Source organism: Camelina sativa, chromosome 18 (genome assembly GCF_030686135.1).
Source record: "Camelina sativa cultivar CO46 ecotype springtype chromosome 18, ASM3068613v1".
Classification (NCBI taxonomy): Eukaryota; Viridiplantae; Streptophyta; class Magnoliopsida; order Brassicales; family Brassicaceae; genus Camelina; species Camelina sativa.
The window spans coordinates 16,066,458-16,132,230 of NC_141897.1; the positions used below are offsets into that span (position 1 = coordinate 16,066,458).

The window sequence follows — 65,773 nt, forward strand, 5'->3', positions numbered from 1 at the left end:
ATAATAGAGAGCCAATAAATCATTTTTTATTCCTACTGTCATAATATATTATATTTTATATCACTGATATTTATTTATTTTAAACCACGTAATCATTGTACTTCTTTCACAAATTAATTGAACGATTAAGAACCTTAATTTTGGAAATGCGTAAAGAATGTATTGTAGTGAACTTAACTCACTTTCAATTGGTTATAATATGGAAGTTTATTAACCATTCAAAATGTTACTAGTATTAATTTTGTTAATATTAATTTCCTTCTTTCATTCAAAATACAATATTTTTTTATTAGAATATTTTATGGTTCATATGCTCACTCGCGAGCGTGGAAAAGTAAATGAGGAAGTGGCAGAGGAACAGAGCTATGCAGACCCCACACGAACATGTGCTTCTTGTTTTGTGTAACAGTTAGCTACCACAAGTTGCAGCCGTACCACCATAGTCTATTTTAATCCAATCGAATTATTCTTTTAATAATCCTCTCTTATTGCTTAGTTTCCAAAAGCAAAAATCATATAAAAACTGGTTTTATAGTCTAATAATCCCAAAATAAAAGCAAAACAAAGATTGACAAAAATCTAACCTAATCAACATCAGTCGATTGTTTAATGTTAATTTCAACTTGCCAGTTCTTATCTATCTTAATCTCATATGATATATCATAATTCTTTTGTCCTTTTTATCACTATATGTGTATTTTATCTAGATTGAACTAGATTCTTGAAATGATGTACTCGTAAAAATATCTAATGTCAAGAATTTTGGGAGTAAATTTAAATTTATTTGAAAGAAATAGATTTAGGAGATAAAATTTTGCACTTTAGTTTTTTTTTTAAAGTGAAATTATCGTTAAAATAAATTAATTTTTAGTTCTGAAAAACAATAATTCAAGGCATGATTTTTCACATATTATTTTTGAAATTTTTAAAACTTCAAAAGTCGATGTTGTTGGCAAGTATAAATACGTAAGCGCGTATTAGAAAAAAAAATACAGTTGTAACAGTGTTTTTTTTGTAATAAAGAAGAAAAGGAACCATATGATTGAAACGATCAATGGAATATATATAAAAAGGACAGATGAAAAAATAAATAAAATAGGAAGTATATACGACAAGAAAGCTTAATGGATTTTTTTCTTTCTTGCAAGTCGTCATGCACCTGTTCTAATTGCATGCTTACATATCTTACTTTTTAGTCTCTATATAAAATAAATAAATCAGAACTCAGATATTAAAACTTTTTGGATAAAAATTTAACAGGTTTACTTCCATAAAATTGCTAGAAATACAGTGCAAATGTCATAATCAATAAGTTAATTTTATTATATTTTAAAATAAGATTAGTTGTTATAAGCAATAAATAAAATACCAAAAAATATGATTCTTATATGGAAAGATGGAATCACAACTAATGTTCAAATTTCAAAATTTATTAGGTGCTAAAATCAACGAGAGATGAATTGGAGGATTTTTCCATATTTTTTTTAACTATGTATAGATTTATAAGATAATTAATCACTTATAGACAAAATCATTGAGTTCCTATTTTAGCATACTGATATGTTAACCAATTTAGCCAAAATTAATACGTTTGAATGATTTTGATTGTGTTAAGATTTATTCCAGTTTTTTTCGTTTTTTCTTCAACATACAATATGTAGTGTAGATTTAAAATTTACGATATTAACACAAACCATTTTGCTAAATATCTAGTCGGTGTGCAACATATATAAATATGAAAAGGATAAATTATTGAATAATTAATTATACACAACAAAAAGACATTTCTATGCACTTGGACACTTTTTTCCTTTATATTTTAAGTTTTTATTATGTTGAAATATTTTTTATTTTTTGATTTTTTAACTCTATCGTGTCCACAATAAACAAATAACTGTAGTGACTCTCTTTCATAAAAAGGCAAGAGGAGAGCTAAGGACCAAACTTTTCCCCTCAAGAGTTTCTCCTCTCAAATCTCCAACTTGGCCTCTCTGATTGTTTTGCTTTCTTATGTTCTTCATTCATTTCTCCTCATCTTCTCCCAAGAAACCAATATCTTACTTCCAAATTACTTGTCTCCCAAAGATCAAGAAGTACTCAAAATGTATCAAGATTCTGGATTAATGCTCCGTTACATGCAAAATTGTTCCACTGATATCCAACAATTCGAAGACATCTTCAAATCATACAAAATCCCCGATGAAATGGTTTGAATTGACTCTTTTTTTGTCCATTCACTCTTTTATCTCACTGCATTAGAAATACAAATCTTTTTCTTGAGATGAGTTTTTCTAATTTCTTGGTTCATTTTTAAAACTCACTTTCTTGGTTTTGGGGTTCTTCTAAAGATTCTGATAGGTTCTTTTTATGTCTTGTGATGATGTAATTAGCCTTTTCTTTTTCTTGGGGTTAAAATTGAAGTGTGAAGTGTTTTTTTTCGTGGTGTTTGTGTGAAGTAGCTAACTTGTTTAGTTGAGTAAATTTTTGTGGCCACTAGATGAGATATTTTGGTTCCGCTGACCTGACCAAAATGTGTTTTTGGCTGCTGAGAAAGTTAAGTAAGAAAAAAAAAATAGGTTTTAATTTTTTTTTCTTTTTCCTATGGAAAGTAATAAAAACGGAATCTTTTCTTCTGCCTGCAAGAAGCCAAAATTTTATTTTTTCCATTGAGAAAGTAAGAAAGGAGTTTTCTCGGGAAACCAAAAGAAAAGTCTCTTTTTTTTTATTTGTGGGTTTTGATTTGTGGTAATGGGAATTTGCCTCTTTTTTCACATGAGATTCCGTGATTTCTGGAACATGAGATTCCGTGTTCTTCAAGACTTGTTCTGTTCTGATTTTAATTACTCTTAAAACTAGAAATTTTTTGCTTTTGTGTTGTTGATTTCATTGGCTCTCTCTCTCTCTCTCTCTCTCTCTCTTTGTTTACAATATCAAAAACCTCCACTAGAGAAAAAAAATTAAGAATCTCTCTTTTTTCTTTTCACGCTTTTTTGAACGAATCCACTCAACAAAAAAAAGATCTGTGTTTCACTGTCTGAATGTCTCGAACTATGTTCTGTCTTGTGTGTGGTCTTTGATTCGATGTTACTTATGATTGTGATATTTTCTTTTCTTTTTTTGGTTGCAGAACAACACTTTTGTTGAGTCATCCGAATACGATATTGGAGAAGAAAGTGATCTTTTCAAAGCTCCTGATCCAGTTCTTGAAGAGCCACTCTTAGCCGTTGATCCACTCTCTGCTGCTTTGACTATGATCTCTTGTGGTGAAGACACTTCACAAGGGCTTTGTGAGCTTCCTGATCTTGGCTCATTGCAGAGTGGTCAACAGCTTCTGGACAAAGCTTTCTATGAATGTGAGCAAGATCTCTTGATGAAATCAGCTATGGAGTCTCCGTTCTCTGATGTTTTAGACATCAAGAACATCTCTGTGACGACGATTGATGAGAACCAGGATATGCAGAAGAGTGTAAGCTCGGGGAATTTGAGCTCTATGGATTGGTCGTCACATGCACAGCAAGAGACTGTAATGATTCAGAACTTCCCTGATTTCGATTTTGGTTATGGGATGCGAAGAGCCTTTAGTGAAGGCGACATACAGGTTCGACAATCCGAAAAGAATAAAGACAAAAAGAAATATAAACATTGAACTCACCTTAAAGTTTGAAACAAAGTTTGTGTCCTTATAAAAGATAAATTTGTTGATTTTGAGTATATTTTGTTTGTTTTTGGTGAGCAGAAACTAGGGACAGGTCTTGTTCAATCTCCATTGGATAGGATTATTGTGAGCTGTACTTCAGAGGATCGTCGTGAGAAGCTTTCTCGATACAGGAACAAGAAGAGCAGGCGCAATTTCGGGCGTAAAATCAAGGTATATATATACAAACAAAACACTTCAAGATCCTGATCTAAATGATTGAGTATCAAGTCTTTTAGGTTCAAAGACTCTCAAAGTAACTCAATTCTCATTTATGTTGTTTGGTTTGGTTTCAGTATGCTTGCAGGAAAGCTCTTGCAGATAGCCAACCAAGGGTCCGAGGAAGGTTTGCGAAAACAGAGGAGAGGAAATAGATTGGTTCATTAAAAAAGGGCTCTAAGGAAGGAAACTGAGCAAAAAGGAAGAATAAAGGAGACCAAAGCCCATCTCATTAGAAGAAGCTAGTTTTGTTTTATATCATCTATGTATAAAACTTAAAAATCTTTATAAGCATCCAAATTAGTTGTTGTATATAAAGGGGGTTTCTCTGAATAAGCTTTTAAGGAAAGAAATTGTAGCTAAAAGTTATATGTATTATTGTTGTAGTTAAAAGAAGTAATGTACTTGTTGTGAGAGATGTAGATATATAATCTATATAAATTCTACATGTTTATAAATATATTAGATCTTGTGATCTTTAAAAAAGGTGTTTGATGTTTCTTTGCTTGTAAGCACTGCAACAGGTTTTGATATTTTCTAAAATGCTGAAACGTCATGTCATGTAACTACTGGTTCACACCCTTAATGATTTGGTTTCTATGTTGGCCATCCACAGTAGCGAATGCACACACATTCCCCAAATTAAGAAGTAAGAAGTACAGAGCTTTCCTAGCTTCTGATCAAAACCCATTTTTTCGACCTTCTCTCTTGAAGAAAAGAAACCAAATCGGTCCTTTGCAGAAATATCCTCGAAAAAAGCTGCCTCACGGCAGCACTAGGCATTCCTCGGGTGAATGCTATCTAACGAGGAGGAACTTTGATCCCTCAGCTCGGAGTCGGAAGGTGTGGACAATGATAAACACTACACTCCGGGTCGAAAGATCACTAAATGATACTGCAGCTTCGTTAATAACACCCGGCTATTCTTCTATCATGCATTGGACTTGGACAACAACCAATATAATACTAGAAAATGTTATTCTTGTGTTTATTAACAAGTTGCACATGTTTCTTGTTTAATAACTACTTTTAGCAAATATTCTAGGTGTGAAACAGTGAAACTGTTTTTAAGTGCTTTTTTTACTTTATCTAGAACCTACATAACATAACAAAAGGCAGTGAAACACATGACACATCAGTTTCACCATTCTTCAAAAAAGGCATTCTTTTGGTGTTTTCAAACTATTCATCCCTTTTTACTTTGTATGAATCAGTTGAACTGTATATATCTTTCTCAAACTCTAATATTTAATATATTTGGTATAAATCTATTAAAAAAACACTGAAAAAGAGTAATGAATTCGAGGAAATAGTTCAATAAGATGAAATGAAATACAAATAAAGAAAAGAGATATATGAAATGAATGACCAAACAAAACACAAAAGAGCTCGCGTGTACTCTGTGTCGTAATCGTACCAAGTAAAACTTCCAGGTTCCATGGTTCTTGGAGCTTTATTAGTTATTACATCACTACAAAGAATCAAAACACACAGAAAAACAAAAGTTCGATATCGGAATCGAAAGAAAGAAAAATTAAAACAAAAAACATGAAGAGAATAATAATATGTCTTGAAACTCAAAAACCAGAAGACACACGAAACAAAGCAAGGAAGAGAGAAAGGATAAAGCGCAAGTTAGCTCGTTTACATCATTCGCCGGTATAATGTGCACACGTCCGAGAACACAAAAAAAAAAAAAAAAAAAAAAAACAATCTTTATTTTATTTTATATTTCTCTTCCTTCATCGTCGTCGTCTTCTCTCTCTCTTAAACTCTGTCACGCTCTTCTCTCTCTCAAAAATTTCTCACCGAAGCAGAAAAAAAGGTTTCGTCTTTGGATTAAACAAAATTCAGCATTCTGTTTTCTCCTTATCCAAAATCAAAAAACAAAAGTACGCAATTTTTGTTTCTTCCAACTTTTAAGAAACAGAGAGAGAGAGAAAAAAAAAAAAGTTTGGATTTTTATTGGAACAGATCTCTCTTTTTTTATCTGTCGCTCTGTTCTTGAATTTTTTACAAGCTTCCTTCAACAATTCTGCTACTTTACTACGATCTCTCGACAAAAGTGGGTCAAACCCAACCGAGGATTGTTCGGTTTTGTGTTCGTTCAAGAACCTGGAATTGGGGGAAAGATTAGGGTTTGTTGAATTTGAAAGAGAAAAAGGTTTGTTTTTTTCTTTTCTTTTTCTTCCAAGTGTTGTGATGCAGTGATTTGGGTAACTCGAATCAGAAGATATGATAATCAAACGGAATTTGAAAACTCGAATGCCGAGTTTGAAACGATGCAACTCTGTAACTGAGGAAGATGATAGAGCTCCTAAGAAGAAGAAGAGAAAGGTCAACAACTCCAATGGTGGTGATTTCTATTACCCTCTTAATCTTCTTGGAGAGATTGGTGCTGGGATTGTTCCTGGTAAACTCAATGGATGGTGTAAGGAGCTCTCGTGTTCTCCTCAAGTTGAGGAAGAAGAGGAGGAGGAGTTAGAGTCAAAGAGGTTAGTTTCTGATTCTAGCCACCGTGATAGGGTAGTTGAGGTTTCTCGTCCACCGGTCGTGAGGACATCTAGAGGAAGAGTTCAGGTGCTTCCTTCTCGGTTTAATGACTCGGTTATCGAGAATTGGAGGAAAGATAGTAAAAGCAGTGGCGAAGAACGCGAGGAAGAGATTCAAGAAGAAGCATGCAGGAAGGAGAAAGTCAAAGCTAGTTATAACCATTGTTTCCAGACAAAGCAGCAGGAGCCTAGGAACTATAAGTATGGTAGTACATTATATGAAGAAGAAGAGAGAGATGATGATGAGGATAAATGTGAAGAGATTGTTAGATATAATAATAGTAAGATGAGTTCGAGGACCTTGCTTGAAGATGAGACTCGTCCTAAGAAGGAAGGTGTTTATGGGCCAGAGGATTTTTACTCTGGTGATTTGGTTTGGGGTAAATCTGGGAGGAAGGAACCGTTTTGGCCGGCTATTGTTATCGATCCAATGACGCAAGCACCTGAGCTTGTTTTGCGTTCTTGTATACCTGATGCAGCTTGTGTCATGTTCTTTGGTCACTCTGGGACAGAGAATGAAAGGGTATGTTATATATATTATATAGTCTTCTTATATGATTCTCAAAACTGTCTACTGTTGTTAACTTGATCATGGAAGCAGGATTATGCATGGGTTAGAAGAGGGATGATTTTTCCTTTTGTGGATTATGTAGAGAGGTGGGTCGCCGTTGAATGTTTCTATACGAGATTTGTTTTTTTATACATGTGTGCTGCTTAATAGTTTAGTTGTTATTTAGGTTTCAAGAACAGTCTGAACTGCGTAAATGCAACCCTGGTGATTTCCAGAAGGCACTTGAAGAAGCTCTTATGGCTGACCAAGGATTCACAGAGAAACTGATGCAGGATATTAACATGGCCGCAGGTAACCAGACTTTTGATGATTCTGTCTACAGATGGATTGAAGAAGCTGCAGGGTCAAGCCAATATCTTGACCATGTTGCTCCAAATCAGGCAAGTTTCTCTTTGCTAAGAGTTCTTTTTTTGAGCGTGTGTAGTTTATTCTTTTCATGGTCATAGAACTTTGAGTTTGTATAATTGCAGAACATGATGAAGAAATACCAGAAATACAGAGATCCAAGAGCCTGTGTAGGATGTGGAATGGTACTTTCTTTTAAGAAGGCAGAGAAAATGAAAGCTCTGATTCCTGGAGATCAGTTATTGTGTAAACCTTGTTCAAGGGTATGTTTAAAGTTTTTGCTATGCTCCTTGTTCAGTTTCAGTTCGATGAAGTCAAACTAATTATCGTTGCAGTTGACAAAACCAAAACAGGTTTGTGGGATATGCAAGAAGATATGGAATCGTTTGGATAGTCAGAGCTGGGTAATAAAAGCAGACAAATTTATGTTATATTTGTAGTGTTGAATCACGTAATGTTTTCTTGTATTTTTACTGTTTGATTACATACGGTGATTCAGGTGCGTTGTGATGGGTGTAAAGTATGGGTTCACTCAGCGTGCGATCAAATATCACATAAGCATTTTAAGGTACATGTTCATGTTTCTCGTTTTCAAGGTTATCATTCCCAGTTACTTTCATGTATTGAGAGAAATTTCATTTGTTAATCTGAAGGATTTGGGGGAAACAGATTACTACTGTCCCACATGCAGAACAAAGTTTAACTTTGACCTATCAGATTCTGAAAAACAAGACTCAAAATCCAAGTAGGTTCTCTTACCACCAACTGTTATTGTTAATTCTTATTAGCCATTGAATTGTGAGCAAATTATAAATTTGAGAGTTTTCTGGTATAGACTTGGCAAGAACAATGCCCCAATGGTGCTTCCTGATAAGGTTATCGTTGTATGTTCTGGAGTTGAAGGCATATATTTTCCAAGCCTTCATTTGTAAGCTGTCACTATTTTATCTTTATTTCATATTGTTCTCACTTTTATTGCCTCGTAATTATCCTAGACTTGGCGAAGCAACAGCCTCTAACCTGTTAACTTATCCAGACTTTTAGATATCTTTGTTGAAATATTTTATAGAGTATTCTTAATTTCTTACTCCCTTTGGTTTATATACAGAGTGGTATGTAAATGTGGATCTTGCGGGCCTGAAAGGAAAGCACTTAGTGAATGGGAAAGGCATACTGGTTCAAAAGCAAAAAATTGGAGGACTAGTGTTAAAGTGAAAAGCTCCAAGTTGCCTCTAGAAGAATGGGTTTGTTCAAAGTTTTCATAGTTTCTCTTTAGGGATATGATTTTTGTCTTTTAAGTTTCTCTGATCATTGAATGCCATATACCTTCACACTGCAGATGATGAAATTAGCAGAGTTCCACGCAAATGCTACTGCAGCAAAACCTCCTAAACGACCTTCTATAAAGCAGAGAAAGCAGAGGCTGCTTTCCTTTCTTAGAGGTATTTAGCAATTCGGATTCTCAGAACCTATCTAAAAGTTTCTCTACTTCGTTAAAAGCTGCTTATGCTGGTTTGTTATTTTCTTTCACTATTGGCAGAAAAGTACGAGCCGGTCAACGTGAAGTGGACAACCGAGCGATGTGCAGTTTGCAGATGGGTTGAAGATTGGGACTACAACAAGATCATTATCTGCAACAGGTGCTGCTCTAAAATGCGTAGTTTCTCTAAATTTTAACGACAAATCATAAATTTTGATTGAAAAGCTTTACTTGTGCCTGTAGTAAACTTTTGCATGCTTGATCTGACGTTTGCATTATCTACTATCTTTGGATCACCATCTCTTGTAATATTGAAGTTCATTGCTATTATCATTTCTTGAAATATCTAGAGGAAAAGTAACTGACCTGTGACTATTTTTTGTCTTCTGTTGCATTTACTCTTCAGATGTCAAATAGCAGTTCATCAGGAATGCTATGGGACGAGAAACGTTCGTGACTTCACATCTTGGGTCTGCAAAGCCTGTGAGACACCTGAGATCAAACGAGAGTGTTGCCTCTGTCCTGTAAAAGGTATTTCTTGCGTTCCTTATTTGGTGAAGCGTATTTAACATGGACTTGTCTTATTTTACTGTTACAACTATTGCAATCAGTAAACGGTGTTCTAGACCATAGTGATTGATTTTCCTGGTGGCACCTGTGCATATTACTTAAAGAGCTTATTTGGCTATCCATTCCCCACTGAAATTTCAGTTTCATCGAGAATTCCACAATTTTTGACCGTCAACTAAACTGCCAGATTTTGTGTGCTGATAAATTAGGAGGTGCATTGAAGCCAACTGATGTGGAGACACTGTGGGTTCACGTGACATGTGCTTGGTTTCAGCCTGAAGTATGTTTTGCAAGTGAAGAAAAAATGGAACCAGCTTTAGGGATTTTGAGTATTCCATCAAGTAATTTTGTGAAGGTACATAACCTGATTCCTGGATCTCCTATTTAGCTCCCACGGATACTTGTTCCTAACCTTCTCCTGTTTTTGATATATTCCAGAATTGTGTAATATGCAAGCAGATACATGGCTCATGCACTCAGTGTTGCAAGTGCTCTACATATTATCATGCCATGTGTGCTTCCCGAGCTGGGTATAGAATGGAGGTAACCCATATTATTTCTGAGTTTTCCTCGTTCTATATGAAGTTCTTTATCATCTGACTCCCGCATTTGACTAGTATGGAATCAAATTACTGTAACATTTTGTATTGAATTGGTATTTCGTATCATAAGTGTTTTTTTTTGGTAATATATGCATATTTTGACTGTAGTTGCACTGCTTGGAGAAAAATGGTCGACAGATAACAAAGATGGTGTCATACTGTTCTTTTCACAGGTAAATTATTCTCAATACCTTATTTGCAAAATCCTTTGATTTTGGGTTATGATTTTTGTTTTCTGTGCTGTTTTTGGTTTAGGGTTCCGAATCCAGATACTGTTTTAATTATACAAACGCCTTCAGGGGTCTTTTCTGCAAAAAGTCTTGTTCAAAACAAGAAGAAAGCGGGTTCGAGGCTTATTTTAGCAAATAGAGAAGAAGTTGAAGAGTCCGCGGCAGAGGATACCATTCCAGTTGATCCATTTTCTTCTGCTCGTTGTCGACTATATAAAAGAAAGGTTAATAAGGTATGTTGTTGAATTTTTAAAAATTCTGTATGCACTGGGTTAAAGTCCCTTCTGTTTGGTAGACTGATCTCATTATGTGTGTGTTTGTGATTTATAGAGGACAAAACAAGAGGGTATTCCTCACTACACAGGAGGACCTCGTCATCATCCTTCAGAAGCGATCCAAACTCTGAACGCATTCAGGGTAAGAAAAAATCATTATGCAGGGTCAATAAGCATAATGTACCAGGAAACGCAACTTGGGACTGAGTCTTTTTGTTAAATATAATGTGTAGCATGTGGCAGAAGAACCCAAATCATTTTCCTCGTTCAGGGAACGGCTTCACTACTTGCAGGTAAGCATCCCTCATATGTTAGAAAGAGGTTGTAATATGTAGTTGTATCAATATCTGATGAGTATTATTGTCTTGTGACAGAGGACAGAAATGGATCGGGTTTGCTTTGGTCGATCTGGTATACATGGATGGGGTCTTTTTGCGAGAAGAAATATTCAAGAAGAGCCATCTGAACATACTTCTTTCAAGAAGGGAAACTATTTCCTTTCCTCTGTCGTGTTGAAGAATATTGAAATATAATTTCTTCTCAGGTTCTTGAATACCGTGGGGAACAAGTGAGAGGAACCATTGCAGACTTGAGGGAAGCAAGATATCGTAAGGAAGGGAAGGATTGTTATGTGAGTTGAAATCATTATTTCCCTTGTGACAGTCTTTAACTTCGGTTGTGAAAATCGATTTGTGAAACTTTATCTTTGTTTTGAACTTGTTGCAGCTGTTTAAGATTAGTGAGGAAGTAGTGGTGGATGCTACAGAAAAAGGGAATATCGCTCGACTAATAAATCATTCGGTAAGCAATCCATCATGTATATAAATCGAGATTTTACCGACAAAGACTCTTAAGTACAAAATCTTGCTGTGTTGTGTGATGCAGTGTATGCCAAATTGCTATGCAAGGATTATGAGTGTAGGAGATGACGAAAGTAGGATTGTTCTGATTGCCAAGACCACTGTAGCCTCTGGCGAGGAGTTAACGTATACACATCAGTCTCTTCTTGAACATGATTCAACTATTACCCATTCATTGAATATGACATGGTTGTGTTTTTGCAGATATGATTACTTATTTGATCCAGATGAGGCAGATGAATTCAAAGTGCCATGTCTATGCAAATCTAGCAACTGCAGAAAATTCATGAATTAGAGAAAGTTGTATGTAGCTGCTCTTACACATAAGAAGAAGAAAGCAGGGCATTGTTTGTCCTCAATTACAACTAACCCAGGAAGCTTGAATAGGAAACTTATGGAGCTTAAAGCTGATGTAACTTCTGAATAAGACACTTCTAAGCTCCAAGGCATTTGTTTTGTAGGTGTAGAGAGTAGAGAGAAGTTCCTAGCGATGTATAGCTAAATTCCAAATGTTTTCCTTTTTTTAGTGTTTCAAGAACTCAAAAAAGCTCAAAAAGCAAAAAAATGAAAAACACTGCAAAGCATTTTTTGTTTCATGTTATTTCTTTTATTATTTCTTTCGGCACGAAATGGGTAAAGATGGCACAAAACAAAAGGAACATGAGAAGAAAAAAAATTTGCATTGCAAGTAAAAGATTTCGAAAAAAAAACAAAACAGAAATGAGATGGAAATATAGAAATGTCTTAATGTGTACTTTGAGGAGAATCATGTATCCGACTTATTACTGACTCATCAGATTCATGAACTAATGGTTCTGTTACCTTTGGAGATACATCCCCAACAACTACACTTCCATCTCCCTCTCCATCACCATCATCAGCTTCGTTCTTCTCTTCTGCTTCTTCCATGTTCTCGTCTACAGACAAATCTTTCCGCTCATCGACATCCATAGCCACGCGTGCCGGTGAAGCTACTGACAAGGTAACTGGATCATCTTCTGGAACACCATCATGCTCGGGAGCTGTCTCCATTGTTTGGTCTACACCAGCTCCTTCATCTGGCTTCGGTTTCGTCTCTTGCTCATCACCTTCAATGTGGTCTGAAGCCACAGCTTGTACATAGCCTTCAATGTCATCTGACGCCACAGCTTTTAGGGACTCAGGTGACTTGTCTGGGTTGGGAGACTTGTCTGGGTTGGGAGACAAAGATTCTGCGTCTAGTGTTTCTATCTTCATTTCTGTACCAACATGTGACGAAACTTTTTGCAGTTCATTTTGGGATGTGTCTGAATCAGACACATCTGCAATTTTCACATCTGATGTATCCATTGAACTAATTCCTTTCACTTCATCACTCAGATCATCATTGTTTTCGACTTTAACCAGATTGGAAGGAGAGACTTGAGAAGGCCCGTGACTTTTGACATTTGGAAGACCCTTTATTTCAAATCGTTGCTCCTTATAAAAGTCCATAGCTATCTGCAAGTGGGAAAGCTCACATTAATGTATCGACATAAGTCTCAAACTGCCAGGAGCTACTTGTCTTAGTTAGGGCATTACCTGAAATACTGAAAAGTTCTGAGATGGTAACAGTGAAAGAGCCGCCAAGGAAGTACTGTTACTTTTGGGTACTCTCTTCCCACCTTCCTGTCATTTAGAGAATGTAGAGATATAAGAAAAAAGATCTATTAAGTTACTAACAAATGATTGATGTCTTCTAGAAGCTTTTGCTTCATCAGTTTGATATCAGAGCTTGCCTTTTTGATTTCATGTCAGAGGATAGAAAATTTTACCTTGAGATTTACAAACACGGCAGTTCCATCATCAACTGTTAGATGTTCTTCACCTATCAATAAGCTAATGCATTTACGCAGCTCGGAATCAGCAAGTCCTGCTGATATATCAAGCTTTGAGAGATAATGACGGCGATAACGTTCAGTGTTATCAATTGTTTCCGAAACAAGATCTTCAGCTGCAACTTCTGCCATCACTTTAGGAGAACTTGCGTGTACTTCTTTTGCTGGAGATGTTAGATTTGACCCAGCTTCAACGCTTTTTGCCCTGTTATTATCAGAGTGGCTTGTTTGGCCGCCAAGAGACTCATCATCAGCAACCTGAGCTGAATTATCATCTTTAACAGACATTGATGAGACTTCCATGCTCGCATCTCCATTTCGAGTTTTCCATTCATCTGCACCAGATTCCCAGCCACGGCCTGGCATGCGCCTGTTATGGTCCCACTCAGATCCCCCATACATGTTTGAATCATCCCTGAAACCACTATTACTCATATCCCCAAAAAAACCATGCATGTGAGAAGCGCTTGAGGCATCCATCATATTCTGCCACCCGAGTGGACGCATGTGACCAGAGAACCTGTCAGCATCAGGTATATGGTAAGAGATTCCCTGATGGTTCATTTCCATAGAAGGCCTCACCCCAAAGAGAGATGGAGATGGGAATTGCGGCATCATAGTTTGGAAACCTCCATGAGGTGGTACGTGTTGAAATGGAATATATCCATTTGGAAGTGAAGATGGCCAGCTTGGGACACCTCTCCACATATTACCTTGCCCTCTGCCCATCATCCCATCAACGCCTCTCTTATAACGTCCACCGGTGTTGACCCTGTTATCTTCTTCTCGAGGACCCACTCTAGGACTACTAATGCCACTCCTAGATTCAGGTCGTGGAGGGAAAGAAGAATGGTTCTGGTTGGCTTTATTGTTAAACGATAGTTCTGCCTGTGACGTCTCATCAACCAGAAGCCTTTCCTCCTCAGTTGCTGGATAATCCCTACCATTGTTCCTATGACCTGATTCTTCAACCTCAAGACTCCGTCTTGTACCACCCCGATTATTGTATCTCCGGTCAAGACTAGTCGCAGAGGGAGATCTTTCAACCATTGGTCGCGGTGAAGCTTTGGCGGCAGAGGACCTTTCAGCCGGAAACTCGCCCAAAACACCATCTTCCATCTTTGCAGTTTTCTCAGAAACTTTATGTCTAATACCTCTCTCTGATCCGCCAGACAGCTCAGCCGCCTCCCTTGAAGAACCACCTTTGGTTATCTGATCCGACACATTCCTGTTTCACCATAACAAAAGCTTTAATCAATCTCAACTTTCAATTGTCTTCAAAAGCTTACCACACACTATTAAATCTGAAGTTCAGGCAGTAACCCAAATTTACATTAGAATAAATAAGAACACACAGAACCAATCACAACACACTAAAATAGACAAATCATACCCATTTTCATCTTGAACCACCGCACTGGAAAGTTGGCGCTCTGATCTTATCATATCACCATCAGGCTCTGCTCTGTTGCTTCTAGAGCCTAAGGTTACCTCCTGATAATCCTGATAATCTGGAGACCTCCTACCTTCCCTCCTATCCTTATACCGACCACTTTGATCATCTAGACGAGACACATCACGATCATTATCCCTTTCACGGTCGCTTTTACTTCGTTTCCCATCATGATAATAGTCACGACTACCACGGTCTTTTTCTCTGTCATGGGTCCTGTCCCTATCATGATCCCGGTCCCGATCTCTACTCCTATCACGGTCCCAATCTCGTTCATGGTAACGATCATGCTCATAATCTCGACGATCGCGATCACGTTCCCGATCCCTATCACGGTGGTCCCTATCTCTTTCGTAGTCACGATCACGATCCCGAACTTGCTCGCGCTCCCGATCATTTCGATCACTTTCTCTCTCATAGTCTCTATGGCGTTCACGGTCATGATATCCTTCAAGTTCACTGTCAGGCTCATGACCATGGTCAGTATCCTGAATTTTAGATTTTTTTTTACTTTCATCTCGGAGGAGCTTTTCATCAGACTTAGGATGCTCTTTAGTAGGTTGGTCATCTCTCTGCTTGTCACCTTTCTGTTTGATGTCCTCTTCCTTGTCTTCCCGATACTTATCTCTTTTCTCTCCCTTTTGCTTTCCATCTTTAATGTAGTCATCAAGCCTATCACCAACATCATCACTGTTATCTTGATGCTTTTCTCCAGCACCATGATCATCCTTCTTACGCCTTGATCGCTTCTCAGTATAATTTTCCGTACCAGGACTCCTTGCATGATCCTGAGCTTTTGATTCTGAATCCAAAAGAAAGAGGAAGATTAGCAAACCCATTAAGAAATTTTGTAAACAATCCAATTGATCTATGAGCAATCTTTACCAAAAACACCAACGTTTATGAATTAACATGTATTCAACCTGTTAAATGTAGCCTCAAACTCTAATATAATAGCAAGCAAATCAGCACTATCCCCATCTATCTTGGAAAGGGCAGCAGAGCAGAAGCAACGTGCATAAATACTGTAAATGTTAATAACACTAACTACTTCAAAAGTCTACACTTAGAGTAAGATTTTTACTTCATTTCCAAATCCAACAATGGGCAACGAGAAACATGTTTTGGCATGGAATAACAAGTCTACAAATCAACATCACAAACGAGCACTCAAGTCAATTTAAAACCAAAAGAACAGTCTTTTCAAAACAACGCTACTAAAGGCAATGCGTTCATTATCAAGGCTTTTAAAAATCAAATCATTTGAAGATATCTTACCAGTTTTATCAGAACCACCTTTAGATTTATGATGATCATCACCATCATAAAGCTTGTCACTTTTCCCTTCTTTATACTTCCTATCCTTCTCCTTCTCCCTCTCCCTCTCCTTCTCAGAATCTTTACTCTCCCTTCTACTAGACTCTCTATGCTTCCCATCACTCTTACCACTACTCTTCTTCGTCTCCTCACCATCCCCATCATCTCTCCTCCTACTACTCTTCTCACTAGACGACTTCACCTTCTTCGAACTCTCACCTTTCTCATCATCTTTCCCATTCCACCTATCACTACCACCACTATCACCACTCTTCCCTTTCCTCCGTTTCGACGAAGAAGAAGTATACTCCTCGTAATACTCACCATTAACCGAATCATAATACTCTTTACGCTTATCACCAGAACCAGACTCTTTCGAAACCCTAACACTAGAAGCAATCTCTTCTTTACTCTTCTTCTCCTTCAAACTCGACTCTTTCTCCGAATCAGAATACTCCTTCGCCGCCGCCGCATCCTTATGCTTACTCGATTTATGCCTCGTACTCCTCGGCATCTTCTTCCCCCCCTCACAAATCTCTCACAAAAACCCCCAAAAAAATCGATTTCAAACCCTAAAATCGAGATATTAAAAAAAAAAAACACCAGGACGGAGGTTTTTAGGGGACTTTGGATTTTTGATTTGATCTTACACCGTATATAATACAAAAAAATACAAGACTCCGATTAGGTTGATCGCCGCCGCCGGCGAGATTTATAATTGGAGAAATTTACGAAAGAACCACGGAGCGGGAGATATAGAGATAGATAGAGAGAGAGAGAGAGAGAGAAGGGGAGAGAAGGGGAGAGAAGAGGCTTAATGCTCTTTCAATGTTGAAGAAAACGAGAAACTTTTTTTTTTTTTTTTTTTTTCTTCGGACAAGGGGAAGACTAAAGGGATAATTTAGTTAATGACTATCTGAGCCTTTAATCGTGTGTCTTATTTACGGTTTTATGCCACTGGGGGGTTATCAGATCGAATTTTGCTTTCTTCGTCCGGTTCTTTTTATTGTGCGCTTCGCTTATTTCCACGTCACACGGTTAAAAAAAAACTGGATACAGCTGCAGCTCATTAGGCCCAGTATAGGCCCACTAGCTATTAAGGCGCAGTGAGTTTTATTGGTTAAATGACTATTTTAACCTTTCATCGTGGGTAATTAATTACGGGTTTATGTCGTTAGGACCTATAAAGGCCTGTTAAGGAGGTTGTGGGTCAATAAGGCCCAAAGAGATTTTTGTTTTCTGGTTGGGGATGAGAGAGAGAGAGATATTTGTAGGAGAAATGGAGTGGCGGAGGTAGACGTGGGTAGACCTCGAGGCGCGATGCCTCAGGCGTACTTCATCACGCAACTCTCACGAGCCACTTTGTACTTATATACAATTTCATACTGAATAAGAAAGACCAAATTTTTTTGAATGTGAAAGTTGCCTTCTTCTTTCGTCTCTCCACCAGATCCCTCTCTCTTTCTCTCTCTGTCTATCTCTGTTTTTGATCGGTAAGTTCTTGATTTCGTGTATAAAATGATTGCTCAATGATTGTTTGCGGAGTTGAGATGTTCACGTAATCTCTATTTGTGTAAAGATATGTAATTTCTTGATTAATTGGGCTTTTAGTGTTGGTGGATTTGAGTTTATCTGTAATAGTAATGTCAAACTAGCTGTGTGTGATTGGTTTGTGTGTTTGTATTTGATATAAAGTTGATTACTTTTGGATTTTTATGTAGAGGTTTTTTGTGTTGATGGCACTCTGTGGTGTTTTTTCGACTCCAAATTTGCCGAATTTGCAAGTATTGCGTAACTCCAGCATTGTTGGTTTGAAACGAAACCGTAGCCTATGGCAGCCCACAAGTTCGATTCGTGCAAAGCCTGTCAAGTTTCGTTGTTCATCTTCCTTAAAGCCTTCATCATCTGATGTGGAGGAGATAGACGAGGATGTTGGGAATGGTTCTTCGGTTTCTGTGGATGATGGATCAGCACATGTGAAGCAGTTCATGTGGTCTGATTTTAAGATTCTTGATCGTGTTAGCATTGGTCATGGCGGCAGGGTATTTAAACCAAGTCTATGTTTTCTTTCTATGTTGGTTTTTTGATTTGTCCCTATGTTTTCAACTGATTGGCTTTACTTCCTTTTTTTGGCAGGCGGATGAGCTTGTGTTTGAAGCTATAGTTCAGGTTCCAGATAGGTCAGTATCTACTTAATATGTATATCAAGATTTCAAGATGATGATTTCAGGGCTTCATCTGTGGTGCTTCAATTTCACAGCCCTTTGTTTAACCAAGGAGTTGTCCTTCGGAAATTGAATACCACTCGTGCTCAAAAAAGGGGAAGAAGAGCCATTGAAGTTCGTCCCTCCCATTTCCGTTTCTTTTGTTGCTTACTGTAATCTCTTCAGTATGGTAACCAATTTTTTTACTACTTGCAGGTATTAAAAAAGCTAGTTCGTCGTAGGCTTCTGTACCATTCTTACTCAATGCAAGTTCACGGTTATATCTCCAATACCTTGAGTGATGATCCGTACTCGTTTACCCTCGTACATGGGGTAAGTGCCTCAAAATGGTGCAAGTATACGGTTTGGTTTAGTCATATGTTTCTACAATTCACTAAACTTTATCTCTTCCTGTAGTGCCATGGAAGTTTCTCGATTAGACACTGGCTTCAACAATCTGATTGGCTTCCAACATTAGAAGCTACTCTTGCATTAGATGAAGAATCCTTCAGAAGAGTGGGGGATGATACAACAGGAGGGCCTGCAGTTTCAAGGCAATTAAGACTAATCCGTATACTAATGAGAGATATTTTAATAGGAGTATGTATTGTCTCCTTCAAACAAGCATAGTACTTCTTTTTTAGTTGATATGATTTTCATAACATTTTTCTTTTGGTGGTGTTTAACTTGAAGGTCAATTACTTGCACAGCCATGGTCTTGCTCACACAGAACTGAGACTGGAAAATGTGCATATTAGCCCTGTGGATAGACATATCAAAGTTAGTATATACTTTCAGTTGTGAAGTTTGATTATTAAGCTAACTTATTTTCTTAGTTATGTATGTTTCAGATCTGTCAATTAATTTCAAGTTTGTTTTTTCAAACTTATAGGTAGGGATTCTCGGAAATGCTGCTGACTTTTACGGGGATGGTGCAAGTACTAGCAGTGCTTACAGTACCATGGACAGAAGACAAATGATGATAGCATTCGACATGAGGTATTTTGAGAGAGAGATGCTAATTACAATTCTGTTTAGTTGCACTACTAAGCCTAATTTTACCTTTCCTTTATGGTCAAAGATGTGTTGGATTCATGATGGCAAAAATGATACTTCAAGAACTGATGGATCCATTAATCTTTGCGAAATTGAAGTCTTTCCTGGCAAAGGTAAATAACTGGGCTACAGAGTGTGCTCAATGTAATAATCCATAGATGAGTTATAAACTTATGTTGATGTCCTTTAAAATTCTTCTAAATGTATATCTAGGGGAATGATCCTTCCTCGCTACGGGAATTCTTTGTGACTACGCTCAATACAAACTCCGAATCTGGAAATACCGGAGTTCAAGTAAGTACTCACTACTCAGAGCTATGTGCTAGTTTGTTCACTCGTCTTGAGATAAAACAGTTGCTTATCATCACCCCTTATTTGCTGTCAGATACTTGATAGAAACTGGGGAGCAGGTTGGCACCTTTTATCTTCATTAATTGCAACCAGACCTTCTAAAAGAATAAGGTAACATATAGAGCACGATAATATTGCTAATCAGTGGAGTCGTTAAGTTGGGCAAAAACTAATAAGTTACATTGACATAATCTGTTGGGTTTTGTTGCAGTTGCTTGGATGCTCTTAAGCATCCCTTTCTATGTGGACCAAGATGGCGCGTTGCCCCATCAATGGATATTATCAGATGGGGTCTTGGATCAACCGCTGTAAAGATTTCAGAAGAATACATTTACCGCATGCCTCAGGTATATATGAGATATTTTGCTGTTAGTTTAAGAAGTTTGAACCTGTAGTCTCAGTCTCCTAACTAAAAGACTAATTGAAAACAAATCTTTTGCAGCGCCAAAGACTTGCCCACTTCATTGGACTAATGGAGATGCTAAATCCTTATCCAAAACCAAACGTACGAATTACCACCTCTCTTGATCCTTTAGCTTTGATATATTGCACATTTAATTTGTTATAACTAGTGATCTCTTGTGTAAACGCAGTATTGGTTGGATCTTTTACCGGGAAGATGGCGTCTGTTATACTCAACTGGAAAGCACATAGGTCTAACTTTGCGCCAGCCCTCCACACGAGCCTTAATAGGCAATGTTCACTTAACAATAACCCAAGCTTCAGAAGCAGCAAACAACACTTCACTTTCTTTTACCTCTGATATTGGTTTCACTGCCATAACAACCAAAGACTGGCCACACAACAAAACCGGCGCCACCGGGAAATTACAAACGCTCTCCCAATTCAGACTAGTAGCCGGGAAAAGACTTTATCTCAAAGAAGAAAAAAAGAACATTGGTAAGTTCTCAATGGGCGAACCAGACGCTGAAGAAGGTTTAGCCGAGAAGCTTGAAACCCAGAAATGGAAAAAAGTTGTGCCCTTTAAAAAGTTTCCGTCGAGTCTTCCTGTAGCGAAACTCGTCTCTGGAGAGATTGAAGTCACAATGAGCATGAATGATCGTATAGAATCGCCTGAGAACGTGATTGGAGAAGTTAGAAAGCAGATTCCGCAGGAAATGTTTGATCTTTCTAAGCTTGTGTGTGGGACTTATATAGACGGTAGGTTACTTGTACTTAGGTGTGTGAATGGTTCAGCATTGTTGTTTACAAGGTCTAGCTTCAACGATAAGTGTATGTAGCCACTTGCCTCGGTTCTTTATGTATATAACAAAGGATCATTCTTTTTAGAACTAAAACCCTGTAGCCAGTCTCTCTGTGTATGTTGTAATAATGTTTGGTTCTTGATTGAGATTGTAATAAGAGCCTTATTAGTAAAAAAAAAAAAAAAAAAAGCTCAAGATTTTAATATGGTTTCATCAAATCATGAAGATACCATTTCATGATTGAAACAGAAACACAATGATTTGCAATACATCTGTCGACTGTCTAAAGATTCGTCCTGAAGTATCATTTATATTCTAATAGAAATGGTATTTCGAACCTTTTTATTCATTTTGTAAAGATGAGCATCCACAAAAACAAAGTATCATAAGAATTTTTTGAGTTGGATCGAATTTTTTTTTTCTTTTAACTTTTTCGTCCATATCCTAATGAGGTTTGGAGATTTAAGATAGAAATGATACAATGATTTCGAATATTTTGGGAGTATATATATGTTATTACTTTTACTGTTTATAATTTGATAAGCTTATCAAATTTTCAAAAAGGAGAATATGTTTTGTCTTTTACAGTGAGCAGTAAAGAAACACGTGTTGTAGAAGTCCACCTAACATGGCCGAGGGGACATGATTCTTGATTTCTTTTATAGTATCAAATAGGCCTAAATAATAATACCTGAATTCGTTTTACTATATGTATTTAAATGGACAAACAAAATTAACCTTAAATCATACTATAATAACTCAAATGCAAAGTTTTAGATACAGCCCTAAAACTAAACCAACATAAAACAGAGTACTAATAAACAAGAAAAAATACACAATAACAAAGACACAAAGTTCCAAACAAAGCAGTTTATATAGTTAAATTATAAGACCAAGGGCCCTATAGGGAGAGAGCTTTTGACCCTTTGAATCTGTGAAAGGAGAGGAAAGACTCTTTTAACATGTGGCCGTTGATTGATACAAAGACTCCTCAACTATCCAAATGGCCACATTTGACTCTTCTCCCCATTCTTACTCCAAAAACAAAAACAATACCTTCCAAAACAAGAAAAAATTCATTTTTATTGCCAAATGGCTCGTCATGGTCTCCACCATCCTCGACACATTGACATGACCATGGTTCGATTCCACTTCTTTCACTAAACGTGGCAAAAACTACACTTTCTCTTGTTTGGCCTCGTTCTGATACGTATGTTATTGAATGCATTATTCCATTGAGACAGGGTTTGATGTCCATGACTTGACAAAAATAAAAGTAGCACTTTTGTTTAATTTGAATAAAGTTCAAATTTTTTGATTCCTTCTCATCTAGCTAATGTGTTTATCTTGAACTTAGACACGATTGAGACATGATTCTAGTTCGCATTAGTATCATCACTAATTTTGATTTTGAATTAGCATGAAATGTGATCAAATGTTTATTCATTCTCATTCCACATTTTCATTGCTTAATTTGTCCACCTCTATCTTTTCCATGGCTTAATATGTAATATGCTAAAATTGAATAATCACCTAGTGATGATAGTGGAGCTAAAATCTTAACAAAATCATTGGACTACAATCATTTGGATTATAGCAAATAATTAACTAACGAGAATAATATATAGTTTAATGATCAGCACCTAATGGGGTGTGTAAGATAGTCCAAAAACATGAGAGTAACCTAAATAATTAAAAAAGGATTTGGTATATAAGATTACGCCGCACACATGTGAAGCGGAAGCACATGGACGCACAAAATGGTTCGTTGGCCTCAATCTGCTCCGAGAAGTCGCGTCTCTTCTTTTACTTTTTTCTTTCTTTGTATATAAGTCTATTCTATAGGCAAGTGCTAATTAGCTTCTGTTGTCTACTTGTCATTATAACTACACTAATGTTCGATTTTTTCTATCTTGTTGTTTTAATAAATCTTGTAAAATCAATTTTGTAATACTTGCTGAGTAACTGAGTTAGATATTATGTAGTTAGTGATACTAAGCTGCGTTGACGTTTGAGCTGAAAACCCAACTTAGTATCAACAAAATGGTGTAATAATTGCTAAGTTTGTTGGTGTGAAAGAGATTTATGGTTTGAATTCTCTTTTTCTTCATAAGGTTATCAATCAATGAAAAGGTATGAAAAATACAGCTAACATAGCAACGGTTGTTCAAAAAAAAAAAAAAAAAACATAGCAACAAGGCGACAGAGTTTACAGCAGCAAGTCCGTTGCATGTATTTTTTAGGCTTACATACTCTTTTTATTTGTAATTTTTTGGTCTACTGTTATGATTATGTAAATCACTAGTATTTTGATATTAATGTAAACCAAATTAACTACTCTAACCGCTAGAAGACTCGAAATATCACCGATCACAATTACTGTTTTTTTTTTTTTTAAATCACAATTATTGTTGAGGTTTTTTTACCATCTCATCATTTCCTAGTTCTTACTGTGTTTATAATCGGACTGTACTACAACTGTTTATTAATCATGCCGTTGAAAGTTTGGTCACCTCCATACATATATTTTCAAATGCCTGATAAACTTTATGGACGGCAAAATTATTGTTATTTTATCTATTTTGACAACTTCGGTAAAGGTAAACAAATAGTATGAATTCTCGTTGAATTTTTACATGTTAGCCTAATTAATGTGCATTAGAAGGCTTTTATGAAATATTTTCATTGGACTCAAAACTTATATTTCAAGCAAATACGAGTTTATATACTTTGTTTTGTTTAAAATAAATCAAATTATTAAACTAGTCTAAAGAAATGAATTAAGAACCAAATATTAAATGGTGCAGCACGAGACGCTGCATAGCGTCAAAACGACAGTTGATCAGTTTGAAGTTGTGCATTGGGAATAATTAACAAAGAGGAAAATAAAACTGTGGTGTCCACGCTCACTAATAGCCAAACTCAACCAACCGTTTTTAGTATTCTATATAAACTCCTGCATTAATATATTCAACTTTCTAAAATTATTTAAACAGAAACTACTTTTCATTTATTACGTTTAATCCTGTCAAACGCATTGTTTTTGTTGATGCGAATTTATTTTCTTATTTATTGCTACTTGGACTTGATGACAGTTATAAAAGTGAATTGATCGTGTTTATTTTTTATTGGTCATTCATTACTCATTAATTATGATCTGTTCATCGTAAACATGGAAGCGTATTACTATAGGCACAACTCATAACCATTGGATGCATGTTGTTCAAACATAAAAAAGGGAAAAAAACCATTGGAGGCATTAAACAAAAAGGAAAAAAGAGAGAAACGGAAATCATTTTAAAAAAAAAAACTACAGAATGTTTCTCTGTTAAATTACAAGAATTTCAAGATAGGCATGATGTTTTAGTAGCATGCATTAGCAAATTTTATTTTGCAATTTTGTCTAGGATCAATAGTTTAAAATTGATAAGTCTCCTATTATTATTTGTATTTTCGAAGTGCCTAATTTTGGACTCTCTAACTTATCTTGTACATTTTGAGTAATTATGTCTTCTTAGGTTCAAACTATAATTTTGCGAAATGTAGTCATATTAATTAGTCATGTGAACTACACAATTACCAAATGAATGTATCTCATCAGATCCCGATTAAATAGAAAATAAAACATTGACTTTTGGTTTAGACATTTTGATACGATTTTTTAGAAAAATTATACTTACACTTAGTGTAATTGGTTTAAAATATAAGTATACTTTAAGTGTGTGCATTCCACTTTGACGAGCAAACAAAAAATTAAAAAATAGAAGTAGAAAAGTCAATTAAGACTACCTCTTACCAACCATCATGATGCATATGTATTGTGTTTGTGTGGTCTTCTGTTAGTGGAATTGGAATCTTTTTAAAAATTTAAACGATTAATCAAACGAACAACTCATTAGATTCACTTCTCCATGATGGGTTATCGTATCATTAGCTCTGACTTTATTAAAAGGGAATTATAAGATTAGAGAAAGAAAAACAAAACTTAATTGTATATTAAAATGTTTGGATTGTGCGTTTCCCTTGGGTGCGAGAGTACCTGTTTCGTCTGGTCTTATGGTGAATGGTCAAATAATCTGAAACCCTAATTGTAGAAAAAGTGATGTTTTAAAGATTATTAAGTTTACAATAACTGAAAAAAACAAAGTCAGTTATAGTATCTTCCTGTGACTTTGAGGGCTTTTTACAATTTAGATTTCTATCACACAAAATAAAATAAAATAAAGACTAAAGAGAGATCTCAACGATACAAGTCATAGCATACATATGATTCATATATATATATTTGATAAGATTCTATTTTTTTCAAGAAAACAGTATATGTTGTCAAGTGGACCAAGTGGTTGCAATAAAGGTCAAAATTTATAGAAGATATATTGTTATAAAAAATGGATTCAAGCTTTTAGAAAGGTTGCTTATAATCTATTTATTAAATGTCATTTTTTAACTTTACTGATTTAACTAGATTTTAACCCGCGGTATACCACAGGTCTATATTTTCTAAATATTTTTTTAGGAAATATTTTATTTGTATTTTGTGTATAATTGGTAAAGCAATGTTTTTTTTTGTTTTTTTTGGGTGGAAAACAATTTAATTATTTTGTATTGTTTTTTTTGCATGTAAATGTGAAGAATCAATTATTAAATTTCAAAAATTTGTAGATTACTATTGTTTTTTATTTATTTTTTATTTTAATTTGAACTTGTGTGTTTGAAGATATATATTTGAGCATGTTGAGTTGGAAATTTGTATAATTTGTATGTATTTGGTTTTAATTTAAATTGGTTATTTTGTTTTTTTTTAATATAACATGGTTATCTGGAATAGTTTTTAAATTTGTCGAGGCCCATATGACGTTCTGAAGCCCAAAATCATCAGCCTGGTTTCGTTTTTGCTATGAACGTGTTGCAGATACTCATTCTTTCCTTTTACGAAAAAGGGTTAAAAAAACAAAAAAAAACTTGTCGGTCTGTCTTTTCCATTTTCACATACGATTTATTATTCAATTCAAGCGATATTGCTCAATTTAAACTCTTTGTTGGATAATCTGTGGATTAATTCGGGTTAACAGGTATTCTCCTTTCGAATCTCTGTTGGATTCATTATTCAATTTAATATTTGTCTGAGCTGCTACTTTTAAATCGATCAGAATTTGGAAAATATAGTTTGTTTTATATTTTCGCTTCCGTTGTGGATGATTTCGTGTATCCGTTGTCGATTTTGTCTAGTTCAGATGATGGTTGCTAATTTTTCCATGGGCAGTCTCAATTAGTCTAATTCGATATGCCTTCTAGTTATAAACATATATTGTCAGACTCAAAAAGTTAAAAGATTATAGTTCATCAAGGCTGTTTAAAAATATTAATCACCAATTTGTTATCTTCTTTGTTGTTTTGTATGATTTATCAAAGTTAATATAGATTAACAATTAAATAATTAGCAATATATGTTTTTCATCAGGTTTTAAAACCATCGAAGAATGGTCAGATTCGAGTAGAAGATACTAAGAGAAGATAAGAGTCTGAAGTCTATCTTACAACTTGTTTTGGGTTTTTTTTTAAAAAACCTTTGCTAAAACATAGTGATGATATAATTTTTGTGCAGGTTGTATCTGAACTAATGGTTTCAGAAACGGTGTACTTTGTGGCTTTGTTAGTATAAACGCGAGCACAATGGTAATAAAGGGTTAGTAATTTTATCCTTTAATTTTTTTTTCATTTAGTACATAGTGTTACTATTAGTTTACTGAAACCAAATTTGAACCCCTAATCTTGTGTTGGCTTCTCTGCCAAACATAAAATCTACATTGATACACAATGAAAGTACCAAAGTAAATCGTGAATTTTCATTCCCTATAAATTAAAATAGTTAAAGTTATGATAAGTAAAAGTTGAATATAGATAGATGGTTTTATAAAACTCGATACTCACCGTCTCATCAGCCAATATGAGCTCAAGTGTCTCGCCGGTGTTGGTTGTATACTGGCGCCAATTATGCAGGACTTTGACCTGGATTCTCCAGCCGGTCTTGTAAGGAGGAATGTCTCTTAAGAAAGCGAAAGATGCTGCCATTTTGATTGTATAGGTTTGAGCTTTGTGTGATTGTGGATGTGTTTGGCTGTCGATGTTTGTTGGTGAGACACTGTTTATATAGCTCGCCATTGGGATCTTAGTTGTTTTGGAAGGTTTGATTTTGGTTTGGTAGAATTGAGTTTTTTACGTTCAATATTTATCATGTTTGCCAATTTAAATGTGATGATGAAGATTGTATATGATTGATTGATGATTCTGATTTGCTAATTTTGCAGAAAATTAGGAATGGAATGGAAGGAAGTTAAAGAAAGTTGTTCCAATTTCTATATTTTTGGGTGAAAAGAAAGTTGTTCCAATTTCTATATTTTCGGGATTGTATATGATTGATTAATCTCGGATGATTAGAATTCGAATTTAGTAAGATAATTAACTGGAAAACTGATATGCGATTATAATAGGACATACATTTGATTATAATTAAAATTATTAAAAATATTAATAATATTGACATATGATTGTAAATAGTTCTGAACTTGAAGCATTCTTTCACAAAGTTGTTGTGAAAATGTTAATGTAGATTGTTTATCTTATTACATGTTACTGTATATTATCAATAAAATAATATATTTATATATTTATTATTTTATTTTCGTGATGTCATTGTTTTGAATTAGATTGTCTACCACAAATCATATATAAAATTTAAGTTTTTTTTTACAAATATGCGGAAATAAGAGGTGGTGTAGTTGTGAAACTGTGTGCTTAGTGGCTGCTTATTCAAAAAAAAAAAAGAACAATTCGCAGCTTTTTGCTTATTTGTTTCAAGTTTTGTTTGCTCGTCTAGTACGCTTTACCAAAAAGTAAAAATACAGTACTTGGTGAATTTAGCTTCTGACAAAACAGAACAGAACCAAACCAGTTTAGTTACTTATCTAAACAGGCACGTTTCTTTCACCTTTTTAGAAAAATATAAAAATTTGCCAATTACTTTTGAAATAGAATAGTCGGTGTCGGAAAGCATAATTCATAGAACAAAAAAATGTGTCCCTTTTCGTTAAAAAGAACGACTAATTCTTATTATTATTTTAAAATAAAATTGTTGCCATGGAGAAAAAATTTATTTAAATTATGCACCTACTAATATACAATTTTAAAATATTCCTGTTTTATTAGTGTTTTTGATAGAATTTTAATTTTTACAGATTAAATAAATAACTATTTTTATATTTTTATATCTGTTTCGTCAGAAATATCTGAACTACGGATGTGACTAATAAAAACTGTACTACTGTAGAATATATAATTCATACTTTACAGCTTTTTATAATTTATTTCTGCCAATTTTACAGCCTTATAAAAATGCTACTTTCCGCCAAATTATGCGCGTGTTCAACGAAACCTTTGTTTTTGTGTGTTGGTCGTTTAAACGTAACATTTATCGATTGTATTTTTTTTACTTTAATTGCTCATTTTTTTGTCATTGTTTACTTTGTGATATAAAAATAAAATAAAAAAAAATAAAGAGCGGAGTGGAGAAGAGTATGTTGAAAATGACGTCATAAATAAAGTTGTCATTTTGATTGGTGAGGTGGACAGATTCGTAGGAATGGTCACATTGATATGTTTTGCCCATATGATGGTGAGTTGGACAGATTCCGAGATTCGTTTTCGTAGTTAGGCCACACTCTCCTCTCTTCTCTTCATAACTTTTTTGAGTTGCCTAACCTCTTCGGTTCTCTTCGCCAAAGTGCTTGTCGGAGTTTTTTTTTTTTGTTAATCATGTGTTTATGTATAATCATAATGCTATTTTGTTTACTTGTATTTGGTCATTCATAGATATGTTTTAAGTGGCCAAATTACCTATAAATTTCGTATTACAAACATTTAACATCTTTGGAACAAATCCCTTAACAAAATGCTAATAATATTGTAACGATTAATGGATTTCATGGAAAACAATCATATATTTATTCGTTCTAATACAAATGACATAAACTAGTTAGTTACCTTTAATTTATTGTATATTTGTATATTTTAGTTTTTTTTTTTTTTGGTTTTCAGCTTTCACCATTTGTTCTACCTACCTAACATATAAATGACATGTGGTTGGTGGTGGCAGAATTGATATAAAGCTTTGTTTGGTTAGAAATATACGTTGTATGGTCTAGTTATCTTTGGGATAGACATGCCATGTCCATTTATTCTAGTTAACAAAATTGTTTATAATTAGCTCATTAATTACTGGGGATAAATGGTAAATCACTTGTTCATATTTTAAAACGTGATTTTAATATCTTTTTACAATTCAAAATATTCCATTAAGTTTTTACACTTTCATGTTTTGAAAAACTGAGTTTGTTCAGTTGACAATTATTAAGTTTTTTTTTTCTTTTTGGGCAAACGACGATTTTTAAGTTAATAATTACATTATTCGACTATTTTCTGACATATCAGTTGTAATTATGAAATTGAAAATTAATAAATCTAAATTGATAGTCGAAAACACGATGCTAGATAGCTCAAGAGGGAGGATAGGCCTGGGCATTCGGTTAACCATTCGGTTTCGGTTCGGTTGTATTCGGTTTCGGTTATTTTGGATATAGTAATATAGTAACCATTTGGATATTTATGAAATTTCGGTTTAGTTCGGTTCGGTTTCTTTCGGTTCGGTTTCGGTTTGGTTATTTAAATAAATAACCATAACTAACATAAATTATATTAACATTAACCAAATAAACCAAATATAACCAAAACTAACCGAATATAACCAAAATTAACCAAATATACAATAACAAAAATACAAAAAAGGGAAAAATATTGATTCAATTTTACAAAATAGTATTTAACTTTGTAAATTCAAAATAATAACATTTACATATATTGATTATTTAAAATATTTAATTGTTTTGAATCTAGAAATAATTTATATTTTAAATTTATTTTATAGTTTTGCATAATATTAAGTATATAATATTTGATATCTTCTAGGTTTTCGGATATTTCGGTTAACCATTTAATTGTCGGTTCGGTTCGGTTCGGTTTCGGTTAGTTTGGATATAGATTTTTACTAACCATTCGGGTATTTGAAGAATTTCGGTTCGGTTCGGTTTAGTTTTTTTCGGTTCGGTTTCGGTCGGTTATTTGGTTATCGGTTATTTTGCCCAGCCCTAAGGGAGGACATGATATCCAAGAGACCTAACCCAAACTAATTTCACTCTTTATCTGTTAAGGAAATTACTAGATAGTTCCTTAAATTTGCTAAGACTCTATATTTACTGTATTGAACTTTGGTTCTGAATTAAACGAGAAATACTTTTATCTGTCTTTTTATCCTTTGCTCTTTATTCCTGTTGTGGTCATCGTCTACTAAATTTTATAGCCTTTCTCCTTAGAAAATGAGTAAAATTTTACTGTTGTACGTAATCTAAAATAAATATACATATAATTCTCACTAGCCATATACTCCTTAGTCTTTACAATAAAGAATACCTTAAAAGACATCGATATCGATATGACTATAACTAAAAACATTAAAATGCAATATGACAAGATTTACAATTTTAAAGTACAGAAACTACTTTGCGTTGTACAAGTGTAAATAATCAGTATTCATGATATTCAATGACTCAGTTCAACAAAAGAAAACACAGAAACCACTTTGAATGGATAATCTTTTGATTATTTTCGTCAGGATGATTATCTTTTGTGACTTATTACGGTACGGTTGGCCGCATATGGAAATTTAAAATATAAACTTGGTGCAATTCATCATATTCCATGGCGACAAGTTACGTGTCGACTCGACTGTCCAATAATTCTCTTCACATTACTTCTACAGTTATAACCAAAAAGCTTTGACCATGAACCAATTACATTTACTAAATCAGCCTTTTGACTAATTTTATGGTTTAGCCAGGAAACTAATCCGGTATCATAAATCAAAGATTAATCATGCCCATAAACTTTGGCAGTTGTTTAGATATTTAAGTTTAAATTTGAAGTATCCATCAAAGACGGTGTTCCTCTACTGTGAAACCCACGGTCAGAGCTAGCAGAGAGATACATAGGGCCACAATTCCAAAAAGAATGTAACTGATGCGGTTAAAAATCTAGACATGAGATGTCTGTATTACATTACTTTTACCACTAGGATAGACAAACTTTTGTTGGAAAAGACCGATTATATGACAATATATTTAACTGCCGCAAGTAGATAAAGCATCTGCTTGTGTCTTCTGCCGGCTCCGCCCACGTATCCAAAGATTTATCCACTTTTAAAATTGTTTTTTTATAATATATATATATATTGTTTTAGTTCAATGCACTTAGAAATTTCTTTCTATATTTCATAAGGTCGATAATTTAATAACTTGAACTTTTTTTTTCAAAGTTAATAACATGAATTATTAGTTAGACGTTTTTTTTCTTAATCATAATTTATGGTAGATAGGAGACTATAATGGTTAAAAAGATATTGTACTTGACTATATGAAGCTTTTTTTTTTTTTTTTTTATTTTTTTTTTATTATCATACACCAAAACCAATCTCTCTCTCATTTGTAAATACTAAATATATATGCCTTGATTCCTTATAGAAAATAAAATAAAACTTGCATATATTTCCGGTCGCCACATACCATCTATCGCTTTCTTTCGACATGATCAAAATCAAATTAACTCAAATAAATTTGTAATGATTTTGGAAAATTTTAAAAATTATTTTAAGGAAATTCTATAATATTTAAATATTTTTAGAAAATACTACATTTATATATAATTAATTATTAATAATGTAAAGAGTTAACTAAGGAAATAAACTGTAAAGAGTTAATAGAAAGAAATTATAAAAATTACTAAAATATATATTTAGTTGTATTTGCTTTAAAGATGGTTAAACTATAACATTACTTCTTCTTTTTTTGACAAAATAGAACATTAATTTAAAAGTTAAATACATATTTTTTTTATAATTTCAGACAAACTAACATTTTTATGTTCTTTTGTTTACATGAAAATACACTAATTAGAGAACACATGTTAAAAAAAGTTAAAATACATGAAAAACACACAAACTAGATAAATGTTTGAATTAAATTGATGAAACATATATAATGTACAAAACACACACTTAACGGCCAATATTTAAGAAAATAATTTGTTTTTTCCAAAAAAAATCTAAACAGTTGCTTGTGTAGCTTACGACGGGTACTAAGTATATAAAAAATAAAGATCGATCATGCCTATTAGTTTCAACAATTTAGATATTTTACCTTTTCAATTTTAGATATTTTACTATTTCAATCTATTAATTATTGTATTATCAAGAGAAAATCCTAAATTATACATATACTAGCTATTAAGGATTATATTCCTTTTTAATTGTTATTTTTTAGTTCAATGTATTTGGATTTTTTTTCTGTCTATGAAACGATTGATTCTTTTATAAGATTTTACATGTGTATTCAACATATGATGATTCCAAGACCAAAGTTTTTTAGGCTAAATATTTAATAACTTGAAGAAATTTAGTGACAACCAATAAAATGAATTAGTCGGACATTTTTTACTTCATTTTTTATTTATACTTTATTCGTGATTACATGGAAACTCTAATAACAATAAAAAAGTGAATGAGTAAATAAAAATCATAATAATGATACAAACTGGTAAAACAAATTAATTCCAATAAAGTGAAATAATTTTTTCTTATTTTTTTTGAAATTATAAAAAGTGAAGTTATTTATCTCTAATAAAGCTCTCTCCTCTATAGATATAATAACATACAGTCAAAAGAAAAAATAACTCACATACCTATCATCTACATATATTATGCATTTATTCACCGCTTTAGTCTTCCACAAGCTTTTTTTTTTATTTCCATTTGAAATTGTTTTTGTTGTTTATATATATAAAAATTTTATCAAAATTTCATGCTACACATTTAGTAATGTGAATAGAGATAATATTATATTCTAATATTAAAAGAAGATATTGTATATTTGATTTTATAAATATTTTAATAAAATAAATGAAAAAATTAGAATTAGAATTTATTTTGAACACCGTAGAGCTGACAACAAATAATTTTTTTTAGCTCTCATATTTTCATGGGGTAAGAGTTAACACCAAACCACTAATACTCAAATTTACAATATTAATTAAAATAGCGTGGTGGATAAAATAATAAATAATAAGGTTAAAAAAATGAGAAAATGAAAATATAAATTTCTCTATCTAAAAAAGCGAACAACAATATTTTCTCTCTCTCCCAAAGCCTAGCCTATCTCTCTCCTCTCTATATAAGTAAACGTCTAGCATCTGATGTAAAAAGTATAAACTCTTTTACTCTCGCAGCCGCCACACGCCCCGCCGCCTCTTTTTTTGCCCGGTCCGCCGCGCTCTTTTTTCTTCAGTCCGCCACGTTCTTTTTTTTTTTTGTTTTTTTTTGTTTATACAGATCAGAAAAGATCGTGATTCCTTTGTCTCACTTTTTTCTTTCTGAATAGACAAAAAAAAAAAAAAAACCAAATCTGTTAACCTGATCATTCACTGTTGATTCCTTGAGAGAAAAAAAAAAATGGCGGCAGCTTCGTCTAGCTCCGTTCTTCACCTCCGAACCAACCAACAATTGTTATCACTCCGATCTCTGAAAAACTCCACCGTCCCTGCATCTCAATTGGCCGTCGCGCCAGGTGTCGGCCGTAGAAGGACGTGTACGACAGCGCGATGCTCTGTGAAGAAATCGTTGGCGACGAAGACGACGACGACGACTCCTGAGAGTCCTTTCCTAGGGACTCGTGTGAGGAGATCCGGATCCGAGACGCTTCAGTTCTGGAGATCGGATGGTCCTGGACGGTCTGCAAAGCTTCGAACGGTGGTTAAGTCGTCATTTTCCGGTGTTCCGGAGAAGCCTCTCGGTCTTTATGATCCTTCTTATGATAAAGACTCTTGTGGTGTCGGTTTTGTAGCAGAGTTGTCCGGCGAGACCAGCCGCAAAACGGTACTACTCGTTCTCCTCTTCATCATACATGTATAATTTAATCGCTCATGTGTGTGTGTGATGTGATCAGTGACATGGTTTTTGATTTTGAAAATTTCAGGTGACTGATTCGTTGGAGATGTTGATACGGATGACTCACAGAGGTGCTTGTGGTTGTGAGAGCAACACTGGTGACGGCGCTGGGATTCTTGTTGGTCTGCCTCACGATTTCTATGCTGAGGTTTGTTTTTTATTTTTATTCTCCATGCAAACAGATTTTGAATCGGTTGGTAAAATATGAAAAAGATCTGACAAGATCTGAACCGTTGTAAATCTTATTTTATTTTTTTGTGGTAATGTTTTCAGAGTAGTTATTATTGGTTCTGTTTGGTAATTAAAAGTGAATTGATGTGTTTTTTTGTCTATCAGGCTGCGACAGAGCTAGGCTTTGTGCTTCCTCCTGCTGGAGAGTATGCTGTTGGTATGTTCTTCTTGCCAACCTCTGAAAGCCGGAGAGAAGAAAGCAGAAATGTTTTCACTAAGGTTCGTTTGACCCTTTTTTTTTCTGAATAAATTTCACTAAGATTGTTTTCTTAATATTTTTTCTTTGTTGTGAATGATTTGTGAAATTTACATGGATTTTGATGGAGAAGAGTTTTTTTTTTTTTTTTTTCGTGTAGGTTGCTGAATCACTTGGTCATTCAGTACTTGGATGGAGATCAGTGCCTACTGATAATTCCGGGTTGGGAAAGTCAGCTTTGCAGACTGAACCAATTATTGAGCAAGTTTTCCTGACTCCAACTACTAATTCTAAAGCTGACTTTGAGCAACAGGTAATTTTTTTTGCATTTACATTTTATACATTGACATCTAATATTTATTACTCTGGGAGATGATGTTAATGATACTCTTATATGGGACAGATGTATATTCTTCGAAGAGTATCTATGGTTGCTATTCGAGCTGCGTTGAACCTTGAACACGGTGCAATGAAGGACTTTTACATTTGTTCTTTATCTTCTAGGTATTTAGCTATTTGATGAAGAATTGTATTTTTTTTTTCTTAAAGGAATGAGATTTTTTAATCTAATGGATTGTTTTTATTGTGGTGATTTAGGACTGTTGTTTACAAAGGACAACTAAAGCCTGATCAACTGAAGGATTATTACTACGCGGATCTTGGGAGTGAAAGGTTTACGAGCTACATGGCCCTGGTAAATAATTTTTCTATTCACAATCTCTTTTTTTATGCTGACTCCATGCTCCACCAAACAGCATGTGAACCAACGGGGTAACCGAGGAGATGCGAGGTTGAGGGGAATGACTTCTGAGAGGCATTGAAGTTTGAATGATCTCTTAAGTTCCTCCAAACCCTCTTGATAAGTATTTTAAATTTGGATGCTGGTGAGTTGGTAACGTCAAGTGAGTCCAGAAACTCGTTTGCCTTGATATGTATCATTAGTTATCTTAGGGTTGAGTAATCACAATCTAAGATTTTGTTGGTAAAGGTAGTTAGCACAATTCAGCAACATTAGAAACTTGCTCCCAACTATAATGCTGTTGAAGTATTGTCTAAGACCACGTGGTAAAGTTTTCAGTTGCATACATACACATTTTCATATATTTAATAACTTAATGATTGACTATACTCGGTTAAATGTTATTGATGGTTTAGGTTCACTCTCGGTTCTCTACCAATACATTTCCCAGCTGGGATCGTGCTCAGCCTATGCGCGTTTTGGGACACAATGGGGAAATCAATACTCTCAGGGGAAACGTGAACTGGTATGTTGTCAGAAATATAATACATTAAGCTTTCATGTAATTTAAGTAACCTGTTTGGTTCATTTTTAATTAGTGCATCCTCTAATGATTTCTGAGTTTATATTCCTCACAGGATGAGGGCACGTGAGGGTCTTCTGAAGTGCAAGGAACTTGGATTATCAAAGAAGGAGTTGAAGAAGCTTCTGCCTATTGTGGATGTTAGCTCTTCTGACTCAGGTAACTTTTAATGTCAATTGTATGCCTGTACGATGTTCAACTAAATATGGAACAGAGGTTTGCTTAGATATTATGGACCTGTGACACGTTTATGTATTAACCTTGCTAGGTGCTTTTGATGGTGTTCTTGAGCTGCTTGTCCGAGCTGGCAGAAGTCTTCCTGAAGCTGTTATGATGATGATCCCTGAAGCATGGCAGAATGACAAAAACATAGATCCAAGCAGGAAATCGTTTTATGAATACTTATCTGCGCTAATGGAGCCATGGGATGGACCTGCTCTCATATCATGTAAGTTTTATTCCTGAGTTATGCACAAACTTCCCAACCCATTTCTTTATATGTGGTCTTGAAATTTTGATGTAACTCTCCATTGGATGTCTTGCAGTTACTGATGGTCGCTACTTGGGTGCCACATTGGACCGTAATGGACTTCGTCCTGGTAGGTTCTACATAACCCACAGTGGAAGGGTTATCATGGCTAGTGAAGTCGGGGTAGTTGATGTACCACCTGAAGATGTGATGAGGAAAGGAAGACTTAACCCGGGTATGATGCTTCTTGTTGATTTCGAGAAGCATATTGTTGTTGATGACGATGCCTTGAAGCAGCAGTATTCAATGGCAAGACCCTATGGTGAGTGGCTTCAAAGGCAAAAGATTGAACTTAAAGACATCATTGCCTCAGTTCCAGAGGCTGAACGGATTGCTCCTTCAATTTCTGGTGTTGCAACGGTAAGCCTGTCGCTAAAGAATCCCATTTCCTCTAATCGAGTGTACTCTCAGTCATCTTTACAATGGTTAGTTGACTTTTTGCTTTGAAACTTAGGCCTCAAATGATGATGACTCAATGGAGAGCATGGGAATTCATGGTTTATTGTCTCCACTTAAGGCCTTTGGGTATGTTTGTTTTCATACTTGTTAATGTGTATTGCTCTGTTTTTCTTTGAAATTGGCCTCACGCTTCCTTATGACCTATACATGCAGTTATACAGTTGAGGCGTTAGAAATGCTTCTGCTTCCGATGGCTAAAGATGGCTCTGAAGCACTTGGTTCTATGGGAAATGATACCCCTTTAGCTGTTATGTCAAACCGAGAGAAACTATGCTTTGAGTATTTCAAGCAAATGTTCGCTCAAGTGACAAATCCTCCCATCGATCCTATTCGTGAGAAGATTGTTACTTCGATGGAGTGCATGATAGGTCCAGAAGGTGATCTTACTGAAACAACTGAAGAACAATGTCACCGTCTCTCCCTAAAAGGCCCTCTTTTGAAAATCGATGAGATGGAAGCAATCAAGAAAATGAATTACAGAGGCTGGCGGACTAAAGTTCTTGATACAACTTATCCTAAAGAACGAGGTACAAGAGGGTTAGAGGAGACCTTGGACCGAATTTGTGATGAAGCTAATGAAGCGATCAAGGAGGGCTACACATTACTGGTTTTGTCTGATCGAGGTAATTATTTGGCATCCTTAGATCTGTAAGCGTATTTTAACTTTGACCACTTTTACCATGTTCTTACTTTTTAAAAAAAAAATGTTTTCACATTTTATAGCTTTCTCTGCAACGCGTGTCGCTGTGAGCTCTCTTTTGGCTGTTGGTGCTGTTCATCATCATCTGGTTAAGACACTTGCGCGCACTCAAGTTGGTTTGGTAGTGGAGTCTGCTGAACCACGTGAAGTTCATCATTTCTGCACTCTTGTCGGATTCGGGGCAGATGCTATTTGCCCATATTTGGCGGTAGAGGCCGTTTACAGATTACAAGTTGACGGCAAGATACCACCAAAATCTAACGGAGAATTCCATTCTAAAGAAGAGCTGGTCAAGAAGTATTACAAGGCAAGTAACTATGGAATGATGAAAGTTCTTGCCAAAATGGGAATTTCAACGCTGGCCTCATACAAGGGTGCTCAGATATTTGAAGCTCTTGGACTTTCATCTGAAGTTATTCAGAAATGTTTTGCGGGCACACCAAGCAGAGTGGAAGGAGCGACGTTTGAGATGCTTGCACGAGATGGTCTTCAATTGCATGAGATGGCTTTTCCAGCCCGTGGCTATGCACCTGGAAGTGCAGAAGCCTCGGCACTTCTCAATCCAGGAAACTATCATTGGAGGAAGAACGGAGAGATTCATCTCAACGATCCACTTGCGATTGCAAAATTGCAAGAAGCTGCACGGACCAACAGTGTAGCTGCCTACAAAGAATATTCGAAACGCATCAACGAATTGAATAAGCAGAGTAATTTGCGCGGACTCATGAAGTTCAAAGATCTAGATGTAACAATTCCACTAGATGAAGTTGAGCCTGCAAGTGAAATTGTTAAGCGGTTTTGTACTGGCGCTATGAGTTATGGATCAATATCATTGGAGGCGCATACAACTCTAGCCATGGCCATGAACAAGCTTGGAGGAAAATCAAATACAGGTAAATTTTGTTTTCTGAATGGTTTTTGTATTTTTTCTGTTCTTTTTGACAAAGAATACTAAGACGTTATTTTATGTTCTGGTTAAGGTGAGGGAGGGGAACTGCCATCCCGTATGGAGCCCCTTGCAGATGGTTCAAGGAACCCTAAAAGAAGCTCCATCAAACAAATTGCTAGTGGGAGATTTGGAGTTTCAAGCTACTATCTTACAAATGCTGATGAGCTGCAAATAAAGATGGCTCAGGTGATTTAAAATTTGGCTTTGCATAAAGTTTTCTCATTCTTATACCTTTTTCACGGCTTTGGGTTTCTACAGTCTACGGTCCCTATGATTTTTTTGCTCATAGCAGATAATGCTTTTTTCACAAAGTATTTATAGGTGCCTCGTCAAAAGTTTTTTGAATGTTATCCTAATATTGGTCTATGTTTCTAACTAGTGTCTCTAATGCCATATAGGGTGCCAAACCTGGTGAAGGTGGGGAGCTACCAGGCCACAAGGTTATAGGAGACATTGCTATCACCAGAAACTCCACCGCTGGTGTAGGGCTAATCAGTCCACCTCCTCATCATGACATCTACTCTATCGAGGATCTTGCCCAGCTAATTCACGATCTTAAGGTACCCATATGTCTTTTTAAATCTTGTTTAGCCATTTCTAATCGTCATCCTTCCATTTAGTGTAACATTTGTTTCTCCTATCTCGTGTAGAATGCCAATCCTGGGGCCCGTATTAGTGTTAAACTTGTATCTGAAGCTGGTGTAGGAGTTATTGCTAGCGGTGTGGTGAAAGGCCATGCTGACCATGTTCTGATAGCAGGTCATGATGGAGGTACTGGTGCATCTCGCTGGACCGGTATTAAAAATGCTGGTCTTCCGTGGGAACTTGGTCTAGCTGAGATACACCAAACTCTTGTTGCTAATGACCTTCGCGGCCGTACTGTTCTTCAGACTGATGGTCAGTTGAAAACTGGCAGAGACGTTGCAATTGCAGCGCTTCTTGGTGCTGAAGAGTTCGGTTTCAGTACTGCACCCCTTATTACACTTGGGTGTATCATGATGAGAAAGTGCCACAAGAACACATGCCCTGTGGGAATTGCTACTCAAGATCCAGTTCTCCGTGAAAAATTTGCTGGGGAGCCTGAACATGTTATTAACTTCTTCTTTATGCTTGCTGAGGAAGTTAGGGAGATCATGGCTGGACTTGGTTTCAGAACTGTCACTGAGATGATTGGTCGTGCAGATATGCTTGAACTTGACAGGGAAGTTGTCAAGAACAATGATAAGTTGGAGAACATTGATCTCTCTCTTTTGCTCAGACCTGCTGCTGAGATTCGTCCTGGGGCTGCTCAGTACTGTGTCCAGAAACAAGATCACGGCTTAGACATGGCTCTGGATCAAGAGCTGATTGCTTTGTCAAAATCTGCTCTGGAGAAAGCTCTTCCGGTGTACATTGAGACTCCTATCTGCAACGTTAACCGCGCTGTTGGGACAATGTTGAGCCATGAGGTAACCAAACGTTACCACTTGGCTGGGCTTCCAAAGGATACGATTCATATTAAGTTCACAGGAAGTGCTGGTCAGAGTCTTGGAGCTTTCTTGTGTCCAGGAATCATGTTAGAACTTGAGGGCGATAGCAACGACTATGTTGGAAAAGGTCTCTCCGGAGGTAAAGTTGTTGTCTACCCTCCAAAAGGAAGCAGCTTTGATCCAAAGGAAAATATTGTTATTGGTAATGTAGCACTTTACGGGGCCACTAGTGGTGAAGCATATTTCAATGGGATGGCTGCTGAAAGGTTCTCTGTTCGTAATTCTGGTGCTAAAGCTGTTGTCGAAGGTGTTGGTGATCATGGCTGTGAATACATGACTGGTGGTACTGTTGTGGTGCTTGGAAAAACTGGTAGAAACTTTGCTGCGGGTATGAGTGGTGGTATTGCTTATGTCCTTGATGTGGACGGAAAGTTTCACACCAGATGCAATCCTGAACTAGTTGATCTGGATAAAGTGGAAGATGAGGAGGACAAAATGACACTCAAAATGATGATCCAGCAACATCAACGACACACCAACAGCCAACTTGCTCAAGACGTTCTTGCAGACTTTGAGAATTTGCTACCAAAGTTTATCAAGGTTTTCCCAAGAGATTACAAACGTGTTTTGTCAGCCATGAAACATGAAGAGGTATCCAAGCAAGCAATAGAGCGTGCTTCTGAGGAAGCTGATGAGATTGAAGAAAAAGAACTTGAGGAGAAAGACGCCTTTGTTGAGCTGAAGAACATGGCAGCTGCTTCTTCTAAAGAGGAGATGTCAGGAAATGGAGTGGCAGCTGAAGCTCCGAAGAAACCTTCTAAGGTAGATGATGCTGTTAAACACCGTGGTTTCATTGCTTATGAGCGTGAAGGAGTTAAGTACAGAGATCCCAATGTTCGTCTTAATGACTGGAACGAAGTCATGGAAGAATCAAAACCTGGACCGCTCCTTACAACTCAGTCTGCACGATGCATGGATTGTGGAACTCCATTCTGCCACCAGGTAAATATCTGTTAGCCTCTCTTTTTTTCCTTTCTAAGTTGTCTTCTTGCAGCTTATATTTTAGTTTTTTTTTTTTTTGGTAAGGTTATATTTTAGTAATTTATGCGCATGGTTTCTTTTTAAAAAAGCTTATTGTATTTGCTTTTTTTTTTACCTGATTTGGGCTAAGACATCTAGTAACTAAATTTCCTTATCATGGTAATTTGGTATTCAAATTATATGTAAACGCAAACTTTTTTTTAAAAGGAAAATGCAATTTGGCATTTCATGAATGGATGCTCAACATTTTTTGTTTTTGATAAATTTACAGGAGACCTCTGGATGCCCTCTTGGTAACAAGATTCCTGAATTCAATGAACTTGTTTATCAGAACAGATGGCAAGAAGCCTTGAATCGTCTACTTGAGACAAACAACTTCCCGGAATTTACTGGGCGGGTTTGCCCTGCACCATGTGAAGGTTCTTGCGTTCTTGGAATAATCGAGAATCCTGTTTCCATCAAAAGCATTGAATGTTCTATTATAGATAAAGCTTTTGAGGAAGGATGGATGATACCAAGACCTCCTCTCAAGAGAACAGGGTATACTTCTTGAGTGTATTATCTTACCAAACACTTATATGAGTATAGATTTACATACTTCTGCATATTGATTTACAGGAAAAAAGTAGCTATTATCGGAAGTGGACCGGCTGGATTGGCTGCTGCTGACCAGCTGAACAAAATGGGCCACTTAGTAACAGTGTATGAGCGCTCAGACAGAATTGGTGGGCTTATGATGTATGGAGTCCCAAACATGAAGACGGACAAAATTGACATAGTTCAACGGCGAGTTGATCTTATGACCAAAGAAGGTATTAACTTTGTGGTCAATGCAAATATTGGAAAAGACCCGTCTTACTCACTTGATATGCTTAAGGAAGAGAATGATGCAATTGTTCTTGCTGTTGGTTCCACTAAACCAAGGTACTTTTCTTTTTAGAGATTTGAAATTCCTATTTGTATGACCAGAAATATAAACAGATTATAATCTAACTGAGACATTTGTTGGGTATCAATTTTGCAGAGATCTTCCAGTGCCTGGTCGTGATCTATCTGGTGTTCACTTTGCCATGGAGTTTCTTCATGCAAACACCAAAAGCTTGCTTGACAGTAATCTTGAGGATGGCAATTACATTTCTGTAAAGGGAAAAAAGGTTGTTGTAATTGGTGGGGGTGATACTGGCACAGATTGTATTGGAACATCTATCCGCCATGGATGCAGCAACATTGTAAACCTAGAGCTTCTTCCTCAGCCACCTGCTACGAGAGCTCCTGGAAATCCTTGGCCACAGGTTTGTTTCAGATCTTCTACACTCTGAATCATTTTAGCAACGTTTTCAAAGGTTAGAAAACTTGTGAGCAAGTATGTAATGAGCTTCCTTGTATTGTTTATGACTACAGTGGCCTCGTGTATTCCGTATTGACTACGGACATCAAGAAGCTGCCACCAAATTCGGAAAAGATCCTAGAACTTATGAGGTCTTAACCAAACGGTTCATTGGAGATGACAATGGAAACGTGAAAGGGCTTGAAATTGTGAGAGTGAGTTGGGAGAAGGATGAAACCGGGAGGTTCCAATTCAAGGAGATCGAAGGTTCCGAGGAAATAATTGAAGCGGACCTCGTTTTCTTGGCCATGGGATTCCTTGGACCTGAGCCGGTAAGTGTTTCTCATTGTTTGACCTTCTTCTTCTACATTGTGATAATGATTGTAAACCAATGGGTTGCTTTATTTTTTGTTCTTACAGACATTGGCAGAGAAGCTAGGAGTCGAATGCGACAACAGGTCGAACTTTAAGGCAGAGTATGGCCGGTTCTCAACAACCGTGGAAGGTGTATTTGCAGCAGGAGATTGTCGTAGAGGCCAGTCTCTGGTTGTTTGGGCCATCTCAGAAGGACGTCAAGCTGCATCTCAGGTCGACAAATTCCTCAGCAAAAACGATGATGACGAAGACGCCAAGCTACGGCAAGGACTTAACCAAATGAAGCACAATATCAGTAGCTGAGGAGGTAAAGAAGCCTTACTCATCTGAAGCAAAAGTCGAGAGGAGAGACCACGGATTTTTTTGCTCTCATAAAGACGACTTATGGCAGAGATGATGATGAAGGGAGAAAGAGTTGCAGAGGAAGCAAACAAACCGAATTTGATGGTTTAGAAGAGAAGGAAAAGCTTAGGTTGTTTTTGTTTATTATCGTCCATAAAAGTAATAATGATTTCTAAGTACATTATTTTCTTAGTAGGATTTTTTTTCAGTAGCTTTGTTTTGGTAAAGCTTTTTGAACTGAAGGCCTTTTGGTTTTATTCTCTACGGCTGTTTCTGAGTTTGAATTTTAAGGAATGGTAATGCATAGTTCCTTTTTCTTGCTTTTGCTCTCTTTATTTTCATTTCGTGTTACATATTATGGTGTGGATACTGTAAAAAAAAGTATGCAACTAAACACTAGCAAGCTTAATTTAACACAGCTGAGGTTTAGAAAACTATCAAGATACGTAAATACAAAAAGTGAAAACTTTATAAGTTAATGGTCTATAAATCTTCAGTTGTATCTCATCTTCGACAAAAGACAATCCCAGAAAGAGAGAACCAAAAAAAAGTGTAATTAAAAATAAAAAAAAAAACAAATTGAGGAGTGAAGCGGTGAAAACCAGAGAAAAAGGTGGCTCCTTTTTGTTTATAGAGATGCGTTTGCAGTGACTCTTCTTTGATTTGTAGGGCTTCTCTACTCAGATTTCGAGTTGGGTGTGTCTGAATCTCGTTGAAGTTTTCATCTTTATTAGAATTTTTCCGATTTGGGGAGAAATGGATGATTGGTATCAGCTTGCACAGTCTGTAATCATAGGTTTGATCTTCGCTTACCTTCTCGCTAAACTAATCTCTATCCTCGTCGCGTTTAAAGGCGAGAATCTCTCACTCACTCGCGACCACACGACTGAATCGGAGTATGAGAGCTTGCGCAAGGTCGAATCTTTAACCGGGATTAGCGGCGAGACAGAGTCTCTTGTGGCGGAGCAAGGTAGCTTGAGAGGTGATGATGAAGACGACGAAGATGATGACGATTGGGAAGGTGTTCAAAGTACAGAACTTGATGAGGCATTTAGTGCTGCTACGGCTTTTGTCGCTGCTGCTGCATCTGACAGGCTTTCTCAGAAAGTATCTAATGAGTTGCAGCTTCAGCTTTATGGATTCTATAAGATTGCTACTGAAGGACCTTGTACTGCTCCTCAACCATCTGCTCTCAAAATGACTGCTCGTGCCAAGTGGTTTGTCTCACTCTCACACTCTGATTTACGACTGTGAACTTGATTGCTTGATCATGTTCTCTTGTGATGTACTGATGTTTCATTATCTATCTTGATGTCAACAAGTTCGTATCTTGCATTGCCTAAGTGTCTAAAAGGATTGCTTTTGTTGTTGTATTGATTGGTTATCTGATTTTTGTGTCTTGACTTTGATTTCTTTATCATGTTTTACTTGTGATGTATTGATGATTCTTTATTGTGTATGTATCTGTCACTGAGTGGTAATTTATGGGTTAGGCTGCAGATTTGGTCATAGAAGTGTTTTTTGAATGACTGAGACCTGTTTTTTTTAGGCAAGCATGGAAGAAATTGGGTGCTATGCCTCCTGAAGAAGCAATGGAGAAGTATATCGATCTTGTTACTCAATTGTATCCCGCTTGGGTAGAAGGTGGCTCGGTTAGTTTGTCTTTACCCTTTTGTTACATTTCTTCAGACTGTTTGTGAATGATCTGTTTCATTTCTTGAATATCTATCTTGATTTCCTGGCTTGTTCTGCTTTGTTGTGGAATGTTAGAAAAAAAGAAATCGGAGTGGTGATGCTGCTGCAGGACCAATGGGACCGGTGTTTAGCTCATTGGTGTACGAAGAGGAATCCGAAAATGAGTTGTAAGGTTTCTAAGTGATTAGTTACAAATTTCTGATATCTTTGAACTTTTATTTCCGTAAAGAGCATTTTCTCCCGAGCTCTCTATATGATTAGAGACTAGATCAGAGGAGGACTGTATATATCATAATACTCACCTTAGGTAGTTCAAAGAATCATGTGTTAGTTTTAATCATAGTCGAAGCTCTAGTCATTCTTGCGTCTTTTACTCTATTGTCTTTTATGTTCCAGGAAGATTGACGCCATACACGGCTTTGCTAGAGAAGGAGAAGTCGAGAATCTATTGAAGTGCTTAGAAAATGGCATACCTGTAAATGCAAGAGGTTAGTCTCTCTATTTATATCATTTTCACAAATGTTTAGATTTGCTTTGGAAGTTTTACGGTAACTCCATCCTTGAATTATGTCAGATAGTGAAGGTCGAACACCGCTGCATTGGGCTATAGACCGTGGCCATCTGAACGTTGCTAAGGCTTTAATTGATCAGAATGCTGATGTAAATGCTAAAGTAAATAAACCCCTAAACCATTTCTTTCTTTCAAAAATACAGTTCTGTGTGATGTGTTTTAAAGTTGACAAAACGTTTTTGTAGGACAATGAAGGCCAAACATCTCTACACTACGCTGTTGTCTGCGAAAGAGAAGAAATCGCCGAGTTCTTAGTGAAGCAGAAAGCTGATACAACCATTAAAGATGACGAAGGAAACTCGCCTCTTGATCTCTGTGAATCAGAGTGGCCTTGGATGCGAGAGAAGAGAGATAATTCCAATTAAAATGTGTCAAATCAATGTCTCAAAAACTAGATGCTTTGTTTGTATCTTTTACCTTTTCTTATGAATCTTTGCTTCCTCCTGAATCAATGTTTTGACAAAACAAGTACAACAACACACATTAAACACAAGTAACTAAGTTTTTAATTGGTTACTATATTATAAGTTATAACACACAGAGGAGAAGAGATCATCATCATAGCCCAATAATAAAGAAAGCTGTTTTGTATGACAGCAATGCTAAAAAGTTTAAAATGATGGGTTCGTGGCCCTTCTCTGATATTTTTTTTCCCAGCTATCTTAATCATTATGAATTTTCATATCTGGAAAATTATTTTTTGTTGATTACTTCTCAAATTTAGTATTTTTCTTATATGAATAAATGTATTATTTTTGTACCTTTGGAAGCCGAAAAAGGGCAGAAAGAAACAACCAAAAAACAATCTGGACCGTTGATGTCAGGAAATCGAAAAGATGAGAATATTTGAAGGTGGGGGTTCAGATTAGGACCACCCAACACGCGATGTACGACATTATCTCTCCAGATATTACAAAATTCTTTTGCCTACTTACCAAAAAAAATATATTAGTTTCTTTTATTTTTTATTTTATATATTGGTAGTTTCCTATATGTTTTATTATTTATTTTAAAATTAGGATACACTGAACAATCCCTAAATATACGATTGGAAACTAATTTTCAAATTTAGAAAATTTACATAATTATCAAAAAAAGAGATTTATACACTTTTTTTATATTTGATAGTTTAGAAAAAAATATTTAATATATATATATTTAATATGATACACCTAACAAACCCTAAATCTTAGATTGAGATTTTTTTAAAATATTTATAAGGGGAAATTAAGGGGAGGTATTGGTTTAGGATTTAGAAAGAATTTTAATGACTTTAAAAGTTAGGTAAAATATGTTGTGTTGTGGATTTATAAAAAGTTATCTAAAATCTTGATAAATCTAGTGTTATTAGACTAAGAGTTTTATAAAATCATTAAAAATTTTATGTTATTCAAGTAAAACAAAAAAATCTTGGATTGTTAATGAATTCAAATTTTATGTTATTGGTTTAGGATTTTATATCATTTCTTTCATAACAAAAGTCATGAAAACTCTTTCATCAAATAGAATGATTTTACAAGATTAGAAAAAACAAATTATCAAGATTTTAAAAAACTTCTTAAACAATCTCTTAGAATCTTTCATTTTTAACTTTTAATTTTCTATGATTCTAACAATCAGCAAGAACATAAAATCATTAAACCTAAACCAATACCTCCCATAATTTTACAAAAATTAAAAGATTAATATAATTATGAAAAGAAAAAAGAAGATTTACATAATAAATAATTGTTTTTCAAAAATGTTTAATATAATAATAATACATCTTCACATCTTATTATTCTTTTCTTCTCTCTCTCTCTTACCTTTTTCGCTGGAACTGTTTTTTTTTCCTTCTCTTCCTTCCTTTCTCTCTCTCTCTTTTTCTCTCTCTTCCGTCTCTGGGCTTCTAGGGTTTGTCCTCACAGTCTTCGATTTGCCGCTTTATCCGATCACCGCCGCCGAGATTTTAGGTAAAAAATCCTTCTTCCTTCACTTCATCTATTCAACTTTCTCCTAAAAGATCCCATCTTCGGATTCATTACTTCCCAATTCGCGTTTTTTGATTCGATCTCGATTTCATTTAGTCGTTAAATTTTTTTTTTTTTAAGTTCGTTTCGTTTCGATTTGTTCATTGTGTTTTTGTTAGGATTTTGAACTCGTTCGTATCTGGGATTAAGCAGCTTCTAGATTTTTATTGATTTATTTTGTTCTCAAGTTGATTTGGTCTTTGTTAGTAAAACTCAGTTGATTTCTTTGCATATTCGATTTCGTGCTCGGATCTGTTGTTTTTGCTGTTTCAATCGAGTTTTGTAGTCTTTTAACTCTGGGCATAGCTCTTCTTTGTAGTTTGATTGATCCATGACGTTTTTGTTTGTTTAGTTTAGGCGTCGGCGATAGTGATTTAGGCAGTTTTGGGTTTTTTGATTCGAGATTGTAGCGAGTCTCTTGTTGTTTTTGGGAATTATGTATGATGAGAAGGAAGTTATTTTCAGTTTTAGCTAATTCCGTTGTGTTGGTTTGCAGATAAAAACATATATGTCAATGGAGGTTACCCAGTTGCTCATTAATGCTCAGTCGATTGATGGAACTGTACGTAAGCACGCTGAAGAAAGTCTCAAACAGTTTCAAGAGCAAAACCTTGCGGGTTTCTTGTTGTCTCTTGCTGGAGAGCTTGCGAATGATGAGAAGCCTGTTGATAGCAGGAAATTAGCCGGTTTAGTCCTAAAAAATGCTCTTGATGCTAAGGAACAACACAGGAAGTATGAGCTTGTTCAGAGATGGTTGGCTCTAGACATGTCAACAAAGTCCCAGATCAGAGCTTTCTTGTTGAAGACACTTTCGTCCCCTGTACCCGATGTTCGCTCAACTGCATCTCAGGTCATCGCCAAGGTTGCAGGTATTGAGTTGCCGCAGAAGCAGTGGCCTGAGCTCATAGTATCTCTTCTCTCCAATATTCACCAGTTACCAGCTCATGTCAAGCAAGCCACTTTGGAGACTCTTGGATACCTTTGTGAGGAAGTGTCACCTGACGTTGTCGAACAGGAGCATGTAAATAAGATACTCACGGCTGTTGTTCAGGGTATGAATGCTGCTGAAGGTAATAATGATGTTAGACTTGCTGCAACCCGTGCTTTATACATGGCTCTGGGATTCGCCCAAGCAAATTTCAACAATGACATGGAGCGTGATTATATCATGAGAGTTGTGTGTGAAGCAACCCTGTCCCCTGAGGTGAAAATTAGGCAGGCGGCTTTTGAGTGTTTGGTATCTATTGCTTCCACATACTATGAAAAGTTGGCGCATTATATTCAAGATATATTCAACATCACAGCTAAGGCTGTAAGAGAAGATGACGAGTCTGTTGCTCTACAGGCAATTGAATTCTGGAGTTCCATTTGTGACGAAGAGATTGACATCTTAGAAGAATATGGTGGTGAGTTCGCTGGGGATTCTGATGTTCCGTGCTTTTATTTTACTAAGCAGGCTCTCCCTGGGCTTGTGCCTCTACTGCTGGAAACTCTTCTTAAGCAAGAAGAAGATCAAGATTTGGATGAAGGGGCTTGGAATATTGCAATGGCAGGTGGGACATGCCTCGGTTTGGTTGCTAAGGCAGTTGGTGATGACATTGTACCACATGTCATGCCGTTTATTGAAGAGAAAATATCAAAGCCTGACTGGAGAGAGCGGGAAGCTGCAACCTATGCTTTCGGTTCCATTTTGGAAGGCCCTTCGGCAGATAGGTTGATGGCGATTGTTAACGCAGCGTTAACATTTATGCTCAATGCTCTAACAAATGACCCAAGCAACCATGTGAAAGACACAACTGCATGGACCCTTGGTCGGATATTTGAGTTCCTTCATGGTTCAACAATCGAGACACCAATAATTACCCAGGCAAACTGCCAGCAGATTATCACAGTACTGATCCAGACCATGAAGGATGCGCCCAATGTTGCCGAGAAGGCTTGTGGGGCTCTATACTTCCTTGCTCAAGGCTATGAGGATATCGGCCCCAATTCTCCATTAACACCCTACTTCCAGGAAATTATTCAGTCACTTCTTTCTGTTGCACACAGAGAAGATGCAACTGAATCACGCTTGCGGACAGCAGCTTATGAGGCGTTGAATGAAGTTGTCAGGTGTTCGACTGATGAAACGTCGACCATGGTTCTGCAATTAGTACCTGTGATAATGTTGGAGCTTCACAATACTTTGGAAGGGGAAAAACTTTCAATGGACGAGAGGGAGAAACAAAACGAGCTGCAGGGACTTCTGTGTGGATGCTTGCAGGTCATCATACAGAAATTGGGATCTGAACCAACCAAGTATATGTTCATGCAGTCTGCAGACCAAATGATGGGACTTTTCCTGAGGGTGTTTGGCTGTAGAAGTGCAACTGCACATGAGGAAGCCATGCTTGCCATTGGCGCTCTTGCTTATGCAGCAGGTCCTGATTTCGCCAAATACATGCCTGAGTTTTACAAGTACCTGGAAATGGGTCTTCAAAACTTTGAAGAATACCAAGTGTGTGCTGTTACTGTGGGTGTTGTTGGAGATATCTGCAGAGCATTGGAGGACAAGGTTTTACCTTATTGCGACGGGATTATGACGCAGCTTCTGAAAGATTTGTCCAGCAACCAGTTGCACCGATCTGTGAAACCACCGATATTTTCCTGTTTTGGTGACATAGCGCTTGCCATCGGTGAGGATTTTGAGAAGTACCTGAGGTATTCAATGCCGATGCTTCAGAGCGCCGCAGAATTATCTGCTCACTCATCTGGAGCTGATGATGAAATGACGGAGTACACAAACTCATTGAGAAACGGGATCCTTGAGGCTTATTCAGGAATATTTCAAGGTTTCAAGAATTCTCCCAAAACCCAGCTCCTGATTCCTTTTGCACCCCATATCCTCCAATTTTTGGACAGTATATACATGGAGAAAGACATGTAAGTTTTTTTCAACCCAACTGAATTATATATTAGTGCTAAGCTGGTAACAGTTTTTTAATTTTGTGATAAATGTTGTGTGACAGGGACGAGGTGGTGATGAAGACAGCGATTGGGGTCTTAGGAGATTTAGCGGATACACTAGGGAGTCATGTGGGTGGTTTGATACAACAGTCAGTGTCAAGTAAAGAGTTCTTAAACGAATGTTTGTCTTCTGACGACCACACAATTAAAGAAGCAGCTGAATGGGCGAAGCATGCCATTACCCGTGCCATTTCTGTTTGAAGGCTCTTCTTTGCCTTATAAGAAAGAAAAAAAGAAATTTCTTTTGCTTTTTTAGTAAAGTCTGCATGCATCTCTGGGTGGGTTGAGTCGGTCGGGGAGGGGTAGAGCTGCAACAGCCGAGTCACATCAGCATCATCAACATCATCAGTTTCATTTGCATCATCAGCATTACTGGGGGGTCAGTCAGGGAATCATTGAGTCGAGGATGGGGGAATGATGAGTTTTGGGTAAATAATGAAACTGGAGGAGTCGCGGGTGAAACTTAACCGGTAAGGAAAGCCCTGGGAGTAGAAAGAACAGGAGGAGTTGTGGTCGTTTTCTGGTGGTTTTGGGGACAAAGTATTACCAAAAAAAGGTTTCATCGAACATCATAATACATTCAGCAAAATTGTTTTTCTTTTTCTCTCATATGTTCGTTCTTCAACCCCTTGAGGAGGGAAGGTCTCATGTTTTTATCAAGTGGGGGCATTATTAGAGGACAATCCCTTGATTTTTTTTTCTTCTTTTCTTTATTATTTGGTTAGTTGCAGTCTTTGCATCCATTTTGTTTTTTGGGGGTTTGTATGTTTGATTAAAGCATTATTTACATTTTATTTTTATATGAAAAAAGTTTCACATGTCTATATCTTCCCTTGCTATATGCAGTTTAGGGGTTTTGCATACACACTGTTTTTGTTTATATATACATTGTCACATACAGGAACGTTATATTATATGGTGTCATGTCTTAGGGTCTTCAAGAAGAGGTCCACATATATTTGAATACAATGAACTGTTTTCAATCTTTTAGATTCCATCATTTGATTGGCTCGAACTATATGGGAAAGGTCACATGCTAATAGGAGAAAAATGTCCTGCCTTACTCTGCTTCCAAAGAGTCAAGTTAAGAAGAAGAAATCACGCTGCTTTGAAAAGTTTATGATACCTCAATTTTGATTGTTTGTATTAAGATTTTACGTTTCAAATGATCCTTTTATGTTTAGTCGTTCTAAACAAAGGCCAAACGCAACATATAAATCAGTGTTCGAAACAAACTAAACCATTCAAGTTATAGTTTAGATTTTATGTTTTGTATGTTAGATTCGATATTGTTTAAAGTTGTTTCTGAAGTCTTGAACTCTTATTATAATGTCAAAGTCATTACACAAATCTTCTTCTAAATCTTTAGAGTATATTTTTACTTCATTGCGATGACATACTCATCAAGATCTCTATTCTATCTTCCATATACAAAAACAAAAACAAAGAAAAAGATAGATAATAGCTAAACATCCAAGAGAAATAGGTCACGCCACTCACTTGAAAAAAAAAGATCGGTGGTAATTAGAAAAAGGTCTTTTCTATTGTCAAAAAGACTGTCCAGCAGTGCACACAAGAAAAAAGAAAATGAGAAAGATACATTTCTGTCGTCCGCGACGATTTTTTTCATATTCATATAGTATCATTTACGGCGTGAATACTTTATGTTGAGACTTTAAACTCCATACCACCGAAAGATACACGATATGACTTATGGGAGTCGTCAGCTGGAAACTGCCAAAATATGTGAAAGATCTTTGACGGTCCATATCTCCCGAAAATGCTTTACCAAAAGAAACAATACTATCAATAAATCCATGAACATTTTGTGGGAAAAATGAGCTCCAATTTTTATGTTAAGGTTCTGTTTATAGAATTATAACTACTCTTAATTATGAGGTGGAGTGTGTATATTAACACGAAGGAAATATTAAAGAAAACTAGTGAAAACTGTGAAATTATTAGTTTTATATTTAAACTTTAGACGTACATTTTCGTCGTCTTTTCAGAGTAGTCGACGACATTGGACAACAAACATACATTATTTCCCAATAAAACACATTTAGTGGTTCATTAGTTTAGTTATTAATCACTCTTTTTAAACGCAACATATAATTGCCGACACATTGATTTTGTTTTCCTACTCATGTTTTCCCTTTATTCCCATTTCTTTGTTAATTCATGCATATTCTTAAACTACCTTTATACATAATATGTGTGGCTTCGGACGGAAGGGTTATTGTGTATTTGTACATGTGTTAATTAGCCTGTTAGGTAAAGACTATAATAGTCCCAAACTCCCAACGATTTTGTTTACGCAATTTACTAGTTTTGTTGTATGTGTGTAGTCTATAATAGTTTAAGAAGGGATGATTTATTTAAGATAAGGATAACTAAATCAAAATAATAAGAGAGTGGTAAATGTAGATTATAAAACTTCTTCATGAATCGATCCAAATTTTGAATATGATGGTGTCTATAAAATTTTGTTAGGAATGAAAGACCATATGTTCTATAATTGTGAGTTTATTTTTAGGGTAAATGCTCTTGGATTATCTGAGATGTAGTAGAATTATGGGATTTATCATTGAGGTCATAAATATTATGAGAAACGATGTTTATTAGTATAAAATAAGATTTTGGGGGATAGTGGTCTCTCACTGTAATGGGTCACTTAAAAAGGTGCACTTCCTTCTCTGATGCATTTGCAGGCCACTCGCTATGTCTGTCTCAATCTTAGTTGACTTCTTATAAAGTTGTTGAAGGCCGCAATGGAAGGATTAGTTCCACTATTTCTCTTTATTTCTGTCAAATTATTTAGTGTTTGGTACCACGGCTTTTTAAATCTGCCCTAACCATCTTTTGTTGACTTCCTAATTATTTACCTAAATCCACTTGTGACAAGTTGTGTTTACCATGTTGGTTTAAGCAAGTAACTTTTTTTTACTAATTTAGTCTACATATGCATCTGTATTATGCTTATCATCCATGTTCAAGTATTTAAATGTATCAGTGTATTCAATAGAAAACCCAAAAATATCAGTCACGAAAAGGTTTTACAAATTATTAAACCATTCATAGTGTTTTCTTTTTTTTTTGCTAAATAAATTCATAGTGTTTTCAAGTTTGGGTATTTGTAGGGTCTTTGTCTGAAAAGCATGTACCCTTGATACAAAACTTCACTTTCGTTTTGATGCATTAACAGCATTAAAACTAACAATAATTACGTACGAGTTTGGTATGATTCCATCTTGCTTTTCGATAATGGACCCAATTATCTTAGCAGAATTCAATTTCCAATAAAACTTTGCGTCGATAAGTAGACTTATGATCACACGTGGTGCACTCATCGAATACATTACAGCTGTGTGGGAAAAAGTAGTGAAAACAATGGGCTTAAAAGTTAAATCATGTAGATAAAAATTTAATCATGTAACCAAATGAAACTTTTTATTTGACAAAATATTGGTTTTGACTAAAACAGCACTAATTAGAAATACGAACTATCATAGAGAGTGTTTAAAGAACCCGGTTTGATTAGCAGCAACAACCGATTTGAATATGGTATAAGGAAAACAATTTTAGAAGAAAATAATAATAAGAGGGCACTACAACAAATATGCACATTGTTAACCAGAGAAAAACGCTATCATAGGTCTTTGATAGCGTTTTCATGAGCGCTGTTTTAGGGCACTGTTATTATATGTACCCCATATACAATAGCACTTATTACGTATGCTATGTTATAAAAATATAACATAGCTTTAAGAAATTGCTATATTATCAAGATCATAATTTTGAAAAAATTTATACAACATTTGTTTTTTCGTGCTATGTTATAGTTTTATAGCATAGCTCTAATAAACTGCTGTATTATCAAGATTATAATTTTGCAAAAATTTATACAATATTTAATTTTTCGTGCTATGTTATACATATCTAATATAGCTGTTGCGAAATGCTGTTTTATCTTGTTTACTGTGCTATGGTATATTCTTTTATCATAACGTTTACCTGTACTTTTATAGCATTTTCTGATATGTGATTATAGCACACATAACCTGTTTTATAAAATCTCATAAAATCTGATTAATAAACGTCTCAGATCCAAAATACATAACAAAAGTCTCAAGAACATCAGTTTACCATCAAAGTCTCAAGAACATCCAAAATAAACAAGCAATCTCAAGTACTTAACATTACACAATAAAACCATCAGTTTAAGACATAATGACCTTGTTCTCTGGCCAAGCAATGCAGGAGCTAAGTGCATCTTCAATAATCTCTATTTCATCGGATGGCCTCCAAACTTTTACATTTTTCACCTTCACAACATCTATCCACACTTTAACTGCATTAGAACCCAAGCGAGTAAAGTGAACCTTATGTTCTGGATCATTTGTTCCCCATCGTCCTTCAGCCACAACCCTATTCTTTTCAGTTAAATCCATCAACTTGCACTTCTTATTCTCCTTGGAAATAACTTTATTAATGCGCTGCCATGTTTACAATATAAACCATCAGTCATCATATAATTAACAAAAACAACTTCATAACATATGAAAACACTTACTGGAGACTTCCTGAGAGGAGACTGTGATGGTAAAGTATTCTTTATTGGTGATATTGGACCCGTTGCATCATCAACAGGAGACTCAGAACCAGATGCAGACTTAGAAGACATAGATGCAGATTTGGCCTGCGATGCAGCCTTTGAAGCTGTTGCTGAAGTTTTGGACTCTGTAGCAGACTTAGAAGCTGTGGCTGCAGACTTGGCCTTTGATGCAGACAAAGAAGCATGTGATGTAGCATTCTGACCAGTTGGAGTTGAGGGATTTTCAAAATCAACCTTACTCAGGGGCCAAGATACGTAAGCCATCAAACAGTCCTCAAGAAATGACATTTCAGCTGTAGGTCTCCATAGTGATGTATCAGGCTGCTTTACTGAATCCACAAATACTTTAACTGCTTTTGGTCCAAGAGGAATTCCGTTAACCAACGCACTTGGTTCTTGTGTCTCCCAACGCCCCTCAGCAACAATGACGTCACCCTTAGACAAATCCAATAGTTTACATTTGTTTCCTTGTATACCCTGTTAAACACAATCAGTAAACAAATCCAATATAATTAATTAGCATTATAGACAGGGGTAATACATTGCTAACACATTGCTAGAAATTATAAATACCATAGGGGCAATGTCTTCCATTTGGATGTTGTTGTCTACCAGTCTACACTTATCAGTTGGCCATGCGATTATATGTCCAACAGCTTCTTTCATATGAAAGATCTTTTGTGCAGGTCTCCATAGAAATGCATCTGGTTTATATGCAGCTTCAACTAACACTTTGAGATCATAAGGGCCAAGACGACAGTCATTCACTATGTCATCCGGATCAGAAGAAAGAATCCGACCCTCACCAACATTTTCATCAATGTCAGACCAATCAACAAACACACACTTAGGATGTGCTCTTTTGTTTACACTCTGCAACAATTTCATGAGCAACTAAGAATCATAAACGACACTAAGAAGAATCACTTAGCTGATATGAAAAGAAGTAAGAATATGTTACTCTTGCAGCTGAGTTTTCATCCATTTCAGCTTCTGGTCTCTGTAACATAAACAAAAATAACATCAATTTATATTACTCTAACTGGCTGATGAATAGTAGAGAACTCTTAAGTATCTAACCTGATTCTTGATTCTGCCAAGTTCACTTTCCAAGGCATTGACCTGTTTTACTAATTTTACTTGCCGCTCTTCCATTTCAGCCATACACTTGCTCTGCATTTGTAAACAAGCTAATTTGGTCTTACTCATGCCTCTACCCATTGCCCTCAGCCTACCAGAATTGTCAGGTCCTAAAAGCTTGGCGAGGTGATCTTCATCTGGATTTGTTAAAAATGCTGGAGCATCACTTCCACCAATTTCAGCTGCTTTTTGCTGAAAAACATAAAGACAGTTTCAGGTTTTACTAGTCGATAACACACTATTTACTGGTGTACAACTCTATTCAGACTTACAATCAAATCAGCTGCATTCGTATCTACTGGTGTACCATCCTTTTTGGTGCGAGACTTGATCCAAACATCTAGTCTTGTCACGCTGGAAGGATCTTCACTTTCAGCTTTCTGTTCCAGAAAACAAAATTTCAGTAACAGTACAAGCACTATGTATAATAATAAACAACATAGTTGTAGTATATATGCTTGCCATTTCTTCTGTTAGTCTGCTGATCCCTTTACGACTAGTGGTGTGAGGTATCTGATTCTTTCTTTTTGCTTTATATTTCTCACTCACGGCCTAATAATGAAACATGTTAATTACTAATCACCAATCAACTACTAAACAATTATAATCACAAGTAATTACCTTAAATGCAGCACTAGTTTTGAGTTTGACAAATTTTTGCCAATCAACAGGACCAATATTTGGTGGTCTCAAATTCATCCTCTCTTGGTTATTTGCAGCCAAATTTATAGCCTTCACCGTGACAGACTTGTGTGATCGCCACAAATGTCCCATCTGGTGAATCACAGATATCCTTTGCCAATCTTCATCAAGCTCAAACCTTGCCTGCATTCACTTACACTCACACCATAACTATAAAAGTAAACATGTTCAATTGAGAGACTTTTTAAAAACAAAAAAAAATTCTTGTTACCTGAACAGATCTCCAGAGAAGTGTTTTAAGATCTGGACTCACTTTCTTCCAGTTAGGTATGTTGATAGGGATGTGTTCTCGCATCAATGTCCCTACATATGATGCCAACTTGACTGACCCTGGACCAACCGCTACTCCAAGTACATTGTAATCAACTTTCACTCTAACAGATGGATCCTTGGCTAGGTTTTTCATCTTTGTTGGTCCTCGTTTTCTTTTACGCGTAGCAGGCTGCTCATGTTCTTCAGACAACACAAACTCTCCTACTGGTTCTTCTGGTTGCTGTTGAGTTTGTGGTTCTTCGGAATGATGCTCCTCTTCCTCCACATGCTGTTCTGTTGCTACAGGTTGGGCCTCCACATGCTGTTCTGTTGCTACAGGTTGGGCCTCCACAGTACAAATAAACTCAGGTTCGTCATCATCCTTAGACTTTCTCTTTCTTTTTCCTCCACCCTTCTTCCCTCCAACCTTCTTTTTAGTTCCACCCATTTTAATTCACCTGCGTAAACAGAAAATTAATCACTTAGAACAGAAACTTAATCACGTAGAACTTATATAATAGAATACATCATAAAATCTACAACATTCAACAAACATCAACCATAAACAAAAACATATATATATATATATATATATATATATATATATATATATATATATATATATATATATATATATATAAATGAATCAAGAATCTACTCTTGCACATATATGCCTTCACAATCAGATCTAGCATATTCAGCTTCATCCATTTCAGTATCCATGTCAACATCTACTGGCAATGGACCAATTATATCTGCATTTCCAGACTGAACATCTTCTTTACTATATCTTCTTGAAGCACCTCTCATAACAACAGACCAACTTGATCCATCTTCACTTGAATAAAATACTTGCTTTGCTTGAGATGCTAGAATATACGGATCCTTCTGAAAGCTTACTTGGCTCTGATTTAAGTTAACAAGTGTGAACCCATCTTCCACTTTAACTCCATTACCTTTTACTGCCCAGTTACATCTAAATATCGGCACATAGAACACATGGTAGTCCAACAATATGATGTCAGTAATTCTCCCATAATATGACACCAAATCAACTACTTGTGAAGTATCCTTAGCACTAGATCTACACATAGCCGTTGCCTCATAATAAACACCACTGTTCTGACTCTGCCTTTCAAGTGAGTATGTGTGAAAACGTTGTCCATTAACTATATAACCAGTATAGGACCTTGCAGTACACCGTGGACCATATGCTAGCCATTTAACTATGTCTTCATGTCCATCAGAAGTAATAGATATCTACAAAATTAAACAGACTAATCAAAATTATGAATGAGTCTACTATAGATTTATAAACAGACTCATCATACTCTTGATCAAAAAATTCAGCAGCTTTATATAACTCAAAAACTTCCTCATTCCACTGAGTTGGTTTACTTTGAAATTCATCTACTGACTTCACATCTCCATGATGATACCAATCACTATGCACCTTGTATGCCTCATCCATCCCTCTTATTACAAGATGCTCAACCACAACACTGTTTAACTGTCGTACTACATTACGACAGTCTTTACAAGGACATATTATCATTTCTATGTCACCTAAAGCCGCAGACACATCCCTTACAAATTTCCAAGCTCCACTTTTATAACCAGGATCAGCTCTTCAATGGATAATTAAAGAAAAAAATCATAACTAAAAGAACATCTTAAAGTATCCAAACCCAAAATAAAACCTAATTATGAAATATAATTCCTTACCTGCATAGATGCACCCATGCCTTGTCCAACATTATATGTTATAATATAAATTTTAACCTTTATAGATAAAATAGAGATACATATTATACAAAGCTCACATTAAGCAACAATTCAGACAATACTGCACTACTTCAGACACATACAGATGCTCTTAAACCAATATCTAACTGTGTAAAATCTCACTAATCTAATCACTATTTATACGAATCAGACTCAAAGGACAAAACATAGCAATCACCAATATTCGTGTGTAATAATAATGTTTAACTATTGGTTGAGTGATACTAACCTGTTGTGTGAGTACAGAGAAATGAGAAGCTTCAGTTCCCCAACATTTCAATCACCAACACTTGGGAAAAAAAAAAAATCGTTCAGTTTATGAAGGCGCAAATACTCAAATCCAAAAGCTATTTTTGAGTCAAATCTGTAAATAATCGAACCCTAACAAAACAGATGGATTCGAAACTCCACATTCTCAAAATCTGTAAATAATCGAACCCTAAAAAACAGATAACGAAATAAATCTAGATAAATCGAACCCTAACAAAACAGATAACTAAATCTGACCCTTATCGAAATCAAAAGCTGTTTGAAATCACAAATAATCGAAACAAATAACGAAATTAGGAGGAAGAAGAAAGACATGCCTCAAAAATGGATTCGAGCTATCAATTGCGATGGATATGGAGATTTAGGGCGAAATTGGGGCTTTTCACAAACGGCGAAATTGGGGCTTTTCACAAACGGCGATAAAACTGAAGAATTGATAAGAAATTTAGAAGAATTTGAGCACACACAGAGAATTTAGAAGAAGAAATCTTCTTAGGTTGAGCTTAGGTTGTAACGAGAGAGAGAGAGAGAGTGTGTCGAGTTTTTGGGTTTTTTTTTTATTTGGCGATTAAGTGAATAATTTCACTAAGTATTGGCGGACAAAAGTCACTTTTGTTTCCCGCTACATAATTTTCCTATCATAGCGTTAATAAGATGCTATTAAAAAGTAAGCGAAAAAAAATCTCATCTTTCATAGCAGTGACGGAAAATGAGCTATATCCGTCTGCTATCAATGTACATATTTGTTGTAGTGGGGAATGATTTGAAAATTTCTAAGTAAAATAAAACCTACATGTAAATAACTTTGACCGATATATATATATATATATATATATATATATATATATATATATATATATAAGATCAAAGTAAAACAATACTAGTATCATAATACGTGAAAGTAATACCTATAACTGAAATGTTAAGACGAGTGGTAAACTTAGTTGGAAGCTAAGATGAACCAATAAAATTTGGTCCTAGTAGTATATATGGATGGTCAAGACAGGAACTTCCACTTAAGTTAATGAATTAGGTCACTTTTCTTGCATTAAACAAAACTATTTTTTCAATTATGAATTTGAACCACATGAATAACCTTATCGATCGGATGGCTTGGCTTGGATTCAACTTCAACACAATTAGTAATTTTTTGGCCTCCCTTAATTCTTGGTTACAAGATCATATCTAGTGTGTATAAAATTTCAAACGGCATTAATTGATACTGTAGTTGGCCAAATAATTTAAATCTTGCACCCTAGAAGGTTGAAATTTTTTGTGTTAGCAAATATTTAAAGAAATTTCCAATGTGTTTAAACTTTTAAGCCATCTCCATATTTCAGGTATGCCTAGCAAAATAGATTTGTAATTCAAATGGTTAGCTCCATATATAAGTTATAAGAAGATATCTCGGTATTCATAAAATGTTAAGATGATCATATAAATATGTTGATGTTGTGATGTAATATCTAAGACCGTCTAATTAACATAATCATAAGATATAAAAATTATAGTATATATTTTGAAATTTGAACAATGTCATGCGAAAAAGTGTACGGTAATTAGCTATACGTTTTTTGTCCACAAGCATAATTAGAGAGGTAAACCGTAAGCTTTAAGTGTTCCTTTCTGGGAGATGTAACACGATCAACAGTTGAGTTGACTTTTTTTATCAACTTTTTCTAGGGTTTGTGGGTTCATTGCGTTAACCCAATATCTTCTTATTCATCTCATTATTCTCTCTTTTTTTTTTTCATGCTACTATCATCACCATTTTGATGTTAGCCTCACCACTGATTTAAACTTCTTTATAAAAAAATGAGATAAAAACAAATTATTGATATTCACGTGATATTCTTATTTTAAAAAGGTTAGTTTGATAAGGGCTTTACATGTTTTTATCATTATCATAAACAGAACCAACCATCTTAGTCATGGTCATCATCATTGTCATAGTCACCATCATCACCATTACGACTATATGCTATATGGACCAAAACAGTTTCCACCACATAAACTTGACCGTTTATAAAATGGAAAGTAGCCTTCTCCCCTCTTCTCATATGAAAACCCATTTTCTCCTAATTTTCCATTGAGTAATTACATTCTCCCTTACACAAACAAAGGGTAATTATCAAAAACCATACAATATGCCTCTTAGGATTAAACCCCTATCTCTCCTCTTCCTCATACTCATTGTTTGCTCTTCATCACTAGGTAAGCATATTCCTATTCAATCCTTCCTTATTTAGTTTTTTTTTCTTGTTTTTTTTTCTTTGTTTAAAGGGTTAACTATATCGAATTTACGTCCCAATACAATCCATCTCAATCCGAAATCAGCTTATGATATTAGAATTTAGTATCTTCGTCTTTTCTTGATCGTTAAGCTGAGTGCCTCAGCCTACCTTAATACACTTCGTAATTTTACTGTTATATTGGTAGAGTCACACGATCGAATACTATTTCATTTCTGTCATTTATATTAGAACATATCTAAGTATCTAGCTAACCTTTTTTCGCGTTGCAATAAATATGAATCCGTTTTAACTAGAACATGTATACTCCGCTGATACAATGTTTTCTTTTAGCCATAGTGGAAGGCTCTATCCAGATCGGAGGCTCAAAGATTCATGAGATAAGTTTCAAGCTCTACAAGGTATATACATGTTTATCTATGCTTTTTCTACAAGAAAAAAATGTTTATATATGCTTACAATTTTAAGGAATGTTATGTCTTGCGCGCGTCCAAATATTGACAAGATCCATACTGGTTTGTTATTATAAAGAGTGAGGAAGTGGGAGCGAAGAAGATGAGCCATAGGAAGTTGATGTTCCACTCCACAGCGGACTACGACGATGCAGGACCCAACCCTAAACACGACCCAAGAAGAAGGCCCGGAGGCAAGGGTTGAATCATCAACAACAATCGTGTCTCTCTCTCTCTATCCTATATATATAAGCTAGCATATAATATATAAGCACATGCACTACTAATATTTATAATATGAATGTATGTATGTTATGTTTTGTATCCTCCTTCTCTGACTCTTTTTGTTAGAAGATGAGATATCAGTGTACAATACCCTTCGGAAACGCGTTCGTCAAAGGAGGATTAATGTCAAGACGACATACTAAATGCTATTTATTTAACATATATATAGAATCATATTCTGTGTACTTCGTAATATCAGAAAATAAATAAAGAGTGTTGTGGTTATTTTTAGTATACAGAGCGAATAATCATCTCTACAGTCTGATAATAACGACAACGTAATCCAAAAATCAGAATTTAATAATATATATAGTATTTTACATAGTTGATCATTTCAACCCCAAACATATAATATTTAAAAAATTTACCAGTTGGACTAATTAAAACAAAATAAAAAATGAAGATATGTCTATAATAGCATGACAGCAAAGTACAATTAAATGAAGAACGATTGCAAAAAACAAAAAGAGTGCGCATCCAGGGAATCGAACCCTGGTCAGTACCGTGGGAGGGTACTATGATACCACTACACCAGATGCGCTTTTGCTTTCTTCTCTTCTATTTGTATAATTATATAATAGAGTACAAACTTACTATGTCCATCAATCCATGAATGAACACAAAAGCACTTGGGGTTGGTTGTAAACTTATAATTGTTTTGCAGAAACACACATATTAACACAGAGATATGTCTATGTAGATTATTGAAGAACAAAGAAAATGCCTTTTGTTTGTTACAGAATTTACAAGAATTGATTATACAACAACCTCATAACGCTCCTCAGTCCTATCCTTCAACCTTTACTTTGTTTTCAATTTTTCTTACATCTTTGTGTCAAATCTCAATTCTTACATTTATATAAATACATAACACATACAAAACAAATCTTTCTCTCTTCTCTCTATCGGCAACCCAACACAAGTCTACCTTCTTCGTTTATTGTCGCGTTCCTACATATCTTCTGAAGGTCTATGTAACCAATGATAGTGTCCTCAAACACCACATCCTCCAAATTTGCCTCTTCGAATGTCGAACCTGACAACACCGTGTTCCTGAACACCGCACCTTTCAGATTCGATTTCCCAAAATTAACCCGATCGATAACAGCATTCGAGAAATCCACCCCTGCGCAAGGATCAAAACTAAGCATTACTTACCCCACACATGCTTTCCAAGTTTCAAGATTGAAGTGCTACATGTAACAAAATTAAGATACCTTTAAAGCTTGCTTCAACGGCATAAGCTTTTGACATAACAACCTCAGTCATGTCAGCACCATCAAACTTGGCACCTACCATCAAGGCAGCAGAGAGAGTCTTCCCTTTGAGGTTAGTTTGATCATTTGTGTAGTCGCAGAACCTAAGATCCAGCGGTTTGTCATAGACACCATTAGCTTGACCTATCGTGTTACCAACGAATGCTTTTTCACACCGGTCTGGTTCCGTTGATAGCGGAGGAAGCCTCTGAAAAAAAAAAATAACAAACCCATTCTTCATTACTTCTTTAAAAATTCTCAAAACATTACCAAATCCTTAAGCATTCTAAAACCAATCCATAAAGCTTTAGAATTTGGTTTCAGTGGACAGAACCTGGTTAGCAGCAATTACAGGAGAAGCTATTGTAAGAGTACAAGCACAAAGAGCAGCGCAAGCGATACATCCAAGCTCCTTTATAGACAACAAACTCTTCTTGATACCTACACCATTCTCTCCTCTGTTTTCTCCAACTGACAGAGAGCATAATGCAAAATTTTAAAGCAAAATTTTGGGTCTGATTAGAGTTTTGAATCGAATAACCAAGAAGAAAAGATGCGTTTATACCGGAGCAATGTACTGTTGTTACTAAAGATCTCGGCTCACGGCGGAGTTTTAGGGAAAAACACGGCGAAGATAGATTATTCCTGGTGAACTGAACAGGTAGCGAAGCCATTTGAGAAAATGGGATCGGATGTTTCAGATTTTTTTTTGGTTTGTTCGAACTCTTACGGACAACCGTAGAGTTTTATCAATTCGTTATGGATCATGCCTATGACGTGGCATGACAGATCATAATATCACAAACTGTTTAGCCCATTGGGCCGATTACTATTTGGTCCAGTTAAAAACTACTGAATGTTGACTTTATGACCACGCATATATATAATTATATATGTATGATTTACATATTTCAAAAACCGGAATATATATTTTTCTAAGTTTATTGGATCCTTCTAGGTCAATTAGAACCCTAGATTTAGAGCTTTATATATATATATATAAGCTTTTAGTTCCTTAATTTACTAGTTACCGCGTACGTACCTTGAGACCATGGCTCCTTGGTCTTCGAGAGACGATGAACTCACACGTGTACAAGAACAGATCCAACAGTTGACGACGGAGGTGCAAGCTCTCGCTCTCAAGCTTGATAATTACATCAATTTTCATCGGCCACAAGAAAAACCCGATGAAGAAAACTGTTAAACTCCGGTACTTCATGGCAGACGATCAGCTCAAGAGCTTCTCGACTGGATGGTCATGGTCAGAGAGATGGTTGCGATGAGATTCCGAACTTGGTGGTCGCAACTAGTAACATTGCGGACACGTTTTGATGATAAACCTAAAATCTCTTCGTGGGATAAGTTGAAGAAGAAGATGAGTGAAACGTTCTTACCACCCAACTATGATCCAGAGATGCCCCAAGACTTACACATGTTGCTAGAAGAATTTTATAAAGATTCGCTGTCCACGGGCGTTGACATGAATGAGTCAGACCAACATCAACATGGGGGCTTGTGGCAAAAGTTCCGACACCATCTCAACTTGAAGCCCTTCACTACTCTTGCAGAAGCACATCGACAGGCCCGCATCGCGGAAGCTAAGAAGAAGATGGAATTTATCATAGAGGTGTTCGGGTTTTTCTTTGTGTGGTGGTGTGTGGCGACATTGGCGACTGTTATATTCTTATACTGTTCTAATAACTACTCTCTCCTTTTCATAATATTGGATGTTTTGGATAAGTATTTTTCTTTCATTTTTCAAGTTTTTATGCAACTTTAGGATTAATTTTATATACTCCTATTATACTATTGAGTTTGATTGGTTGAATTTTTAAAAAGTAGACAGTATTCTTTTCCTAACTCAGGGAGGAAGTATTTCATTGAGATCTTACTTTTTTCTCAAAACCCTGAGTCGATATTAACACATTGCACACGCTACCTGTTTTTTTGGACACAATCACACAACACAAACTCGTAATTACATTAGTTGTATACAATTGGGGGAAAGAAAAAAAAAAGAAGTTTTACTGTATACTACAAAATAGTATACAACTACAATGCCCCGGAACCTCCATAGCTATATATAATAATGAACTCATCTACACGTTAGAAAAATCAAATTACACTATAAATCAACGAATCAATAATCACTACGTTAGAAATTTATCAAATCAAAATCCTAATTTAAGAAAAAGGATCTAAGGAGAAGCCATTGGAAGATCTTTCTTGTGGAAGTAACGTCAACATCTTTCTCTTTCAGCCACTACTTTCCATGATCACTTGCCTCTTCTTTTATTAGGACCCTACGTACACTCGCCTGTCAATTTTTTCAGACAAATCCGTACTGTCTAAAAAACTCTCTCCAACCGCCACTAATTGCCAAAAACAGAAACATCTGTTCCTTATCATCCCCGGCGTCTACATCAACCGATTGTCAAATCTTCCACTGAGACCACTTCTTGAAAGATTTTCTAGAGGATCATCATAATCTTGAGAGGAAGTAACACTTTTTGACTAATTTGATATCTCCAGAAATCTGAGAGTGGACCCACCATAAGCTTCAAGATCTGCCAGAACCATGTGCTTGTGCCTATCAAG

General features: G+C 35.7%; 11 protein-coding genes, 1 long non-coding RNA gene and 1 other non-coding gene across 28 annotated transcripts in view; 8 read left to right on the plus strand and 5 right to left on the minus strand.

Moving 5' to 3' along the window:
- Window positions 1-1,814: 1,814 nt before the first annotated feature.
- Window positions 1,815-4,114, plus strand: LOC104761357 (zinc finger protein CO3). Of its 2 annotated transcripts, none has more exons than XM_010484430.3 (4): window positions 1,815-2,207; window positions 3,128-3,598; window positions 3,737-3,868; window positions 3,991-4,114. In XM_010484430.3, exons 1-4 carry the CDS (start codon window positions 2,103-2,105, stop codon window positions 4,066-4,068), a joined length of 786 nt encoding a protein of 261 aa, XP_010482732.1. In that variant the 5' UTR covers window positions 1,815-2,102; the 3' UTR covers window positions 4,069-4,114. The 2 variants fall into 2 exon arrangements, with proteins under 2 accessions (XP_010482732.1, XP_010482733.1); XM_010484431.3 differs by lacking the exon at window positions 1,815-2,207 and adding an exon at window positions 2,602-2,745.
- Window positions 4,115-5,485: 1,371 nt separating this feature from the next.
- Window positions 5,486-11,994, plus strand: LOC104761359 (histone-lysine N-methyltransferase ATX5). 3 transcript variants are annotated; one of them, XR_015588744.1, is made up of 23 exons: window positions 5,486-6,988; window positions 7,067-7,122; window positions 7,203-7,416; window positions 7,507-7,644; window positions 7,717-7,785; window positions 7,881-7,949; window positions 8,035-8,126; window positions 8,217-8,309; window positions 8,490-8,625; window positions 8,721-8,823; window positions 8,922-9,021; window positions 9,268-9,392; window positions 9,641-9,786; window positions 9,870-9,974; window positions 10,142-10,206; window positions 10,289-10,496; window positions 10,594-10,680; window positions 10,772-10,831; window positions 10,913-10,949; window positions 11,083-11,169; window positions 11,265-11,339; window positions 11,424-11,524; window positions 11,603-11,994. XR_015588744.1 is itself a non-coding variant. In XM_087499070.1 (23 exons), exons 1-23 carry the CDS (start codon window positions 6,149-6,151, stop codon window positions 11,691-11,693), a joined length of 3,150 nt encoding a protein of 1,049 aa, XP_087355196.1. In that variant the 5' UTR covers window positions 5,578-6,148; the 3' UTR covers window positions 11,694-11,994. The 3 variants fall into 3 exon arrangements, 1 of the variants encoding a protein (XP_087355196.1); XR_015588743.1 differs by having other exon boundaries at window positions 5,503-6,988; window positions 10,913-10,995; XM_087499070.1 differs by having other exon boundaries at window positions 5,578-6,988; window positions 10,913-10,993; window positions 11,074-11,169.
- A 65-nt stretch (window positions 11,995-12,059) lies between these two features.
- LOC104761358 (uncharacterized) lies at window positions 12,060-17,038 on the minus strand. Its single transcript, XM_087499068.1, has 5 exons — window positions 15,986-17,038; window positions 14,648-15,509; window positions 13,192-14,482; window positions 12,959-13,045; window positions 12,060-12,877 (listed from the first exon to the last, which is right to left on the minus strand). The coding sequence occupies exons 1-5, from the start codon at window positions 16,536-16,538 to the stop codon at window positions 12,143-12,145; spliced, it is 3,528 nt and encodes a 1,175-aa protein (XP_087355194.1). The 5' UTR covers window positions 16,539-17,038; the 3' UTR covers window positions 12,060-12,142.
- A 200-nt stretch (window positions 17,039-17,238) lies between these two features.
- LOC104761361 (putative plastid-lipid-associated protein 14, chloroplastic) lies at window positions 17,239-20,933 on the plus strand. The gene is made up of 14 exons (XM_010484436.3): window positions 17,239-17,517; window positions 17,746-18,066; window positions 18,161-18,204; window positions 18,285-18,363; window positions 18,445-18,561; window positions 18,646-18,828; window positions 18,922-19,008; window positions 19,121-19,227; window positions 19,310-19,397; window positions 19,498-19,578; window positions 19,670-19,746; window positions 19,847-19,982; window positions 20,078-20,140; window positions 20,229-20,933. The coding sequence occupies exons 2-14, from the start codon at window positions 17,761-17,763 to the stop codon at window positions 20,874-20,876; spliced, it is 2,016 nt and encodes a 671-aa protein (XP_010482738.1). The 5' UTR covers window positions 17,239-17,517; window positions 17,746-17,760; the 3' UTR covers window positions 20,877-20,933.
- Window positions 20,934-25,722: 4,789 nt separating this feature from the next.
- On the plus strand, window positions 25,723-27,311 carry LOC104761362 (uncharacterized). 5 transcript variants are annotated; one of them, XR_763149.3, is made up of 5 exons: window positions 25,755-25,912; window positions 26,302-26,360; window positions 26,446-26,526; window positions 26,841-27,025; window positions 27,149-27,311. It is a non-coding gene; the product is annotated as an uncharacterized LOC104761362 (long non-coding RNA). The 5 variants fall into 5 exon arrangements; XR_015589508.1 differs by having other exon boundaries at window positions 25,759-25,912; window positions 26,841-26,974; XR_763151.3 differs by having other exon boundaries at window positions 25,759-25,912; window positions 26,446-26,516.
- A 5,776-nt stretch (window positions 27,312-33,087) lies between these two features.
- On the plus strand, window positions 33,088-43,207 carry LOC104761363 (glutamate synthase 1 [NADH], chloroplastic). 5 transcript variants are annotated; one of them, XM_010484437.3, is made up of 21 exons: window positions 33,088-33,873; window positions 33,974-34,093; window positions 34,282-34,395; window positions 34,533-34,685; window positions 34,776-34,876; window positions 34,970-35,066; window positions 35,528-35,637; window positions 35,750-35,853; window positions 35,963-36,142; window positions 36,240-36,583; window positions 36,678-36,748; window positions 36,836-37,305; window positions 37,406-38,275; window positions 38,363-38,517; window positions 38,730-38,891; window positions 38,982-40,802; window positions 41,113-41,381; window positions 41,460-41,765; window positions 41,866-42,133; window positions 42,243-42,500; window positions 42,589-43,207. In XM_010484437.3, exons 1-21 carry the CDS (start codon window positions 33,451-33,453, stop codon window positions 42,844-42,846), a joined length of 6,654 nt encoding a protein of 2,217 aa, XP_010482739.2. In that variant the 5' UTR covers window positions 33,088-33,450; the 3' UTR covers window positions 42,847-43,207. The 5 variants fall into 5 exon arrangements, with proteins under 5 accessions (XP_010482739.2, XP_010482741.2, XP_010482743.2 ...); XM_087498885.1 differs by lacking the exons at window positions 33,088-33,873; window positions 33,974-34,093; window positions 34,282-34,395; ... (1 more) ...; window positions 34,776-34,876; window positions 34,970-35,066 and adding exons at window positions 35,175-35,274; window positions 35,361-35,437; XM_010484439.2 differs by lacking the exons at window positions 33,088-33,873; window positions 33,974-34,093; window positions 34,282-34,395; ... (1 more) ...; window positions 34,776-34,876; window positions 34,970-35,066 and adding an exon at window positions 35,122-35,256.
- Window positions 43,208-43,355: 148 nt separating this feature from the next.
- Window positions 43,356-45,616, plus strand: LOC104761364 (acyl-CoA-binding domain-containing protein 1). Of its 2 annotated transcripts, XM_010484442.3 has the most exons (6): window positions 43,356-44,102; window positions 44,435-44,537; window positions 44,656-44,747; window positions 44,977-45,068; window positions 45,155-45,252; window positions 45,337-45,616. In XM_010484442.3, the coding sequence occupies exons 1-6, from the start codon at window positions 43,642-43,644 to the stop codon at window positions 45,514-45,516; spliced, it is 1,026 nt and encodes a 341-aa protein (XP_010482744.1). In that variant the 5' UTR covers window positions 43,356-43,641; the 3' UTR covers window positions 45,517-45,616. The 2 variants fall into 2 exon arrangements, with proteins under 2 accessions (XP_010482744.1, XP_087355013.1); XM_087498887.1 differs by lacking the exons at window positions 45,155-45,252; window positions 45,337-45,616 and having other exon boundaries at window positions 43,385-44,102; window positions 44,977-45,073.
- Window positions 45,617-46,901: 1,285 nt separating this feature from the next.
- On the plus strand, window positions 46,902-50,988 carry LOC104761365 (importin subunit beta-1). Its single transcript, XM_010484444.2, has 3 exons — window positions 46,902-47,103; window positions 47,657-50,082; window positions 50,169-50,988. The coding sequence occupies exons 2-3, from the start codon at window positions 47,669-47,671 to the stop codon at window positions 50,365-50,367; spliced, it is 2,613 nt and encodes an 870-aa protein (XP_010482746.1). The 5' UTR covers window positions 46,902-47,103; window positions 47,657-47,668; the 3' UTR covers window positions 50,368-50,988.
- A 3,242-nt stretch (window positions 50,989-54,230) lies between these two features.
- Window positions 54,231-59,665, minus strand: LOC147922959 (uncharacterized). Of its 2 annotated transcripts, XM_087497452.1 has the most exons (11): window positions 59,248-59,509; window positions 58,890-58,949; window positions 56,835-57,333; window positions 56,543-56,746; window positions 56,384-56,473; window positions 56,194-56,301; window positions 55,862-56,113; window positions 55,743-55,781; window positions 55,355-55,654; window positions 54,740-55,258; window positions 54,231-54,662 (listed from the first exon to the last, which is right to left on the minus strand). In XM_087497452.1, the coding sequence occupies exons 3-11, from the start codon at window positions 57,321-57,323 to the stop codon at window positions 54,387-54,389; spliced, it is 2,277 nt and encodes a 758-aa protein (XP_087353578.1). In that variant the 5' UTR covers window positions 57,324-57,333; window positions 58,890-58,949; window positions 59,248-59,509; the 3' UTR covers window positions 54,231-54,386. The 2 variants fall into 2 exon arrangements, with proteins under 2 accessions (XP_087353578.1, XP_087353579.1); XM_087497453.1 differs by lacking the exon at window positions 58,890-58,949 and having other exon boundaries at window positions 59,248-59,665.
- Window positions 59,666-60,979: 1,314 nt separating this feature from the next.
- On the plus strand, window positions 60,980-62,153 carry LOC104761366 (uncharacterized). 2 transcript variants are annotated; one of them, XM_010484446.3, is made up of 3 exons: window positions 60,980-61,144; window positions 61,522-61,583; window positions 61,714-62,153. In XM_010484446.3, the coding sequence occupies exons 1-3, from the start codon at window positions 61,078-61,080 to the stop codon at window positions 61,837-61,839; spliced, it is 255 nt and encodes an 84-aa protein (XP_010482748.1). In that variant the 5' UTR covers window positions 60,980-61,077; the 3' UTR covers window positions 61,840-62,153. The 2 variants fall into 2 exon arrangements, with proteins under 2 accessions (XP_010482748.1, XP_010482747.1); XM_010484445.3 differs by having other exon boundaries at window positions 60,983-61,144; window positions 61,516-61,583.
- Window positions 62,154-62,389: 236 nt separating this feature from the next.
- On the minus strand, window positions 62,390-62,460 carry TRNAG-CCC (transfer RNA glycine (anticodon CCC)). The gene has a single exon. It is a non-coding gene; the product is annotated as a tRNA-Gly (tRNA).
- A 249-nt stretch (window positions 62,461-62,709) lies between these two features.
- LOC104761367 (thylakoid lumenal 17.4 kDa protein, chloroplastic) lies at window positions 62,710-65,225 on the minus strand. The gene is made up of 4 exons (XM_010484447.3): window positions 63,741-65,225; window positions 63,510-63,646; window positions 63,137-63,383; window positions 62,710-63,045 (listed from the first exon to the last, which is right to left on the minus strand). The coding sequence occupies exons 1-4, from the start codon at window positions 63,847-63,849 to the stop codon at window positions 62,822-62,824; spliced, it is 717 nt and encodes a 238-aa protein (XP_010482749.1). The 5' UTR covers window positions 63,850-65,225; the 3' UTR covers window positions 62,710-62,821.
- Window positions 65,226-65,233: 8 nt separating this feature from the next.
- Window positions 65,234-65,773, minus strand: part of LOC104761369 (WD repeat-containing protein YMR102C) — a 3,987-nt gene continuing 3,447 nt past the window's right edge. For both annotated transcript variants that reach the window (XM_010484448.3, XM_010484449.3), the window contains exon 6: window positions 65,234-65,773. This exon is cut by the window's right edge and continues 548 nt beyond it. The gene's annotated coding sequence lies outside the window, so the exon portion shown is untranslated.

What these genes read in the sequence shown, in the direction of transcription:
- LOC104761357 (XM_010484430.3), top strand. Translation starts at nt 2,103, where the DNA reads ATGTATCAAGATTCTGGATTAATGCTCCGTTACATGCAAAATTGTTCC. An exon ending in ACAAAATCCCCGATGAAATG is followed by an intron (nt 2,208 to 3,127) that starts GTTTGAATTGAC and finishes TTTTGGTTGCAG; the next exon opens with AACAACACTTTTGTTGAGTC. An exon ending in ATTTCGGGCGTAAAATCAAG is followed by an intron (nt 3,869 to 3,990) that starts GTATATATATAC and finishes GTTTGGTTTCAG; the next exon opens with TATGCTTGCAGGAAAGCTCT.
- LOC104761359 (XM_087499070.1), top strand. Translation starts at nt 6,149, where the DNA reads ATGATAATCAAACGGAATTTGAAAACTCGAATGCCGAGTTTGAAACGA. An exon ending in TATTTTCCAAGCCTTCATTT is followed by an intron (nt 8,310 to 8,489) that starts GTAAGCTGTCAC and finishes GTTTATATACAG; the next exon opens with AGTGGTATGTAAATGTGGAT. An exon ending in AAGATCATTATCTGCAACAG is followed by an intron (nt 9,022 to 9,267) that starts GTGCTGCTCTAA and finishes TTTACTCTTCAG; the next exon opens with ATGTCAAATAGCAGTTCATC.
- LOC104761358 (XM_087499068.1), bottom strand. Translation starts at nt 16,538, where the DNA reads ATGCCGAGGAGTACGAGGCATAAATCGAGTAAGCATAAGGATGCGGCG. An exon ending in AGGTGGTTCTGATAAAACTG is followed by an intron (nt 15,510 to 15,985) that starts GTAAGATATCTT and finishes TTTTGGATTCAG; the next exon opens with AATCAAAAGCTCAGGATCAT. An exon ending in CCGTGTTTGTAAATCTCAAG is followed by an intron (nt 13,046 to 13,191) that starts GTAAAATTTTCT and finishes TCTAAATGACAG; the next exon opens with GAAGGTGGGAAGAGAGTACC.
- LOC104761361 (XM_010484436.3), top strand. Translation starts at nt 17,761, where the DNA reads ATGGCACTCTGTGGTGTTTTTTCGACTCCAAATTTGCCGAATTTGCAA. An exon ending in GCATTGGTCATGGCGGCAGG is followed by an intron (nt 18,067 to 18,160) that starts GTATTTAAACCA and finishes TTTTTTTGGCAG; the next exon opens with GCGGATGAGCTTGTGTTTGA. An exon ending in ATGATAGCATTCGACATGAG is followed by an intron (nt 19,228 to 19,309) that starts GTATTTTGAGAG and finishes TTATGGTCAAAG; the next exon opens with ATGTGTTGGATTCATGATGG.
- LOC104761363 (XM_010484437.3), top strand. Translation starts at nt 33,451, where the DNA reads ATGGCGGCAGCTTCGTCTAGCTCCGTTCTTCACCTCCGAACCAACCAA. An exon ending in TGTTAGCTCTTCTGACTCAG is followed by an intron (nt 35,854 to 35,962) that starts GTAACTTTTAAT and finishes TAACCTTGCTAG; the next exon opens with GTGCTTTTGATGGTGTTCTT. An exon ending in GTTGGTTCCACTAAACCAAG is followed by an intron (nt 41,766 to 41,865) that starts GTACTTTTCTTT and finishes TCAATTTTGCAG; the next exon opens with AGATCTTCCAGTGCCTGGTC.
- LOC104761364 (XM_010484442.3), top strand. Translation starts at nt 43,642, where the DNA reads ATGGATGATTGGTATCAGCTTGCACAGTCTGTAATCATAGGTTTGATC. An exon ending in CTTGGGTAGAAGGTGGCTCG is followed by an intron (nt 44,538 to 44,655) that starts GTTAGTTTGTCT and finishes GTGGAATGTTAG; the next exon opens with AAAAAAAGAAATCGGAGTGG. An exon ending in GAGGAATCCGAAAATGAGTT is followed by an intron (nt 44,748 to 44,976) that starts GTAAGGTTTCTA and finishes TTTATGTTCCAG; the next exon opens with GAAGATTGACGCCATACACG.
- LOC104761365 (XM_010484444.2), top strand. Translation starts at nt 47,669, where the DNA reads ATGTCAATGGAGGTTACCCAGTTGCTCATTAATGCTCAGTCGATTGAT. An exon ending in ATATACATGGAGAAAGACAT is followed by an intron (nt 50,083 to 50,168) that starts GTAAGTTTTTTT and finishes GTTGTGTGACAG; the next exon opens with GGACGAGGTGGTGATGAAGA.
- LOC147922959 (XM_087497453.1), bottom strand. Translation starts at nt 57,323, where the DNA reads ATGGGTGGAACTAAAAAGAAGGTTGGAGGGAAGAAGGGTGGAGGAAAA. An exon ending in GCAGACTAACAGAAGAAATG is followed by an intron (nt 56,302 to 56,383) that starts GCAAGCATATAT and finishes TTTCTGGAACAG; the next exon opens with AAAGCTGAAAGTGAAGATCC. An exon ending in TTGGCAGAATCAAGAATCAG is followed by an intron (nt 55,782 to 55,861) that starts GTTAGATACTTA and finishes TTTATGTTACAG; the next exon opens with AGACCAGAAGCTGAAATGGA.
- LOC104761366 (XM_010484445.3), top strand. Translation starts at nt 61,078, where the DNA reads ATGCCTCTTAGGATTAAACCCCTATCTCTCCTCTTCCTCATACTCATT. An exon ending in TGTTTGCTCTTCATCACTAG is followed by an intron (nt 61,145 to 61,515) that starts GTAAGCATATTC and finishes GTTTTCTTTTAG; the next exon opens with CCATAGTGGAAGGCTCTATC. An exon ending in TAAGTTTCAAGCTCTACAAG is followed by an intron (nt 61,584 to 61,713) that starts GTATATACATGT and finishes GTTATTATAAAG; the next exon opens with AGTGAGGAAGTGGGAGCGAA.
- LOC104761367 (XM_010484447.3), bottom strand. Translation starts at nt 63,849, where the DNA reads ATGGCTTCGCTACCTGTTCAGTTCACCAGGAATAATCTATCTTCGCCG. An exon ending in CTGTAATTGCTGCTAACCAG is followed by an intron (nt 63,384 to 63,509) that starts GTTCTGTCCACT and finishes TTTTTTTTTCAG; the next exon opens with AGGCTTCCTCCGCTATCAAC. An exon ending in CGTTGAAGCAAGCTTTAAAG is followed by an intron (nt 63,046 to 63,136) that starts GTATCTTAATTT and finishes ATCCTTGCGCAG; the next exon opens with GGGTGGATTTCTCGAATGCT.